Below are 72,089 nucleotides of genomic sequence, written 5' to 3'. Positions count from 1 at the left end.
ATCTGACTCAGGTCTTAATGGGTTAATCCCATAGAGTTATAATATATCTAGAGGGCGGATTGCCCCGCCCCCCAGCTATTCATTTCTATTAAAGTGCTCAGTGGTGTTTTGAAGCACCCGGAAGTAAGAATAGGAACCAATGTGGAACCAATATGAACCAATGGAATGGATCCATGGGTCGTGACGCGTCGTGAGCATGCGCACAAAACGGGTAGCATTTAGCATTTTAAGTGCATTCTCAGATTTGACCACCAGGCTTGGCCGCTTCACTGTTCTACCGTAGTTCTTGGGGCTTGGTTAATCCAACAATGAATGCAACAATGAATGCAACTATGAATACAGCTATGAATGCAACAATGAATGCAACTATGAATGCAGCTATGAATGCAACAATGAATTCCAAACCCATAACCTAATTCATTTACGAAGACAAAAACACTTTAATCTAATGAACAGATAAACATTATTGTCATGGAGGAACTGCCATGGTGAACAAAATGGTGGTCCTGAGAGAGTCCTGCGTAGATTTGCCAACAGTGAGGGAGTTGGCTGAGAACGCAGCAGGTGCTGCTGGCTGGCGCTCCTTGTCCTTGATGTTTCGCTTGTTGTTTTGTGTTTTTGTGGGGTGTGTGTGTGTGTGTGTGTGTGTGTGTGTGTGTGTGTGTGTGTGTGTGTGTGTGTGTGTGTGTGTTTAGTTTCCACTCCCTCCTGCTATGACTGAATGACAGTGTGACTGAGTTCTTGTTGTCCTAATCTAGTCTTTGTCTTTTCCTATGTTTTTCTCTTGTCTCTTTCTTTTCTCTTTCTTTGGACTGCGCCCCGGGCCAGTTTAATAACTGGAAAATACAGTGTGTAACCTATGAACCTCTGAGAATGAATTAACCTATGAACCTATGGTACGCAGCCATATTGTGAACTGTTGAAGGTCGCTACAGTAGCTGTTTTCCTACTCTGTTTTGGTTGCTTTGTGCCCGGATGAAGTGCATTGTTTTTCCTCAGCAGTGAGTTCTACCACACCATCCACCGCAGCCTTGTTTTTGATAACCGATTTTAGTCTATTATCTACTATGTCTTTGTTTGACATGCTGTGTTCAAGGCTGCTGAAGGACTGTGGCACTTTAGCGTGCATTGATTGGTCACCCTCTCTGTCCTTTAATTACTCCCCTCACTCGGGGCAAGTTTAGTTTAGTTAATTTAGTTTATTTATTAACAGTCATGCTTTAACCCCGTCACTTTGACCCCGGCAACACCAGCAAGCTGATAATCTATTGATTTTCTGCTTGCATAATAATATTATATACAGTAATATATAATGTAATTTAATGAAATATAATATGCACTCTAAAACCCTAAGTAGTTACCTCACATCCTGTTTATTGGTATAATTGCCTCCTGAAAAGTATCTGAGGTCATAATCCTTCCACTCAGTATAAAAAAATTGCTGCCGTTTGATGTCGGAGCTTCTCTGAGTTGTATTTGGCCTCCAGTCCTGTGTGGTTGGTAGCACTGTAGAGCTCCAACACATGGCTATGGTGAGACCACTTCAGAGAGGGAGGAAAGCTCCTGCAACTAAATGAAACGGAATGACTGACGTCTGTTGAGTAACGTTGTTTATACCAAGGGTTACCAAACTTTTCAGGCCGCAAACCCCCAAAATAATCACATTGGAGTGAACTAGGGATTCCACAGATAAACATTGTGAAAATAGCCGATCTTGTAGATCGGCTATTTTCACAATGTTTGCCTCTTTCTTACGTAATATTTGAATATCCTTAAATTGTCACTTTAGAAATGTGCAGATACCCTGTATACACTTATACACTTGTAGACTGCGTGTTGGTTTGTTTACTGTTGAGTGAGAAAACAATAATGTTGCACATTAAGCAAATCATCTGGGGACCTCCCCAAATTCATTTGGGGAACCCCCCGGGGGGTCCCGAGTCTCCACAGGTTGAGAATCACTGGTTCATACAGTGCAGCACGGGGGTGAAAGGCTTTGGATTGGTCCTGGTAGCGTTTGTCTAGCACAGTAAGACTGACTTCAAATGCTCCCGATGTTCATGGACTGCCTCAGAGCCATCCCGCCAGACAGCCCACGGTGGTTGGAGGCGTTTAGGTTTCAACAGACCACAAATATTTCTGGTGTAGCTTGTAGCTCTTAAGGCATTGGCCAGGGACCATTTTAACCACTTTAACCATTCTTTTATACTTTGGCTATTCAAAAATAGCAGATATACAAGATCATAGCGCGTCACTTCGTGCCCGCTATGAGCTTGTAGGAAGATTTGTGCAAATCTTTGAATATATATATTTCTAAAGCAATTTTTTTTTACTCAAATCTTTGCTTCTGGAGGTCCCTGGCACAAAACAATTTCAGTTGGGGGTCCGCGGGCCAAATATATATCAATTTGAGGGTCCTTGGAACGATGCTCCCGATGCTCACGGGACTGGTAGCCCCAAAGCCATCCTCCCGCCAGGCCAGCCCACCACGGTGGTTGGAGGCGTTTAGGTTTCACAGAAACCACAAATATTTCCTGTCGAGCTCTTAAGGAAGTGGACCCTGAGAATGTCTTGTCTTTTTCCTTGGTCTCTGAGCTCATTGGTCCCCTGGGGTTACTTAACGACAGTGGTGGAAGAAGTACTCACATGTTTTACTCAAGTAAAAGTATCAATACTGCAATGTAGAAATAAAAGTCCGGAATTCAAAATTTACTTGAGTAAAAGTACAAAAGTATTGGGATCAAAATGTACTTAAAGTACCAAGAGTTGATAGTACTCGTTATGCAAAATGTCAAGTTCAAAATGTATAAAAAATATTTTGAAAATATCTACAAGCTCACAATGCATTGCATCTTACTTTACACCACTGCTTAATGAGAAATGTTGCCATGGCCTGAACAACAGCAACTGTGCACTTTTTCATTCACTTCATTCATCCTTTGCTGTCCTATTGAGTCATCTGATAAACTGATGATTTATTGAATATGGAAAGAAAAACAAATGCTCTATTGAGATATGTTCTACATCAAAATATTATGACTTTCAGTGTATCTTTGACCTATGTAGGGATACATAACAATTGTTGTAACAACTTTTTCTACCTTTATTGATAGTTCACAAACTTCACACTGAAGAGAGACAGGAAACGGGGAGAGAGAGAGGCAGGGAGTAGTCTCGCGTAGCCTAATCTGAGTTCCCAGAAGTTTTCGCCAGCTCGGTGAGGAACTTCTGGGCCAGAGCCCTGGTATTTGTGGGCGGGATGTAATTTACGCTCAGAATCTGAGCGGACACGCCTCTTACCGGTCTGAGAGCTGTGCAATTCGTCTAAAAAGTCCGACAAGAGGCAAACAGCAGTACACAACAATGGCGGCCGCAATTTCTCAAGGGGAAATTGCTTCCCGTCGATCCTATTTAGATGCAACACCCAGTGCATGTGGATCCCGCCCCCTTTTCTTCATTGGCTGTTGATTTGAATCACAACGCAGTGGCCGCGCCCCTGCTGTCCAAGCTCCGACGCAATGCCTCCCAGACTACGCGTAGCCAGACAACTATTCCACAATCTCCATATGCTATATAGAGTATGAACTACACCTCCTGAATGCTATATAGAGTCTGGAACTACACCTCCAAGCTCTTTTATGCTTCGGTATTTTTTTATTTATATTAGGACATATTTGCACGACTGTAAAGACGAAACGGAAGCGGGGAGGAGGCGTCACATCCGCTTTATCCTCTGATCACTTTCAGAGCTTCCGTTGCTCCAGACTGTATGACGGAAGCATTTGAAAATTGTGGGAGGCAACAGTCTGTTGGCGAGACATGCAGTCAGGGAGTGACACGCAGCAAAGGTCCGCCGGGCTCGGGAATTCAAACCCGCGACTCGCTGTCAGGCACCAGAGCCTATGTGGTATGCGCCTTAACCACTCAGCCATCGTCGCCCCTGCTCCATAAATATTGTGGTAATAGTTTTTTTCCACCACATTGTTCAGCACTACCATAACTGGGAAATTGGACTTTACTTTTTGTTGCATTTTCGATGTTATATTATGGGCACGTGTGTACAGCTATATGTCAGTCGTTCTCAAAGTGGGGTCCGGAGACCCCCAGGGGTCCTTCAGGGGGTTCCAGGGGATCCCCAGCAAAATACACCATCATCATTTGAACCCGTTTATCCATATTGTAAACGTTGGTTATTCGAAAATTGCAGATATGCAAGCTCAGAGCCGAGCTCGTACATCTGCTATTTTTTTGACAGTGTTGAATAAATATTTTTTTTTTAAACAAATCTTCTCTTCTGGGGGTCCCTGGCACAAAACCTTTTCAGATGGTTGGTCCGCACCCAAATAGATGTGTACACACATGTACGCTTAACTGGAAAATCTACTTAACATCTCTCGCTCTCTCTCTCTCTCTCTCTCTCTCTCTCCTGCCCTGTCCTCTCCACAGCCTGGGAAACAGAAGAGGAAGTTCTCTTCGTTCTTCAAGAGCTTGGTGATAGAGCTGGACAAGGACCTGTACGGTCCTGACAACCACCTGGTAGAGGTACCATCCTACACCCACGCTGTCTTTCTCTTTGAACACAGAAAGACACTTGTAGTAGTACTGTGGATATATCGTCGCTGTTGGGCAGAAACCTCTTATCTCCATGTTTTAACTTTTTGTGTTTTTTCGTAAATTAACGCCCTACTTGATCATACTACAGCGTCACACAAAAGCATCAAAAGTAGCAGATCCGCAAGCTCGAAACGTGGCGCGAAGCTTTGTTATTTTTTTATTTGAATCCTGAAAAGTAACAGTTTTGGACAAGTGAGTTTTCCACCCGAAAGAGACGATATACTCCACCTTGTTTGCCTGTTTTAGCTAATCTATTCATTCAGCTGCAAATTAAACAAAACATTAAAATAATGATCTTATAATCAAACAATACAATACAATATTTATCAGTTTTTTGGGAACTGTTTTGAAACATTGTGAAAAATGTGGAATTTTATATGTCAGCATGTTTGGGTAACATTCACATCTGAATGACTGGATTGTTCTTTACATAGTAAATACATGTATAAAACAGACATTTCCATTCATAAAAATGCTGTGCTTGCATGTCATACATCATACATGTGACGTGTTTGTTAGATATGAAAATGTGTTGGTATTAATATGGTATCCATAGCAATAAGCATCATCGGGTCCTCCAGGAGAGTAGGTGACTGTGAACATACAAATAGGGTGCTTACAACCTATCTATTCCAGGGGTCTTCAACAGGTGGTCCGGGACCTCTAGGGGGTCCTCAGAGTTACTACAGGGGGGGCCGTCAAATCTTTATGCGATAGGATTAACCATTTGAACCCTAGCATCCCTATTCTGAGGGGAACTTCAGCCAAAAATAGCAGATCTACAAGCTCACGACGCCTCGCAGCAAATAGGTTTGTTGTAGAGGGGAAAAAAGAGCAGATCAAGTACAGAGCCATCAGTATACTATACTAGTATTGACGGTTTAAGTGGTTAAATGTCTGAAAATACACATTAACATACTGATGATAGTGCTGTCAAACAAGTCTATGAAGCCATCTATTAAATCTATGAAAAGGTTTTATCTGCAACACAATTTTATACAATATAGTGGGGGGTCCCTGCTTCGTCTCTCTCTCAGCTAGCGGGTCCTTGGCCTGAAAAAAACATTGAAGACCCCTGATCTATACTTTTATATCTATGGTTCTTTTACTAATTACCTGGGACAGGATTTTATTCCAGGTCAAAGCTAACAGTAATTAATAATCAGTGTTTTTTTTATGTGCTGCATGAATCAGCCTGACACGGCATTGCAAAGCATGCCAGTGAAATGACACCACAGTTAGTTTCACATTGTGAACTGGCCGAGTGCCAGTATCTCACGATAACAGCACTGTGAACACATTCACCTTGTTTACCTTAACCTATAACCTAGCTAGCAATCACCACCAGCTGTAGTTTTAACCCATTCAATCATCCGGGAACACATCTACAAATGTCTTCTAAATCCTAACAGTTTTCTGAAAACCGTATGTTGTTATAATATCAGTGGTTCTCAAACTTTTTCATGTCAAGGACCCCCAAAATATATGTATTTGGTCGCGGACCCCCAAACACAAAAAGTTAGCATGGATACAATATGTATTCATATTTAGACAGTGATGGAAGAAGTACTTCCATCTTTTACTTAAGTAAAAAGTATCAATACTGCAATGTAGATATACTCTGCTACAAGTAGAAGTCCCGTATTCAAAATGTACTTGAGTAAAAGTACATAAGTATCGGCATCAAAATATACTTAAAGTACCAAAAGTAAAAGTACTCATTGTGCAGAATGGCCCATTCCACAAGTTCAACATTTATACAAAATATTTTGAAAATAACCGATCTACAAGCTCACAATGCGTCGCATCCCGACGCATTGTGAGCTTGTAGATCTACTATTTTCAAATGGCTGAAATATATATAGAGCTGAAGTGGTTAATGTGTTTTGTAATAATAATCAAAATCTACAAAGTAACTAGTAACTATAGTTTTCATATAATCGTAGTGGAGTAAATATAGTACAATATTTTCCTCTGAGATGTAGTGGGGTAGAAGTAAAAGTAAATACTAAAGAAATTAAAATACCTCAAAATTTGTACAGTACTTGAGTACATGTACTTTGTTACTTTGCATCACTGTATTTAAGTAGTAATGTCCTCCTAGTTCCAAGATTAAATTGAAAAGTTACGAGTCCGTGATCTGAGATGAAAAAAAAAAAGATGTTTCTTTTAAGATTTTTAAATCCACAGAAACATAAAAGTTTTTCAAGGTTTATAGAAATTCTTACACTAAGGCTGTCCCAGCCCTTCAGTGCACCCCATTAGAAGTTCACTGAATAGGAGCTCTGTACTGAGATTTAGAAGTTCTAAAGGTGTTTCATTTAAGGTGCTTTCTTTTGCAAGGCATTCACTGGCTTTGGTATTTGAATGATTTCCCATCATAATTCATTTTTCACTGCCTTGAGGTGCAGTCGATTCCTAATCATTTGGTGGAGCAACGCGTTCTGCCGCACTGCATGCAAAGTCATTTCAGCGACGCATTTGTGAGCTTGCTATATTCTTGAATGTTCTGCTGTTTTTGCTTCATGTTCTCTCACAGTATTATATAGGGATGGTTTATGTGGTTAAATAGTAATGCAATTAAAGGGGTGTAAGTGTTTTTAGTTTTTAGTTTTTTTTTGCTGTACCTATTCCGATCACTTGCACTAGTCCATCTTGGGAGTTTCAGAAATATTCTAAATGCATCATTATACTGTATGCCACCTGAATTTCTTTTTGCATTTTTGCATTACTATAACGGCACCACAAGTGGGCTGTATATATTAGTGTACAATAGGTTTTAAAAAGTGCTATATGGAATGTTCCGTAACCGGGGTCCCCACATCTCTCCAGCTCTTTGGTAAACAGAAATTTACATTTTCAGGTCGGGTTACCAATTTCATCCAATCAGGCGAGAGAACTTATACAGGGAACAGGATAAATAAGTGAAAGTGATGAAAAAGAAAGAAAGAAAAAATAGCAGTTGTGAAATGTTTTTTTGTTATAAAGAGCTGTATGGACAAGGATACATCCCTGTTATTGAACAAACCCTCTATAGCAGTGATTACTCAGAATATAGACAGCTTTTTAACAAAAAACATATAATATATCACTAATATATCACTCTTTAATGTACCAATAAGGATTGAAAGCAGTGAGCTTTTAAACCATATGACTGATGTTATGCTAATGGTTGTGTTTGCCCAGGCTCTCTCTCATGTTTGAGAAGCCATGCTCTTGTTTTGGCTGCAGAATGTCTGTGCTGATTGTGTCATTCTCAGTGCGATAGCTTTCTACTGAAACCACAACACACCGTCAACCGTTGCTATCTTAATTCCTTCATACACTAGGCAGGTTCTCATTTACTTCACAGAGACGTTGCCATGCACAAACAACTGATTATCTGGTTAAAAGGTTAAAGAAAATACCAAAGTATTCTCAAAACCCGCTTTAAAAAACGAATTAAAACAAACTGAAATTGAGAACATGAAGTAAAAATAACAAGATAAAGAATCAAAACTAATGAAAAAGTCAAAAGTATAATAACCTTTGGTTGTCCCCTCTCTTTCTGTGTTGCATCAGTGGCACCGCACCCCGACCACCCAGGAGACGGATGGCTTCCAGGTGAAGAGGCCAGGAGATGTCAGTGTGCGCTGCACCCTGCTGCTGATGCTGGACTACCAAGTGAGGGCGCCACACACTCACTGCCAGTCACAGAGACAGCCTCTCGGACTGTCATAGCTCTGTTGTAGCTCTCAGCTCTGTCATTTTATTGTCTTATCTCTTCTGTTTATTGTATTCAATCTATTCAAATGTCTTTATAATGTGTTCACTTTGCACCGTCTTCAGCACTTTAACCCTGGTGTCCCGATTTTTGGGACGATGTCATTATAGCCGAAATTGTTTCAAAGATGCTCACAATGCTTGTAGATCAACATTTTTTGTAAAAAAATCACTAATGCTCATTGTAATATGGTACCATTTTTGTCTGTGTCTCGGAGGAGGGTTGTGGACAGTTCAGAAACCTGCCTACCAGTGACATCATCGATGGGGAATCCAAGCTAATAGAAACGGCAGGCTTTCTATTCCTGGAAAGTTATCATGCTATAATCGAAGCCATAGAGCACAGTAGTCCTGACGTCACTCGTTCATCCCCTGGGTCGTAGAAGTAATTTAGCATTGGGTCATCTTAGAATCGTCTCATATCTTCTTTTGTGGTCCAAAAATAAACAAACTGTCTCAGCGATATTGTCAGGGGGGTGGCTCTGTATCGTTTATGATAGTCAGTCACTCATATTTGATACAGTCTGTTTCTGGCGAAAATGTAACTAATTCGGCGGAAGTAACATTAGCGTTTTCTCACCGTCAGTTGATGCTTCGTATCCATAACAGTCAAACTATAAATATTTTTGGAGCACAGTTCTTATTAAACATGTCTATGGGAATTCAGAACGGGGGAAAAAAACGCGACCCAGGTGGGATGTGTAAATTACGTCAGACTTCGGTGCTCTATTGTTCTCGCCTAACGATGATGTCACTGGTAGGCGGCTTTCTGAACTGCATGTAGCCATGAGATAAATTCCTCGGTTGCCGAGATTATAGCGTTTTAGTGATTGTAATCTCTGCTGAATCTTGATCCTATTCACAGCCACCCCAGTTCAAGCTGGACCCGCGACTAGCTCGCCTGTTGGGCATCCACACCCAGACCCGCTCCTGCATCATCCAGGCCCTCTGGCAGTACGTCAAGACCAACAAGCTGCAGGACTCCCACGACAAGGAGTACATCAACTGTGACAAGTACTTCCAGCAGGTATGGAACAACAGCACACACTGTATACTATATCATTGCTGTCGGGCAGTAACCAACTATCTCCATTTTTCAACTTTTTTATTTTTTATAAATCAGTGCTATTGAACATCCTTTACGTCTGTTTGTGGGTCTTACAAATATTGCGTAGAGTTCATTGACAGGCTTCACTGCACTCGGGAAGAAGCTGTTTCGCATTCAGCTCGTTCCGGCCTTAATGCTCATGTACCTCTTCCCAGAGGTTAGGAGGGCAAATAGGCCATGGCAAGGGTGATGGAGGTCCGTTATGATGCTGGTGGCTCTTCGGGCACAGCACTCTGTGTAGAGCTCCAACAAGGACGGCACCAATGATCCTCCCAGCTGTCTTCACCACCCGGTTCAGCTGATGTTTATCTTGTGCCTTGCAGCTGCCAAAACCAGGAAGTAAAGCTGTAGGTTAGGATAGACTCAATGGTGCCCCTATAGAAGGTGGTGAGGAGAGGAGAATGAAGGCCTGCCTTTTTGAGCCTCCGGAGGGGCTGTAGCCTCTGCTGCGCCTTCTTAATGATGGCCGTGGTGGTATTGGTGGTGGAGATCAGGTCGTCTACCAGATAAACCCCCAGGAACTTGATATTATTAACCATTTCCACAGGGGTGCCACCGATGGTCAGCGGTGTGTGATGGCGTTTGCTGGCTCTCCTGAAATAGACCACAATCTCTTTTGTTTTGTCCACATTCAGGGAGAGATTGTGTGAACTGCACCATGATGTTAATAGTTCCACCTCCTTCCCGTAAGCAGACTCATCCGTCTTACTAATGAGTCCCACCACGGTTGTGTGATCGGCGAACTTGAGGATGTGATTACTGCCAAATTTGGCAGCGCAGTCTTGGGTCAGCAAACTGAACAGCAGGGAGCTCAGGACACAGCCCTGGGGCGATCCTGTGCTCACTGTGATGGTCCTTGATGTTTGGCTGTCAACCCCGAATCTCTGTTGCCTCTGAGACAGGAAAAAGGCGCTTCTGGCTAAACCTCCTAACTCCATTCGATCCTCAAACTGTCGGTCAAACCACCCAACTCCAAATTACGTTTTTTTTTCCGTCTGACTTCGTCATTCTAATCAATGATGGACAAAACGACTATCTCTCCACATTAATGGTCAAAAACCTCCAAACGCCACTTGAGCTGTATTTGGGTAAAGTGATGATAATATAAGGACACATTCAAGTATCTGACAATGTATAAAGTCACCATATCAACTTTGATGTTGTTTAAAAAAATATATATATTTTTTTTCATTTCCTGAAAGGTTCATATTTTGGGCATAGTTGGTTTCTGCCCGACAGCAGAGATATGGACTGTATCGTGCTTCTAAAGCCTCATTTAGAGTTTGTCACACAAACTGTTTTTGTGTTACTTTGCAATTTGGTATTATTGGATCAATGGAAAGTTTGTAGTCCCAAATAATAATTGTCTGGGTGGTATTCTCACACATGAACACTGAGTTACGTGTTCATGTTATTCAAATTGTGGCAATGCAAAGATAAGATTATATGTTATTATATTGTTTGTTAGTTTATTTATATGTATATAAAGTTTCGTGCCTTAAATGTATGACTTTTCTGTTTCTTTGCTACAGATTTTTGACTGTCCTCGGCTGAAGTTCTCTGAGATCCCTCAACGCCTCACCAACCTTCTTTTGCCCCCTGACCCCATCGTCATTAACCATATTATCAGGTAGCGTACCGTCTGTCTAGCACATAGTAATGTGAAGGTTGAGTGATAAGGTGTTGTCTACTCACTGTATGTCTGGTACCCCCCCCCCCCTTCGTATTGATTGTGAGATGCCGCCGTGAGGCATTTCATATTACTCTTATGTTGGTTGTCAATACTGTACGTCCCTGCACCAAAGTCACAGAGACAAATTCTGACATGTTCAGATTTAGTAGCCGTCTTCATGTCTGCCTACATCAAAAAGACATTTTTCTCTCTAAAATCCAATATCACTCAACATTGTTATTGTTGGTTATTTTCCTCAAACCAATCTGTTACATGATATTTCCGCCAAATTGATACCCCGGGTGGCAGGGTGGCCTACTTAGAGTGTCTTGTCATGTTGTTCAGAAAGGTCCGAGGACAGGTCACTACTGAATCATAATCACATTTCTATTTATAGCCAGGTATGTTTGCACATATGATGGTGCATGTATACACTGAAAACAACAGTAGAGAAACCTTTAAAAATGATTTACAGCTACAGTATTCAAGCATATAAATAAGCAACAAACTATAAAAACTGGCCCCTCATTTTTGCCGGTGACTTTTACCCATTATCCAGAAACTTTTTTGGCATTTTTTACTATTTTTAAAAACATTTTCAAATAGTTCAAATAGCCAATCTACAAGATCACAACGTGTCGATGTAGATCGGCTAGTTGAACTATTTGAAGTAAGGCACCGGCGAAAATAGGGCCCACTGTATATTATGCAATATACAAGGTACACTATAGACAATACATGTAATACTGCACTTGTTGCAATGAGTACACATTAAATGTTCTCACAGTCATCAGATATCTTGACAAAAGTGCCCGTAAGCAAGAAACTAAAGTCCCTCAAAAGAACTCCTGGTTCCTCTGTATAACACTAAAATAAAAACCCTCTGGTTCCTGCTTCCTGCCACAGCGTGGACCCCTTAGACCAGAAGAAGACGGCCTGCTATGACATCGACGTGGAGGTGGAAGACCCCCTGAAGGGGCAGATGAGCAGCTTCCTCCTCTCCACCGCCAACCAGCAGGAGATCGCCACACTGGACAACAAGGTGACAGATCGCAGATTCGCCGACAATGTGGTGTGGAACCTCTGCATTGAACGATCACAGGGGGTTTATTCCGTACTGTAATAACGAATACAATGCAATACAATAACGAATACAACCCAGGTGTTAATTGGGGACACTGTGGGAGAGGCCAATTAGTCACGACTAAAGGTCCTTACACACCGGGGCGATTTTTCATGCGAATAATATATATATTTTTTAAACCTTCAATGCAAGCTTACATGGAGCGAAAAAGCGTCTTTTAATTATTCGGAACGAGTCCGAATTTTGCGTATATTCGCATATTCGCCGGTGTGTAACCGCCTTTACTATGGGGAGAAAATTCATACACATAATTAATGCTTAATTAATGATTAAAGCGGCACTATGTAACTTTTTGTTTAATGAATACACTGTAATCTTGTCCAATCTGTATGGTAGAGTATGTTAATACAATATGACTTATACAATTGGGGTGGTTGTATTTTGTCTCCCTGCTCTTCTATTGAGACATTTAGATTGTGTAAACGTTGTCTCACCTAGACACAGGATCTGACACGCATTTTATTGTGATTCTATGTATCCCCTGAGCAAGCAGGCAGGCTCTATTAGCTCAATGGTAAAAAAAAAAAAAATCAGCACTTGCGCAGGAAACCGTGTTCAAATCCGGGGTAGGAGAGAAAGGTTACATAGTGCTGCTTTAACCCATACATGAATTCACCATTCATGATGAAGTCACTATGACTTAACCAAAGTTAATGTATCATTAGTTAAGGGCCACACGTGGTGGTTTTGTAGTTCTATGCCCAGGATGAGTGCTCACAGGCGGGTTAGGAGTAGCGAGGAGAGTCAGTCTCTGGTGATGATTGTTCCAATACTTCCATGGTCCATGTTAAGTGAGACCCCGGGGGGGGGGGTCTCACTAAACAGCATCTAACCCATTCAATCCGGGAACACATCTACAAATGTCTTCTAATTCCTAACAGGTTTCCGAAAAACGTATGTTGCTATATCAGTGGTGCTCAAACTCTTTCATGTCAAGGACCCCCAAAAGTTATGTATTTGGCCGCAGCAGACCCCCATCTCAAAATATTTAGTTCCAGGGACCCCCAGAAGCAAAGATTTTAATTACAAATGTTCGCTTAAAAAACATATATTCAAAGATTTGCACATTTTCACGATTTTTCAAATACAAGCTCATAGCGCAGCTCTTGGTGCCGGGCTATGAGCTTGTATATCTGCTATTTTTGAATAGCCAAAGTGTAAAGTAATGGTTATAGCTAAAACTTTAAAATGACACATGTGTTCCCAGATTTAATGGGTTAAATGGCCCCTTGCATATCGTTCCATCGTTCATACGACCCGGTGGTTCTACTTTCAGATCCATGAGACCATCGAGTCCATCAACCAGCTTAAGATCCAGAGGGACTTCATGCTCAGTTTCTCCAGGGATCCCAAGGGCTACATCCAGGACTGGCTCAAATCCCAGAGCAGAGACCTGAAGGTTAGAACCACAAAGATGTGTGCTAATACGTTCAGTTCTCATGTCACGTGTGATTTTGTCTGCTGTAAGCCAGCGTTGATTTTGACAGCACATTATGATTTAGTTTTAGTCATAGTCTTTTAAATAACACTCCATTTAGTTATATTCACATTTATGGTCATCTGAAATGTTTTACTTTTAGTCTAGTTTTAGTCGACTAACTATCATAAGATTTGAGTCAACAAAATGTACAGTTGATTTAGTCAACAAAAATGTATGCTGGCAGGCCTTGGCGTTGTAATGCCTGGTTTACTCTTGGCTCTGTGCCGAAAATAGCCGATCTACAAGCACAACGCGTCGCAAACAGATGGGGTAGATCGGCTATTTTCGGTGTGCCAAGCATAAAATGACTTGTCTTAGTTCTACTGGATCTCTTGTACGCAGTCCTCCCTAAAATCTTAGTCTAGATTTTATTTGTTGGTAAAATTGTCAATATATTTAGTCATAGTTTCTAGTCATCGTAGCTTAGTTATTGTTTTGTTTTTGTCGCTGAAAAAAGTAGTCGACTTACATTTTTCGTCATAGTTTTAGTCGTCAAAATTAACACTGTAAGCATGCAGTCCTGTGAAAGCAACTTCTTATTGCAAATTTCCAAGACAAAAGTTGTGAACTTGTGTGAAAGATGCTCTTCCTGTATGTCCATTTCACATTGTTCACCGGGATGACCCCCCCTGCACTATTTCTAACGGCGTTCTTCTGTCTTGGGGCTGTAGCTGATGACGGACGTGGTGGGTAACCCTGAGGAGGAGAGGAGGGCAGAGTTCTACCATGAGCCCTGGTCCCAGGAGGCCGTCAGTCGCTATTTCTACGTCAAGGTGAGGAAAACACTCAACCTCATGTAGTCCTGTATTTCTCCTCACATGTTGTTACTATGTATCTGTATTCTTCCTTTCTGTAGAAGTAGTTAATGTATGTTTTGTACTAATAATCAAAATCTACAAAGTAACTATAGTAACTAAAATGTTCAAATAATTGTAGTGGAGTAATAATTGGATAATTGACTACACCTGTGTATACGGTCTCTCTATATGAGTGTGTGGAGATTCTTTGACCTTTACATGTGCAAACCTAATGTTGTCATAAATCTTTCCCACTTGTGCCCACAGATCCAGCAGAGGAGACAGGAGCTTGAGCAGGCCTTAGCTGTCAGAAACACCTAAGCACACACCCCCACCCCCCCACCCTGTAACTGGTCTGGGAGAGCTGTGTTAGTATGTGTACGAATGTATGTATGTACGTCTGTATCTATATGCGTGATAGGTCAATCTCAATGCACATGCATCCACTGCACATGTGTGTGTGTGTGTGTGTGTGTTTTCTTTATTTGTGGGACTGTGAGGACGTCGTCATCCCCCCCAAAAAAACGCACGTATTTTAGCAGCATGGCGGACTGATCTCCGTAGGCACGCCTCACACACACCGTTCTTCATCCCTAGGAGCAGTGGTTCTCAACCGGTGGGTCGGAACCCCCAGAGGGGTCCCCTACATTATTTTTGGGGGGTCCCCAGATGACAGTGAAGTGACAATTTTAAGGACTTTTAAGACCTTTTTTAATACCTAAGAAAAAAGAAGGAAAGAAAAGAAAAAAGGGCATTACTGCATCAAAAGTAATCAGCAAACTATTGGTGAAACTTTGGCCAAATTGTCAAATAATATAAGAAAGAGGCAACAATTGTGAAAATAGCAGATCTACAAGCTCACAACGCCTCGCATTGCGAGGCGGTGTGAGCTTGTAGATCTGCTATTTTCCACAATATTTATCTATGGAACTGAGTCAAACAAAATGTAATGCCTCAACTCCTACAATTCCATGTGCTTGTCAGGGTGGGGGGGAGGTCCCAGGTTCAAATATGATTATTTTGGGGGGTCGCAGCTTAAAAAGGTTGAGAACCACTGCCTATTCACCTGTTTCCTAGGCTGTGTGTTTTCCACTTCCTGTCGATTTCATTGGATATCATTGGTCATCTGACCAGTTTCATTGGATTTCATTGGATCAAATCGACAGGAAGTGGAAAACACACAGCCTAGGAAACAGGTGAATAGGAGGACCCCTGGTCATCATCATCTGCCTCACTGTCAAACAAACTCGTTTTCCAAATAAATGGATCTTTTCTATGTTAAATATACGCATAGAGACTGAGTTGGCTACTAGTGACACAACGGCCATTTTACACCGTGTAATTAATGTGTTGACAGTCCCACAGTCCCTCGCATTTTTTTTTTTTGGGTGATGCTCAAAAGTGTTCATTTTGGTATTTTTCCAAATTCCAAGTGTCTCGGTTCACACGGGGTGGGAGGGGTGTTCAGTTGGGGAGAGTGATTTTTTTGTGCCAGTGTGTGTGTTCACGTGTGCTTGTCTGGGGGTGTTACTAGTGTTAAAATGTGTTACACCAGCAGAATGAAGAATATAATATGAAGTAATGGGTTTTGGGGGTCACGTTATCTGTAAAAACCCATTGTGGACGTTTGTTCATTTCAGTTGACTTGAAATGTTCATGGAAGAGCAGCTAATGTGTGTTATTTGTTTCAGTCTTATTATTATTAGCTACTTGACATAGCCTATTCATTTTCCTTTTACAGTAATTCTTGAAACAGCCGTTAAGGGCATGACTCAATGTAAAACTCAACTGCAGTATTACCGTAACTACTGTAGCATCTGTTATTGTTAAGACAGTGAAGTCGGTAGTGTTAGAAGAGTTACAAAACACTCTGCTATACCAAGAACAGTGTTTTTAATGGAGAGGATTATTATTTGGCTCTTCGTCGTACAGTATTCAGTGAAAGGCCTTGAACCACACGAAACGTGTGCCAGTTAAACTATGCCTATATCGCCTCCGTCGGTTGGAAACCTCATATGTCCAAAACTGTTACTTTTCAGGATTCAAATTCGAAAGCATCAAAAGTAGCAGATCGACAAGTTCGGGCTTGTGGATCTGCTACTTTTGATGCCTTTGTGCGACGCTGTAGTATGATCAAGTAGGCCGTTAATTTACAACAAAAACACAAAAAGTTAGAATAATGGAGATAAGAGGTTTCTGCCCGACAGCAACGATATAATACCCTGATGAGACATTGAAAGACTGATCTTTCTTTTTGAAGTTACCAGCTATGCCTGTTGTTCCTGATGTCGTATTTGTGTCAGTTTAATGTATTGAAAGTGTCACCAAAGCTTAACAACAGAGTGTTATGAATTACGATCATTGAGAAAAGACAATGGGGGAAAACCATACCTGGGTTCAAATAGAGGTTGTGGCCTAATCCTTAGCATTTCTTTGGCATGATTTGAGGATTTGTGCGGTTTTATTGCAACAGGACCACACAGTTTGTTAGGGCTATCTGATTATGACATTTTACTTGACGATTAATTGTCACTGAAATAATTGCGATTAACAATTAAATTTTGTATCTGTCATTGAACATTGGAATAATATTCCAATGTTCAATGACAGATACAAAATTAAATTGTTAATATTTCATTATTATGGGAGAAAGATAATACATTTCTGTTTGGCTTTAAGGCTTCGTAAACAAAAGTTGTATCGTTGCAATTTAAATACCATACATATTTAATTACTTTATACTTAAAAAAAACAAAAAACTAATTAATAGAGGAAATATATGATCTACGTTTTGAGCTTGTAGATCTGCTATTGCCACTATTTTTGAAAATAATGGAAAATCTTTTTTTTACATGGAAATCATTATGACGATTATGCAAAAAAAAGGCGATTATCTCAAATAATTGCGATTAGACGATTAAGTAATACCGGTAATTGTGACAGCTAGGCCTACAGGTTGTGTAAATGTTCTATCATAGAAAGGACGTATAATTGACTGGTCTTCCTGGGAAGTAAGCAAAGCTCAAACCAATGTTACAAATTAGTTACGTCGATTATTTAACCCCGAGTCTGGACAAAAAAAAAAGCTGCCAGTTTTGTCACGACTGTACAGTCTGTCAGTCACGTGACTATAGCGTAGAAGCTGAAGGGAAAATATTACGAATTTTTAACTGAGATGTGAATGTAAATATGTCTTTTTCCCTTAAGAGGGCCAACTGTATAGCATATGACTGTTTTCTTTTTGCGGGGGGGGGAGACGGGGGGGGGGGGGTGGAGCTGTGGACTACATGGTGCAGTATGGGAACTCACTAAGTTTTAAATCTGTAGGAGTGGAATGTTAATGTTCCTCTGTTAATGTACTCTTGGGTTTGGGGGGGTTGGTTTATTTTAGGTCCATCTCATTCGACTACCACCACCATGGGGATTAGAATGAATGCTTAATGCTGTAACCCAGAGAGAGAGAGAGAGAGAGAGGGGAAACAACCTCCCTGACTCCGAATCTACTGGGAGTCTTTTCTTCTTGTTTTTTTTTTAACGACACTCAACTTGTATGTACACGTTGTAATGTCAGATGAAAGTTATTCAGCAGCCAATTTTTTGTTTGTTTGTTGCTGAAACCTTTTAGGGTCCTTTGCACTGTGCTATTATAGTTCTCTGTCGAGACTATTTGTCATGGATGAGATCACCTAACTCAGCATTAACAAAAAGTGATTGGATCATTAAACGATGACCTATGCATGCTCCATAGACATGAGTTAAAAGCATTTGAAGCGGTTCGTACGTGTGTATATATAAATATATGTAAAGCTGGCATAGAAGTCAACGTGACAGTCAAGCACAGGACTTGCCACACTTTTTTTCCATGGCGTTGTTGAAATGCCTTCGGGATCTTTTTGCCAAAAACAATATGCCCTACCAGCAAACTAACTTGTTATGTGTGATTTTTCAAAAAGCTGTGTGGTTTCTTTTTTTGTGTGCGTTGCTTAGACAGGATTCTAACTTATGTTAGCTTCGTTCACTTAGAACAGTGGTTCTCAACCTGTGGGCCCGGGATCCCCAGGGGGGTCCCCACAAGATTTTTTTGGGGGGTCCCCAGATAACAGTGAAGTGACAATTTAAAGGGATACTTCACTTTCACATAAAATAAACATTTAAAAAATATATTAAAAATAAATGGAAAAATCACGGCCCCCTCACGCATTAGAGTGTCCTACTAATGTGTGAGGGGGCCTTTATTTTGCCATAACTTCTTTCATTTTTTTTTAATATATTTTTTAAATGTTTATTTTATGTGAAAGTGAAGTATCCCTTTAAGGACTTTTCAGATCTTTTTTATTTACCTAAAAAAGAAAGAAATAAAATTTAAAAAAAAGACCTAAATACTGCATCAAAAGTAATCAACAAACTGTGTTTCATAATATAAAAAACTGGTCAAACATTGGCCAAATTGTCAAATTATGTAAGAAAGAGGCAAATGTTGTGAAAATAGCCGATCTACAAGCTCACAAAGCCTCGTGAGCTTGTAGATCGGCTATTTTCACAATATTTATCTGTGGAACCGAGTCAAACTAAATTGAATGCCTCAACACCTACAATTCCAAGGGATTGTCAGGGTGGGGGGTCCCCAGTTCAAATATGATTATTTTGGGGGGGTCACGGCCTGAAAAGGTTGAGAACCATTGACTTAGACAGGATTCTAACTTATGTTAGCTTCATTCACTTAGAAGGGCAAGGAGTAGCTTCAGTCATTCGTAGTACCTCAGGCCAGCCTATGTACCTGAACCCAGGGTGACTTTTGTAAGGCCAGGGTATTCATTCACATCCACTGTTGTCCTATTATTATATAGCATCACTGGCACACTAGCGCTCTCTTGTGGCGCAATCTAGAATCTGCGACTCATTTGTGACCAACACTTTCAGATACTATGGGAACAGAAAGGTCTAATTTGTACTTCCTCACATGATGATGGGTCACTCACTGAAAAGCAGTTTACAGGCTTCTTGAAAATCTGCTATTTTTTGACGAGAAACACCATCCTTGCGACAAAGTATAAGTTTGGCTTAATGGAGAAATTGTAATATCTGACAAATGTAATGGACTACTATGTTGGTGTTCTCTGAAAATTGACATTGTCTCATTGTTTTAAAAAGCCCTGGCATACTGTTGAGATGTTTGTCCAACTCCCTTGCATGTTTCCAAAGAGTGGGCACCCGGCACCGCTCTTTAACCTCTGTTTACACTATTGTCAGTGGATGATCACCTTCAAGAAGATATACTGTATGCATTATATCGAAAGAGCAAAATGTGTCGGGTGATTACATTCTGCAAAATAAAAAAGGGAAAAAATTATTGATGAAACTGCAGCTGTGACATTATGAGACAGCCTGGATGTAAATAAAGAAGCGCTTGCCAAAGTTTGTAAATGCCATGATATCTCCGTTGTCTTTTGTTATTCTATTGAATTTGCTTCAAAGTATAGAAGTGTTCTCGCAAATCAGAGCTGGTACAATCCTATGAATCGAAAAAAATCATGGCTACGGTAATAGAAAGAAATGGATGCAGATATACAAGGAGCTTCTGCATATATTTTTGAAAAGTCTTGAAAATGTTTGATTTTCTTTTGAATAATTTAGTTCTTTTTTTTTTAACACAAATCTTCTGGAGTCCCTGGTATAACATATTTTCAGATGGGGGTCCGTGGCCAAATGCTAATTCTGAGGCCCTTGACATGAAAATGTTTGAGAAGCACTGCGCTAGACACTCCTGCGCTAGAATTATTGAACGTTAAATTGCATTAAACACAATCAAACGTCTCCCGTCTGCATGCACATGGACACATACTGTACGATTTGGTATCCAAATGAAAATGGTGATCCAGCTGCAAATTGTTCAAGTTACACAATGATAAAGTCGTTGCTCAAGAGAAGGAAGGTAATTTCATTGACAGTCAGTGATGACAGGTAAACTGCATCACAGATGTCTGCCTGCCAGGTACAGAACTGTGGGAATTCTCTTCTGCTCGTGTAAAGAACATGAGCTGAAGCAATAAAGACAGATATGTGTCATCATTACAGATTATTTTACTCTTTTAAACCATTTTGGATGTGTTATGTAGAACAAATGGAAATGTTGGCTTGTAGCAATGCCTGCCTGAGCCTGCCTGAGAAGTCTTACCTGCACTCAGTGTTGGAAAGTAACTAAGTGCATGTACTCAAGTACTGTACTTAGTTACCGAGGTATTTTTACTTTACTGAACGATTTTCAATACTTTGAATTCTACTCCACGCACTACATCTCGGAGGCAAATATTGCCACTGCAATTATTTGCAAACTTTAGTTACTAGTTACTTTGCAGATTTTGGTTATTATTACAAAACATACCACTTCAGCCCTATATACTTTGACTATTTGAAAATATCAGATCTACAAGCAAAGGATTTTCATGCATTTAAAAGAAAAAGTGAAATAGGACATTCTGACTTTTGGCATCAGTACTTTTTGATGCCAACATTTTGAATACCGTACTTTTACTTGTAACAGAGTATTTCTAAATGATGGTATTAGTGATACTTTTACTTACAGTAAGTAAAAAAAAAAAAAGAGTACTTTTTCCTCCACTGCCTGCACTTGATTTGCAGCACTTTATGATGCATTCCCACAGGCCAAGTTTTCACGTAAAAACAATTTTAGTATTCTAGCGCTGCAGTTACATTTTTTTTAATGTTTGAACATTCACTTACATGATGTAGCAATAACTTTATATCGTCTCTGTCGGGTGGAAACCTCATATGTCCAAAACTGTTACTTTTCAGGATTCAAATTCAAAAACGGCAAAAGTAGCAGATCTACAAGCTCAAGCTAGCGGATCTGCTACTTTTGCTGCTTCGTGTGACTCTGTAGTACGATCAAGTAAGGCGTTCATTTACGAAGAAACACAAAAAAGTTAGAATATGGAGATAAGAGGTTGAACTGCCCGACAACAGCGATATAATAATAAATAGGCCTAATTTGTTTGGTGTCATATGATCTGCAGTAGAACAGGTCTAGTCAGAGGATCGTGTTAGCTGCTACATACCTCAAAGCTGAGGAGATCACATTGTTAAAACAGAGAGCTGAGCTTTCTGTCTGTCTGGGTTACATTTCCAGCATGACTAACATGTTCCAAAAGAGGTGGAAGAAGTCAGGAATTTTTATGTTTGTGAATTCAATGCTTAGGAAAACAGGTGGAGGTCTTTCTAGAGCAGTGGTTCTCAACCTGTGGGTCGGGACCCCCGGGGGGGAGGGGGGTCCTCAGTAAAATGATAATTTAAGGACTTTTAACACCCAATACAAAGAAAATTAAAAACGAAATGAATTGAAAAAAGACCATTACTGCATCAAAATCAACAAACGATACTATAAAAACTGGTCAAACATTGGCCAAATTGTCAAATAATAAAAGAAAGAGGTAAACATTTTGAAAACAGCCGATGTACAAGCCTTTAGATCTGCTATTTTCACAATATTAATCTGTGGAACCGAGTCAAACTAAATGTAATGCCTCAACTCCTACAATTCTAAGCGCTTGTCAGGGTGGGGGATCCCCAGTTCAAGTAAGGGGGGGGTTGGCAGCCTGAAAAGTTTGGGAACCCTTGATCCAGAGAATAACATCAGTGCTGCAATGGCTAGCTTCATTTGACCTTACCTCAGGGGGGAAAAAAACTCTTTCACTTCACTCTCTTCAGCTGCAGTTGGAGTGGGGGTTGTGGGGGGGGGTAGTATGTCGGCCTTCAGTGAAATCCTTCTCAGTCAGTCGCTTGCCTTGGGAGTGGGGGAGTGGTGGGGGTGGGAAGGTTGTGAAGTGGCTCATTGAGGCTGCCTCAACCATCCTGCTGTGAAGGTTATAACCACCCACCCTTTCTTGGACCTTGGCCAGGTGCATAGGACCCTCCCTGTGGGTTCAGCTCCACACCCCCCGCCCCCCCCCCCCCCTCCCTAAAGGCACATGTGTGTGTATACAGAATCTAGCCTAAATCCCAGGGAGGCCCGGGCAGGGGTGGAGAACAAACTGACTTAATGTGAGGAGACGGGGCGAGACAGGCCAGCCTGCTCCAGAACAAACTGTACATTACCTCGGGGCATCACAGCAGAAGCTCTATTAGGTAAAGCTGGGGAAGAACACAGGATGTGCCACTCTGAATATGATCAGGCACAACATTGTTGACCACACCAATCTTCACCTATTTGGGTCTCTGTTCAGTTTGGTGTATATAACTTTTATTTTATATCGTCTCTGTCGGGTGGAAACCTCTTGGAAACTGTTACTTTCCAGGATTCAAATTCAAAAATAGGAACAAAAAAAAAAGCGGATCACCAAGCTCGTTTCACGCCGCATTTCGAGCTTGCAGATCTGTTATTTTGGATGCTTTAGTGTGACGCTGTAGTATGATCAAGTAGATTATTCATTTACGGGAAAAAAACACCAAAAGTAAAAATATGGACATAAGAGGTTTCTGCCCGACAGCAACTATATTTATGGGGAGAGCTTTGTCTCATGGCATTCAGATCACAACAGCTCTTCTTCTGCCCACCCTGTACAACATGAATGGGGGGGGACACTGATCCGAGTAGAGTAGCAACTCTTTAATACCATGAAAAACAAACAAAGCATAAACAAAATACAGTCAATGGCTTTTTTTTTGATCCCAGTATTCAAAATCTTCCAAGGAAGACTTTATGGCTCAAGTTCTCTCTCTCTCTCTCTCTCTCTCTCTCTCTCTCTCTGTGAAACAAAATATTAGCTGATTCACAATGAAGGTCTTTGTTCATTCATAACTTCAAGACAGGACCTCTCAGGAGGTTTAATTGGGAGTGTTACACCCATGGTGTCGATTTATGTGAGAATATGGCAGGAAGAAGTTGTAACATGACTCCATATATATAGTCAACTATACACAGAGGAGTGTCGACCGTCTACGGTCAAAGGTTCATAGAGTCAAAGAGTTGCTTGGAAGCAGCAGTAACCCGCGGAAACAATCCTGTATCTGTACATGGCAGCACTCTGTAGGTCCATAAGTATGATTTATCCAGTCATTGACTCATTACCCTGCCTAATTAATTCTCAGCTCGAAGGCAGTGTAGCTGTGGTTCATGCACCGACATGAGTCACAAGGCACCGTGTTGGTCCCCAGGTGGACACTAGGGTTGGGGATCCTTTAGGATTTTTAACGATTCCGGTTCCTTAACGATTCCCTCTTATTAACGGTCCGATTCCTTAACGGTTTCCCTTTATCAGTGACTATGTATTCCTATGTATACCTCACTGGTTCTTAAAGTGAGGTACAGGGACCCTCTGGGTTACTTGGGGGGGTTCCAAATGGACCCTTAAAAAGGTCTGTAACTCTGAGAGTGTACAAATGGAACCAAATGGACCCTTACGGGTCCACTTGGTTCCATTTGTACACTCTCAGAGTTATGGGGTCCTTGAAATTAAAACATTTGAGAACCACTGGCATTTTAATTGTATAGCAGACGTGAAGTCCACATAACCAGCTCTGACAGTGTAGATAAAACCGGTTCCAGAAACAGTTCCAAATGTGATGGAAACAGATTCCTGGTTCCTCAATGTCGGATCCGGTTTCCTCCAGGTTCCAGATCCCAACCCTCGTGGTCACCCGGGCTCCCCTAGGTGCTGTTGGCCTGCTCCTGCTCAAACAGCGCCATGGCCAGGTGCGAGCGCGACGCCAGGCCCTCCAGGTTGCTCAGCACGCAGCGGTGGTAGATGTCCTCGCTGAAGCGCGGGTTGCACGTCCGCCGCACGTACTTCTGGATGAGCGCCGGCTCCACCGCCCGGAACACGTGCAGCCCCGAGTAGCGCACGAAGATCTCGTACACGTCCATGCTCTCCAGCAGCTCCTCGTTGTCCAGGATGTCGGCGGCCATCTTGGTCCGCGCCGTCATGTAGTCGGCGTTGTAGAAGCAGGCCTCGTCGAAGACGTGCCGGTCGAAGTGGCCGTCGCGCAGCGCCTCCGAGGCGAAGGAGGCGGAGGCGGCCGAGGGCTGCTGGTCGCGGTACATGACGGCCGGGCTGTACTCCTGGAAGTGGATGGGGAAGAACACCTGCCAGTTGCTGATGGCGTTCATGCGGCAGCGGTTGAGGAAGTCGCCGTTGACCTCGGTCCAGACGCTGGCCAGGAAGAACAGCGTGTCCACCGGGTGCTTCTTGGAGATGATGTCCATCAGCTTGACCTGCGACGGCACCTCCGTCTTCACGCTGATCCAGGGGATCTTCACGTCGCCGTAGCGCTTCTCCACCTCGGCGATCATGGCCTTGATGCCGGCGAACACGTCCGTCTGGCTCACGCGCTGCGCGTCGAACGGGTCGTAGATGAACAGGAAGGTGAGCAGCACGTTGTCGTGGGTGTCCAGCGTGTTCATCACGTACATGTCCAGGAAGTTGCCCACGTAGTCCTGGTCCTGGGCGATGACGGGGAGGATGACCTGCACCCGCGTGGCCTCCGTCACGTAGGGCATGGGGATGATCTCGATGGCACTGAGGGGCCGCAGCAGGCTCACCCGCTTCCCTATCACCTGGCTGTGGCCCTTCTGCGTGAACACCTCCAGCGCCAGGTCCAACACGTACTCCATGCCGCGCGTGGGGTCAAAGCGCCGGTAGCCGTTGAGCAGGCGGCGCTTGCGAAAACGCAGCTGGGGCTGGTAGCGATCGTTGAGGCGCTCCACGGCGATCTCCAGTGCAGAGGTGACGTCGGCGCGGTCGGCCCCTCTCAGCTCGCACTTGGGGGAGCCGTCGATGCAGGAGTAGATGTGTTCCTCGGTGAAGTACTCCCAGTTGATCACCTCGAAGCGGGTCTTAGGCTTGAAGGGAGGGTTGATTCCGATGGGCCACGTGGCCCCGGCCTTGCCCTCGGGGGTCAACTCACTCAGGTTGCTGATCTGCATCTGGTCATGATGAAGAAAATGGTAAAAACGGTAAAGCTTCAATTTGCGAATACATTTTTATCTTCATTTATCAAAAGGAATTCCATTAGGAAGAAACAATTCTAGGCTGCACTGGGTAAATCTGATATTTTTTTAGTAATCTGGGTGAAATAAAATACTGTTACTTCACATAGTACGGTGCATCATAAGCTTTACGTTTGTGACTGCCAAGTCAATGTCAAAAGGCTGGCATCATTTCTAATCATTCAATACTGAAATGTCTCACTTTGTGCCTGGACAAAACAGGCTATCCCACTCCCTGCCCGACATATCTAAATATTTGTTTTGTCAGGAATTTCTTCCAGAGCTCAAGACAGGCTGTGGGTAGGAGAATGGAACATTTGCAAGCAGCAGCAGCACTCATCCTTGGACTGAGTCTGTTGTAGCAGTCGTACCAGATAAGAACACACAAACATTTAACACAGGCATACTGACAGTTTCAAACTGTACATTCCAACCCGTATGGTCTTCCATTCCATTTCCAAATGTAAAATGTCAGTCAGCTGTTGGCTGCCTTAACCTATTTAGACTGAAGGCTGATTCTACAAATACCTTCTATATCAGTAGTTCTCACACTTTGAATGCCTCAACTCCTCCTACAATTCGGTCCCCAGTTCACATACACATAATATAATTTTTGGGGGGTCACAGCCTGAAAAGGTTGAGAACCACTGGCATAGAGGAAGACTGGAGGAAGAGTGCTCACCTGCAGCTGTTCGATCTGCCGGTAGGTCCACTCCAGCTCGATCTGACTGAAGCGCTTGTGCAGGCGGTACATGACGTTGGGTTCCGACACGGGGTGGACGGTGAAGGCGTTCTTAAACTGGGCGCTGTCCTCGCGCTCTGGGTCCGGGTTCTTCCCAAGCTCAAAGTAGCGATATGTCATCTCCTGAGAGGGCACACAGACACAAGCAGGCAGCCAGGGGAGTAAAAGAGTTAGTTTGGTGCACTAGTAAAGAAGACCCATAAGTGACCATTGGCCCCTGACCAGCTCAGTGGCCTTGCGGTTAAGAGTGTCCGCCCTGAGATTGGGAGGGTTCGAAACTAATTACAAAACAAATGTGTTTTTAACAAGCTCTTAAAACCTGACTCAGCATTTTTTACAGTCCGTTCACATGTAGACACATGGCTGCAAAGGGGCATGGACATGGGGGAGCTTCCGGTTATTGGACTTGAATTTATCCACACGCACCCTGCTGCCACCTGTTTGATACAGTAAGACATTAAAGGTATCATGACATTCATTTTCACTTTTTTTATTTTCAATGTTTTATTTGGGGTTTTATGACCTCAATTACACCCAAAAAACCTGAACTTAAAACATTCAGTGGATTTTCTGTGGTCTGGGGTTTTCTGAATAATTAGGCTGAAAAGTAATCTGAGCTTGGCCCTTCGACAGTGAGGTCACTGTCGAATAATCCCGCCCACTCTCATCCTCGCCCCTCCCCTCCCCTATCCTTTCCTTTGGGGGGGGCGGAGCAGAGGCGATGATTGACAGGCAAAATCCCTCACCAGCGACACCCGCAGGCAAAGATTTCTTTTTTCATTGCAGTTGAAAAGGCTTTAGAAATGTGAGAGAAAAACACCTGCCATTGATCACTGGAATGGAATTTTCACTTAAAACTTTTTGTACACTTTTGAAGGACCAGGACAAAGACTTTGAATGTGGTGTAAAAGTGAATGTCATTAAACCTTTAAGGCTAAAAGGATAACACAGAAAAACGTCCTGGGGACTTGTTTCCATTGTGGTCCTATGCGGTGGTGGAAAGTAAGTACAAGTATGTACTTAAGTACTGTATTTAAATACCATTTTGAGGTACTTTTTACTTTACTATATTATTTATTTTACTCCATTACATCTCAGAGGCAAATATTGTACTTTAACTCCACTACAATTATTTTAACTTTAGTTACTAGTTACTTTTTTGATTTGGATTATTGTTACAAAACATACATTAACCACTTCAGCTCGATATGTACTTTGGTTATTTTCAAAAGATGTGTATACACCTGAAAACTTGTGAAGTATAACATTCTGCATAATGAGTACTTCTACTTTTGGTACTTTAAATACATTTTAATGCCAATACTTTTGTACTTTTTTGTATTTCTAATTGCTGTATTGATACTTTTACTTGGCCGGGAACGCATCTGTGTCATTTTAGATTTCTTTGGCTATTCAAAAATAGCAGATATACAAGCTCACAGCACGGCACAGAGTGCTGCGCTATGAGCTTGTAGATCTGCTATTTTTGAAAAATCGTGAACATTTTGTGCAAATCTTTGAATATATATATTTTTAAAGCGAACATTTGTAACTCAAATCTTTGCTTCTGGGGGTCCCTGTTAGGACTGTTAAGGACTTAGAAAACATTTTTAGAATCGGCCTCAGGTCTTAATGGGTCAAGTGACGAATGTACAGTATTCAACGAATCAACCGTGTATTGTTTACCTGATGCACCTCCACACAGCTGAGGCCCAGGTAGTCGATGATGCAGCGGCCCAGCCACTCGTCGGGCCTCACGCTGAGGATGTCATTGCGGCAGGTGTCCAGGTGAGGCTGCAGCCGGGCCAGCAGGCTGCGCGACAGCAGGTAGCCGTAGCCCCCGTGGCAGTACCGAGCCTTCTCCTCCCCGCCAATGAACTCCTCGGCCCGGCCCATGTAGAGGTCCTGCCCCGCACTCAGGTGACCCACCTATAGGCGTGGGACGATAATCATTATTATCGTTTATCGTGATTAAAAAATAAAAAATAAACGCTCACAATAATCGTATTTAATGTATCGTGAAATCGTCCTCCGTCATACACTAGGAGGAATTAGCTTTTGTTGAGCTGAAAATTCTGTACCACTTAAACCCTCGGTACTTGATAAAACAAACCTATAAAGAGTGCGTTTTGTCCGCTCTTATTTCACTCGATTTCGCCAAAAATTGCAGAGCTACAAGCTCACACAATGCTTTGCAAGCTTGTAGATCGGCTATTTTAAAGATATTTTGGGGGCTTTTCTGACTTTATTTTGGATAGTACAGTGAAGATAGGACAGGAAACAGGGAGAGAGAGACGTGGAGTGACACGCAGCAAAGGCCGTCGGGCTCGGGAATCAAACCCGCGACTCTCTGTCAGGCTGCATTAGAGCCTATATGTGGCATGCGCCTTAACCACTAGGCCATCGGCGCCCTAGGTCGGCTAAATTTGACGAACGTTCCACCCGGAATAGAGATTCAAGTGGTTCAACAAAAGTGGCATTTTAAGTTTTAAACATACATTGATTATCGCAATAATATCGTTAATCGCAATTATTTTTGCCACAATAATTGTGACATGTACTCTTCACATTGCCCCATCCCTAGACCCACCCACCAGCTCCGACAGCCTCTCGGCCTGGATGTAGGTGTCGTCCTGGGCCAGGTAGAACCAGTCGTAGTCCAGGCCGTAGTGCTGGTGGAGGTGGCGCACCGTCTCGTACATCAGCCAGACGGGCCGGTCGTCGCCGTGGGCCACCACGGCCATGCCGTGGGGCACCTTGGGGGGGCGCAGCCCCGTGAAGAAGAAGGTGCGGTGGAAGTGGTGCGCCACCGTGCGGTTCACCGCCACGGCCAGCGTGTTGAGGGTGGCCCGCGAGGTCAGCACGCCCACCAGCAGACGCTCCCTGATGCCCAGCTCCGTGTGGATGTAACGGGTCCTGGAGGACAGAGAGTTGGAGGCAGAGGAGGAGAGGTAGAGAGACAGACGTCGAGAGACAGAAATAAATCATCCTGAATCTGATCATGAAGATAAAACAAGCAACCTCCTCTTTGTTTAAATTCTCCAGATCTTTTTTTCTGGAAATTTAAGATAATTTTCCGTCAATAGCTGTGGAATGTCCGGTCACATTTTCAGTTAGATCAGCTACAGTTTCATTTGCCAGTGCTTTAAATTATTTCTCTGAAACTATTAAAACAAGCATATACTAGCCTAAATACCTTGTAATTACAAATTATAATTGGCAGCCAGACACTATAAAGTGAGTTGAGGCATGAGACAACAGATTACCAAATCATAGCCTATACTGTACAATTTGGGAGGAAGAGTTTGCTATAAAAATGTCTCAATTATATTTACATGAAGCTAAGGAAGTGGAACTGTGTTTTTTCCCCACAGGCCATCACTCTTAAATAGCATGAAAGAGTGACTGTGCAATAACCCTCAGCACTTGCACTAATATTTGTGCCCTGTTTTTACAGTTTTTATGAGTGTTTTTAGGTTCTAGGTTGACGTTTTCTTCCGTTTTTTATTGTAGTGGAGCTTCCGTGCGTAAGTTATTCACATGTATGTACCTAATCAGTGGCAATAAAGTGAATCTGAAAAGGTATACTGTCCAATTTTTGCATCAGCAGCAAACATCACAATATTTCCCTTGTTTATCATGGAGGAATTGGAAATATAGTTTGGCTGCATACATGTTGTACAAAAAAAAAGTCATCATCATGACACCCTGGAATGAGGCAGAGGGAGAATAGCTCCAATCCTAAATCAGCTCCACACAAGGCCTCACAGAAACCCTTTCGGAGTCATGGAGATGCACATTAAGTGTGTACGCTACTACAGGTAATATGTGCTCTATAGTCTAGATCGGTGGTTCTCAAACTTTTCTTTGTATTTCAAGGACCCCCATAACTCTCAAGAGTTACAGACCTGTAAGGGTCCATTTGAGAACCACTGCTCTAGATCAGTGGTTCTCAAAGTGGGGTCCAGGGTCTCTCTGGGTTCCTTAAAGCTGAACATGTTCGGTCGGCTCTGGGTCGGCCGAAAAGGTCCCGACGGACCCCCCGACGGACCCCTAACCGACTGGCCGACGCTTCCCGAAGCCAATTCGGCCCAAAATCGGGCCGACTCAGATTGGTCTGGAGAGGGCTTTAGGGGTTCTAAGCTGAACCTTACAAGTCTGAAACTCTGACAGTATACACTATTGAACCCCATTTGTATACCGTCAGAGTTAAGGGGGGGGACCATGACATTTTAAAGTTTGAGAACCACTAGTCTAGATTCATCCATCCAACAACTCAAAAACTGCCCCGGCATGGATGCAAAGAATAGAGGAAGAGAGTATTCCCACTCACCTGAGGACCTTCTTGTGTGGTTTGTTGGGGTCCTTGTGATATGGAATGACGCGTGGCGTGAAGTCCTGCTCGTTTCCATTCCCGTCCCTAGAGTCCCCTTGGGGGTCTCCTCCTCGGCCCCCCAGGAAAACCCTCCCGTTGCCCCCCAGTTCATCTCCACAGGAGTCCTCGGAGTCCCCCTGGGTCCAGGACACCATCAGCAGGCTCAGGCTGCAGCCCAGAGACAGCCCCAGTATGAGGGGCAGAGCAGGCCTGAACACGGCCAGGAAGGACGAGAGACGCATATCTATGGTTGCTACAAGTTGGACCCGTCGTGGGGAACAATATCACCAGTGTGTTGCAGCTTGCTTCAGTTTCTACACACACTTTAAACGTGTAAAAGTGTCATGAAAACACAGTTTAAACGTGTAAAACACAGTTTAACCGTGTGAGAGTGTCACGAAAACACAGTTTAAACGCGTTGAAGGTGTCATGAAAAAGCCGTCGACCAAGTTTCAAGTCTCGTCCAAGATATTTCATATTTGAACAGCGAAAGTGTTTGTTGTTGGCATTGACAAAACCCCTCTGCTTCTTCTGTTTGATGTTCCTCTCAGCTGAGCCGTTATTATCTGTGTAATAAATCTGTATCCATCTGTATTACAACCTGCTACCCCAAGTACATGAACCATAAATAAAACCTAACAAACATCACACACAATCTCTACTTTACGTTCCGACTTGTTCCATGTGTGCAGCTATTAGTAGAAGTGCATGATCGGCAACGCATTTATGTGTGTTAATCTAACACTTGCATAAATAACAACATCATCGTTATAACGTAATAACTATCCGAGTTGTAGTTTAACCGTGCATCCCTAGTTTAGATAGAATGAATTAATGATTAAAATAGCTTAATGGTATAGCTAACAATTAGCTCAGTGACGTTAGATGGCTGTTTTTTGTCTGATAAAGATAACTAGAATAATAATAGCCTAAATAACCTCCTCTCTACCTGGAAGACGCATAGATTTCGGTTCCTAAACGGTATTTAAAAATATATATACGGTTCTATACATCCGATCGGTGAAGACATCCACAGACATGCTAGCCAGCTAGCATCACGTCGAGCTTCAGTGATGTTCCTCTTCCTTCTTCGTTCTAAACCCGTAGGGAACAAGAAGTCACCACATCATCATCATCGTGTCGTCCGTTTCGGTGTACGTAATGTATCATCACCTCCCTCCCCCCAAACAGACAGACGACCACCGGCCCACAGCGGACACTGTAGGGCTGGGACTAGTGGGCGCCACCTGGCAGCCTGTGTGCTTGTAGCGGCTGCCTGGTAACCAACTGGCAACTATTACTGTACGCTTTGGACGGAGAGAGAGCAGCCCAGCAGACACAGAGCCACCACTGGAGCAGAGCTGCGTTGCCAGGTTTAGCAAGAGAAACAAGCAAGCAACCAGGTCTATGAAAACACGCCCAAAAGAGGCGAGTTGTTATGAGCACTCAGTTCAAACCGGACTATTTAATGAAATTGAAACATTCTAAATCTGGTACAGGGGCTCCCTGGCACAAACCATTGTCAGATGGGGGTTAGGTAGCTGTAGTATACAACCCTCGTAGACGTATTTATGATTCTGACGTTTTCAATCTACGAGAGTTGTAGGGTGCACTTCCTATAGTGCTTTGGACTTTCTGCACTATGCCCCGTAGACACTCCAAACATTGTACAAAATGAAAATAAAGGCGCTTACCGCCGAGCCCCAAATGTTAACTACTTCTACGGGGTAGTAGTGTAATGTAATAATCCATATCTTTCAATAAAGAAGTGTTTTAATGCCGTCTGTGGCCGATTCTGTCGGAAGTTCCCAATGGGCGGTAGTGACGTGAGTGAGGGGGCGCATCCGGTGGAACCCGGAATTACACTAAATGTAAACAGGAAGTAAACGAGGGTGAAAAAATGGCGTTCGGCCACAGACGGCATTAAAACACTTCTTTATTGAAAGATATGGATTATTACATTACACTACTACCCCGTAGAAGTAGTTAACATTTGGGGCTCGGCGGTAAGCACCTTTATTTTCATTTTGTACAATGTTTGGAGTGTCTACGGGGCATAGTGCAGAAAGTCCAAAGCACTATAGGAAGTGCACCCTACAACTCTCGTAGATTGAAAACGTCAGAATCATAAATACGTCTACGAGGGTTGTATACTACAGCTAGGGGTTAGGGACGAATACATTAGTGTAATAATAGTTAATTGATTATGTAATTTGGGGGTCCACCATGACATGAAAATATTTGAAAACCACTGGTTTAGATAATTAAAACATTTGGAAGCCATCCCAAATAAGCAACTACACTTTAGAAAAAAGCCCAAATAATCAACTACACTTTAGAAACAAGGCCAAAAAAAAGCAGCAACCCACCACAACTACCAAAAGCAACTTTACAGGGGGGGAAAAGCCCAAAGTAGCTTATAATAAGCGGACATGGCAACGCTGGTGGGCGGCACCATATAACGGTGTTTAGTACCACGTTCCCTCCTGTACACAATGTTATTCACTAGTATTAGTAATACTAGTGCCCCCTGGCGGTAATATTGTATTACCGCCAGGGGGCACAGTTTCGCAGCCAATGTACAACCACTAGGGCAGTTGTCGTGGGACTCTCAGCATCCTGCAGTGCAAATCAATCACTTTTGCTACCCTAACCCTATTCCTTGAGGGTAACAGGAAAGGTGGGCACCAAAACATTCTGGGCACTAGGGAAAACTGGCCACCTTGGAAGAGTGGGCACTCCTGATCAATTAATGTACAGCATGTTGTTTTAAAATGTATTAACATTATTCTACAGTTTTAATTGCTTACAAGAACATCAGAAAGGATGCACTGATGTCACATGCGTTACACACGGCCATGGCCAATCTTCAGTATGGACCTATTCTTGGAAATAGAACTGCTTCCAGACCTGTCAGCAGAAACCACACATGGTGCTGGAGATCTAAAGCTCTGTTTGCTAGATATGTATGGTCTGCTGCCAACCGTACTGAGTAATTACTGATTGTGTGGGTTCCAATTTGTATGTAAGACATTCAAAAGGTTTGCAAGAGAGTTGGAGTTTGAGCATGTCATCTCCTCCCCCAGACACCCAACGTCCAAAATGGTATTTAGTCTGCTGTAAACACATGTGGTTGCTGCAGGGCAGAAACCTCTTATCTCCATATTTTAACTTTTTGTGTTTTTCCGTAAATTAAAGCCATACTTGATCACACTACAGCGGATATGAGGTTTCCACCTCACCGAGACGTTATCTTCTTTACAGATAAACACTAGGCCTACTACAGCGTAGTATGCACTTGCACACAGAAGTATATCCTGTGTGCAGGCGAGGACCCCTGGAAGGAAATACACCCACAGAGCGTCTGCAGAGCAGACCAACACAACGATTGATGGCTAGGAGATTAAAGACCCTTTGCCTGTGTTTGACAAACTACCCTCACATGAGTCCTGGAGAAACTCTGACAGGCTCTGGTATCTCTGGTATGAAATGTCTGACTATCAGTCAAGACTAGAGGGATGAAGCTATTGGAGATCAAACCGGCAGATGGAGGTGGATTTGGTGAATGTGGAAGTGCATTGGGCCTATATATTTACACAGTAATATGGGAAAACAACGGTTGTACATTAAGTTAATGAATGATGCACTGTAGGTGGTACTGCCACCATTTGTGAGGAGTTTGGGGTGAGGAGTACTGTCTTAATGCATAGTCTTATGGGAATATATATATGTATATGTAACATTTATATATATTTACATGTGTGTGTGTGTGTGTGTGTGTGTGTGTGTGTGTGTCTGGTTTTTAAGTTTTGTGTATAGCTTTTAGTTTGATTAACCATTTGCATGTATGTTTATATTATGTACTAAATTATAATTGATCTGACACTTGGCAAGGAGGCATAAATGTGAGCATTGGGATGTGGCTTGTGAATGACATGCTAGGGGTAGTGTGAGGGAAGTGGGAAGTTTAATGGTTCAAATAGGTTTGTCCTCGTCCAGCCGCCGTAGAGCATGCGTCAAGTACGTAATGTCATGTGACGGGATGATCACGTGACCAAAACAACAAGCAGAAGGAACTGGAAGAATCAGCTGTGAGCGACGTGAAGAAAACAACAACCAACAAACACACGGTATTTGTGCATTTGTGTGTTGCGCGCGCGCGCCCGCCCGTGTCGGTGTCCCTTCACTGTGTTTGTCTCTCTCTGTCTGTCTATCTGTCTGTCTGTCTGTCTGTCTCTCTTTGTGTTTGTTTATTTGTTTTTCTCTCTCGCTCTTTCTCTCTCTCTCTCTCTCTCTCTCTCTCTCTCTCTCTCTCTCTCTCTCTCTCTCTCTCTTTGTGTTTGTTTGTTTGTCGCTCTCTTTCTCTGTCTCTATTTTTGTTTGTTTGTTTGTTTCTCTCTCTCCGTCTCTCTCCGTCTTTGTCTGTCTGTCTGTCTGTCTGTCTCTCTCTCTCCCCCTCTCTTCCTTTGTGTGTGTGTGTGTGTGTGTGCACGCGCGACTGTGGTCACTGTGCGTGTGTACTTGTGTTTGTCACTCACTACTGTGTGTGTGTGTGTGTGTGTGTTAAATAGCTCTATATTGCTTTAGAGGGTTTGTTCAGTAAGGGGTCTCCTTGTCTCTCCAGTTCTTAAGTAAGAGGATACAATAAAGTTGGAAGTGTTGACACAAATAAAATACAGACACAATAGGAACTGGAACACTATGAAACCGAAGCTGATAAATGGGTTCTCTCTCTTGATTGGATGAAATTGGTGTCCTACTATGCCTGTCACAATTATTACATAATCGTCTAATCACAAATTAGATAATTATTTTGCATAATTGTCAATCGTTTCCATGTTGAAAAATGTTCCCACATTTTCAAACATTTTCCAAAGAACAGTGGAAATAGACTATCTACATTCGGTGAGCTTGTAGAATATACAAGCTCACAACGTGTCACTATTATGCGTGGCATTGTGAGCTTGTATAGATCGGCTATTTCCACATTTTTTAGAACAATTCTGAAAGTATCAAGATATGTCAGTCATCATTTCCAAGACGTTTGTCATAACTGACCTGTGCAATTTTGGTTTACGAAGCCCACAAATATTGGTTCTAGTGTTCAAACAATTCAGTCGTTAATCACAATTATTTGTATAATAACTAATCGTCAAGTAACAGGTCTAGAACCACCTGAAAATGTTTTTTATGTTTATTAACCCATTAAGACCTGAGGCCTCAAATTCCTTCTAAATCAGTAGTTCTCAAACTTCTTTTTATGCCAAGGACCCCCAATTTAATTTATAATTGGCCGCGGATCCCCCCATCTGAAAATGTTTTGTGCCAGGGACCCTCAGAAGAGAATATTCTTTGCATTTGATGTATTACCTTGTATTTTCCTTGCTTACTGTAAGTCACTCTGAATTAAGAGCGTCTGCTAAATGCCTAAATTGTAAGATTTGTGTAAATTGTTTTCAAACACTTTAAACACTTAGCAAAAATAGCAGATGTACAAGCTTGTGACACGCTGTGAGCTTGTAAGCTTGTAGATCTGCTATTTTTGAATGGCCAACGCAAAAATCCAAAATGACACGGATGCTTTCCCGTGTTTAACGAGTTAAAGAGCTGGAGAGACCGCTGTTACTGAACAAACACTCTATAGCAGGGTTTCTCAAAGTGGGTGCCGCAATGCAAGTCCAGGGCTGCTGCAGAATACTGTGATATTTGGAATTTATCACTTCAGTTCAGTTTAACCCATTCAATCCGGGAACCCATGTGTCATTTTAGATAGTCCCTGGAACAACACATTTTGATGGGTAAAACCTAGCTGTAGTATACAACCCTCGTAGACGTATTTATGATTCTGACGTTTTCAATCTACGAGAGTTGTAGGGTGCACTTCCTATAGTGCTTTGGACTTTCTGCACTATGCCCCGTAGACACTCCAAACATTGTACAAAATGAAAATAAAGGCGCTTACCGCCGAGCCCCAAATGTTAACTACTTCTACGGGGTAGTAGTGTAATGTAATAATCCATATCTTTCAATAAAGAAGTGTTTTAATGCCGTCTGTGGCCGATTCTGTCGGAAGTTCCCAATGGGCGGTAGTGACGTGAGTGAGGGGGCGCATCCGGTGGAACCCGGAATTACACTAAATGTAAACAGGAAGTAAACGAGGGTGAAAAAATGGCGTTCGGCCACAGACGGCATTAAAACACTTCTTTATTGAAAGATATGGATTATTACATTACACTACTACCCCGTAGAAGTAGTTAACATTTGGGGCTCGGCGGTAAGCACCTTTATTTTCATTTTGTACAATGTTTGGAGTGTCTACGGGGCATAGTGCAGAAAGTCCAAAGCACTATAGGAAGTGCACCCTACAACTCTCGTAGATTGAAAACGTCAGAATCATAAATACGTCTACGAGGGTTGTATACTACAGCTAGGTAAAACCACCATACCCAAAATGATATGTATTTGGCCACCGACCCCCCCATCTCAACATATTTTGTTCCAGGGACCCCCCGGAAGCAAAGATTTGAGTTAAAAATATTGTTTCAAAGAATATATATATTCAAAGGTTAGCACAAATGTTCACAATGAAAAAAATATAGCAGATCTACAAGCTCGTAGCGCTTGTATATCTGCTATTTTTTAATAGTCAAAGTATAAAATAATGGTTATAGCTAAAACTCTAAAATGACACAGATGCGTTCCCGGATTGAATGTGTTAACCACCTCTAGTCTAGACTTAGTAAAGCGGACCCGGGTTTCACTGTACTTGGTGCGTTCTTTTTCCATCAACACCAAATCTCTTCACCAAAAATAGCAGATCTACAAGCTCACAACGTGACTCGTCCCAGAATCAGGATGCTAGCGCTCAAGTGGTTAAACGTCAGTTATTTTCAATCTGTCCTAATGGAAACGGATATTCTCTCACGTTTTCCTCGTTACATACTGTATCTTTAGGGGAAATTATTTACATATACACGTAGTTTAATGTGACATAAATGTAAGGTGCTATAGAGTAACAATGTAATGCAAGCCTTGGGTGCCGTGGATGGGAACCACGGGTCTATAGCAGTGATTAGGGACTACTAATAGAATATAACGCTATTACTGCACAAACACTCTATAGCGACGATTACTCACAATACTCACAATATAGGGCTATTTAACACTGTAACTGAACAAACACTATAGCAATGATTACTATCACAATATAGGTCTATTTAACACTGTTACTGAACAAACACTATAGCAATGATTACTATCACAATATAGGTCTATTTAACACTGTAACTGAACAAACACTATAGCAATAATTACTATCACAATATAGGTCTATTTAACACTGTAACTGAACAAACACTATAGCAATGATTACTATCACAATATAGGTCTATTTAACACTGTAACTGAACAAACACTATAGCAATGATTACTATCACAATATAGGGCTATTTAACACTGTAACTGAACAAACACTATAGCAATGATTACTATCACAATATAGGTCTATTTAACACTTACTGAACAAACACTATAGCAATGATTACTATCACAATATAGAGCTATTTAACACTGTTACTGAACAAACACTATAGCAGTGATTAGGGCCTACTAATAGAATATAGAGCTTTAACTTTGTATCTGTTTATGTCTCACCTGTGACCAACAGTGACCACATACCGACCCTTGTTTACCAAACGAATGTACAACACTAAAATAAATGGACATATTGTGGGGAAAACTTTAGCAGAAAATTGCAGATTGTGAAGCATTGAGAACCGCTGTGTCAGGTACTTAATCAGTCTCTCTCTCTCTCTCTCTCTCTCTCTCTCTCTCTCTCTCTCTTTCTCAGCAGTGATGTCAGAGGAGAATCTTGAAGCTAAGCTGAAGCAGCATCTCAAACAGGAGAAGGTTGAGTTATGGAATCCTCCCTTTACCGAAGACACAAAACCTGGACTACAACATATGCAGGTGTGTAAAACCTAGACTCCATCACAGGCAGGTGTGTAAAACCTGGACTCCAACACATGCAGGTGTGTCAGAGTTCCGTGACGGAGCCTTATTTACTCCAATAATGCTCTTTTTATTAAACCCTCTCAACAACAAGTCAAGTCCAAGTCTCAAATAAATGTCTCGGCAAGCAACAGCTGCATGAATGAATACACATCTAAAGACATCTATACGACATATATGTTTGGAGCAGCGGCACCCTAAAGCTTAGAGGAGCGAGTTTCTAACCGAAAGGTTCCCGGTTTCGATTCCCCGGACCTGCAAAAAAAGATATCTGGAAAACCAGTCAGATTGAAAAAGGTGCACTGGTTTTCACCGATGGAGGCGTCTGAAGGGGGCATCTGAAGGGGACTTGAGCCACAAGAGGCACCGCCGAGCGAGCTTAGGCGAGCGAGTCACCGTGCCAAGCGTTGCAAAGTCACCTCAAAGATGGTTAATTTATGAAGATAGACCATCCCAATTGTAGCCACTAGAAGCAAAATGGTACACAAATCCTACAAATGGTCTCTAAGTGGGCGAACGTCCAATGTTTACCAAAAGCACCTGCTAGATCCCGCGAGAGTGTGTTGCCGGGATAGAGAAAAGTTGATGATAATAGTTGATTTTCTCCTGATTTGTTGTGAAAAAAAGGCTGCCCGCCATGGGGGAGCATGGGAGGTGAACTCGAAGAAAACAAGCACTCCTTTTTCTATCTGACTGGTTTTCCAATCATACTGTAACACATATATATATATATATATATATATATATATTCGTCATTGGTAGGCAGGTTTGGTAGCCTGGCACCAACTCCTGAATCGCTAGCCTCACATTCAGGGTCTGGTGACGCTGTTGAAGGCAGGGTTTTCTCGGTTGAAAATCTATCGGTCCGATAGTATAGGCTACTCACAGGTTATACTGTACTGTAATAAATAGGCAGTGGGTGCCGTCCGTGCGTCTGTTTGGGACAGCTTTGGGAAAGTTGATTAAGCATTTGTGGGAATCTTGTATTCTCCTCATAGAGCTTTTCAGTTGAAGTGGTATCGTTTTAACATGTCCACCTTTTATGATTAACGTCGTGTTTCACCTGGATGCGACAGTCGCAGTGTGTATAGCTGTTGAGAAGTCTTTAGGCATCCGTGTTGGATATTTCATACTTTTTTTTTCATCTATATTTCATTTGCCAACTTTTAAAATCGGTCTAAACCGGCAATTACCAGACTCTGGTACCGAGATCACTCTGTGTGGACAGTGCAGGAATAAACACAATGATTAGTACATCCATAAAATGATTTTCTATCAATTTCACACCCCATGAAGCCTTGAATTCATGGAGATGTTTTTGTTTTTGTCACATTCCTAAGCCAATAATTCGATGACCTGGTCATCGGTCAATAGGAGACTCAGTAGGAAACTCAATTTAGTCTCCACCGGTCATCAAATTATTGGATTAGGAATGTGACAAAAACAAAATAATCTCCTTAAATTCAAGGCTTCATGGGGTGTGAAATTGATAGATAATCATTTATGGATTCTCTCTCTCTTCTCTCTTTGTGCCATGCGTGCGTGCGTCTTTGTGTGTGTGTGTGTGTGTGTGTGTGTGTGTGTTATAGGAGCTAGCAGAGCGCTATGCCTCGCTGCTGTGTGTATCTGTGGTGCAGGTAGGGGACGCTCTAGAGCTCATCAGAGCCCAGGCTGTCCACAGAGGAAGAGGAAACCAGACCTTCAGAGAGACCAGCGTCGCCACGCTGGAATTACTACTACCTAGAGAGTTCAGGAAGGTACTGAGTACTTTTACTACAATACTAGACTTAAAGTTATAGGGTTGGGATCCGGAACCAGACCTGCGAGACGCACCGTAGCGCCGATCCACACCAAACTTGGCACACACACTGTTCAGGGGTCTGAGGGGGTTCCAGGGGGTCCCCGGCAAAATTAGTTAATATAGCATCACATCGACTATTTGAAAATAGCCCATCTACAAGCTCACATGCAACTCGTTGTGAGCTTGTAGATGTGATAAATCTAGAAGATATTACACATTTGGGGGTCCCTGCCACGGCAGGAATTTCACGGAGGTCATGAAGGTCATGGCCTCTGTGGCCCCCTCAGTTTGAACCTCAAAAAATGACCTCAGTGGCCTTGATGCACACTCTTTTGTTGAGATTCACTCTGCTACACCAGTGGGTCTCAAAGTGTGGTCCTCATGGTTCCTTGAGGGGGTTCCAAATGACCCCTTACGGTTGTGACCCGACAAATGTTTTCAGTCGTGAGAGATTGGTTTTTGGTTTGATCTCCGGAGGGAAATAAAGATTTAACGATTATTGTTTGTTTCCAGGAAGCTAAAAAGAAACATTACCTGGAAACTAAACTGGATGTTCTGGCACAGGAAGTCATGGACAGGTACGCAGACTCACGCACGCATGCATAGTGAGAGAGTCAGATGTGTCTCCATTCAAAATTGTGCATTTTAATCGTTATCAGTTAATAATGTTAAAGAGTTAATGGCCATGAAAGCAATTAAAAACAATAATCTCTCTTATCAATATGATTGGTTGTTGTTTAGGATCGCAGAGGAATACGGACTGAAATACATCAAACTGATTCTGAACGGAAGAACTGTGTCAGCTGGTGAGAACACACACACACACAGACACACACACACACACACACACTTACTTCATTTGGGAGAAAAAGAAAGCGGTCAGTCCTGAGTCAGTGCGCACACCACACTATTAAAAAACAGAAACCACAGAAATGGAACAGCGATTGATAGACAGACAGACAGACAGACAGACATAAGAATAACTTTAGCTTCCGTGCTGTTCCTGGTTGTAAATAGAAATTATTCCATTCCCAATAGCAATCCACACAGACGAGATACGAGGGAAGAAATACAGACAGACAGACAGACAGAGCTTCCTATGTGCATACCCCAGCTGAATTATGCCAATTTAAATAATCATTCAACCGATCACTTCATCCTCGCGCTATATAACAGTAGACGACCAGAAGGTTAGAAACAACAGTAAGATGATGGTCTTGAAGCTCAGTGTGGTGTTGTGACGCGTATGTTTTGTAGATCTGCGTTTGGACGACCAGAAGGTTAAAAACAACAGTAAGGTGATGGTCTTGAAGGTCAGTGAGGAGGACAGGAAGCGTCAGATCTCTGAAGACCAGAAGAAGAAGAAACAGAAACATGACTTGGAGAGAACCAGCAACGCCTTTACCATCCTATCTGAGAGAGGTCTGTGAGATCTGTTATCTAATCTAATGTACTGTAAATGATTCACCGTCCTGTCTGAGCTAGGTCTGTAAGATCTGTTATCTGATCTAATCTGAATGATTTTGTTAAAAAGTTGAAATAGGGAGATGCAAGCAACAATTGGAGCATACTGTAATAATATGAATGAATAAAACTAATAAAAGTGTGTTATTGCAGACGGTACTGACGATCCAGGCTCCACCCCCTTCCTGGAGATCGCTGACCAGAAAGGAAACCCTTTGAAGATCCCTCACCAGGAGAAGAAGGTTGTGTGTGTGTGTGTGTGTGTGTGTGTGTGTGTGTGTGTGTGTGTGTGTGTGTGTGTGTGTGTGTGTGTGAGTGTTTGTATTACTATACTTGTGAGGACTAAACGTTCCCACAAGTATAGTTGAATTTGAGAAATAGAGTTTGTGAGTTTTTTACTTTTTGACAATTAGGAGAAGATTCAGGTTGGCGTTTAGTGATACGATAAAAAATTAGAAAAAATAGAGGTTAGGTTCAAGGGTTTGTGGTTAGAGTTTTCCCTATGTTATACTTTGTTGTGCGTCACACACCCTGCCGATCTACAAGCTCACAACGCATCCCAGCATGACGCGTTTGAGCTTGTAGATCGACTGAAAATAGCTGAAAATAGATGGAAAAATTGTAATGCACACGTGTGTGTGTGTGTGTGTGTGTGTGTGTGTGTGTGTGTGTGTGTGTGTGTGTGTGTGTGTGTGTGTGTGTGTGTGTGTGTGTGTGTGTGTGTGTGTGTGTGTGTGTGTGTGTGTGTGTGTGTGTGTGTGTGTGTGTGTGTGTGTGTGTGTGTGTATCTCCAGGCATTGATCGTAGCGATGGGTCTACATGAGAAAGGTCGCGCTCTGATGAAGAGGAAGCTCTACGATGACGCTCTGTGTCATCTGCTGCAGGCTGACCAACACTTTGGGTCTGTCTCACACACACACACACACACACACACACACACACACACACACGTTCAATCAGATATTAAGACAGTATTGGTCAAAGTGTTTGTGTCCAAGTCGCACCAAAGGACAAGTGCAAAACTGTAAATGTCAATTCATCATATTCATGTCAAACAGCCTCTATAACACCTGTTATCAATCTCTAATCTGTAATACTTGTATGTATTGCAAAAGACAGTATATTGCATATATTGCCTTCCCGACAAACTGGTGTCATGTCGCGTCCTTTAAAAAAAACAAAAACATTTGAACATTTTTCTCAAATCTTTGCTTCTGGGAGTCCCTGGAACCAATTATTTTGAGATGGGGGTCGACGCCCAAATACATATAATGTTGAGGGATCCTTGACATAAAAAGGTTTGAGAACCACTGATACAGCAACATAAGTTTTTCATAAAACTGTTAGAAGTCGGCCTCGGGTCTTAATGGGATAAATTGATTTCTTATGTCTGTGACACATGGGTTTAGGAGACATGGCGCATCCATAACTGCGTCATCAAATCAAGGTGTCCCCGAGCAAGACATTGTCTTAGTTCTACTGGATCTCTTCTCCACTAGTCCCCCCTAACAATTTAGTTTGTATTTGTTGATGAAAAAGTGTCAATATATTTATTTAGTCATAGTTTTAGTTATCATTGCTTAGTTCTTATTTGTTTTTTGTCAGTGAAAACAGGTAACCGACGATCATTTTTTGTCATAGTTTTAGTCGACGAAATGAACACTTGTTAAGTATTGACTGTGTGTGTTTGTGTGTGTGTGTGTGTGTGTGTGTGTGTGTGTTCTAGGACGTGCGACTCAGCTCTGTTGAGTACAGTAGATAACTATGCAGTACTGCAGTTGGACATCGTGTGGTGCTATCGCGCTCTGGAGGCGCTGTCTTGTTTGGACGACGGCAAGCTCCGCCTCCACAGGGCGGAGGAATGTTTCACACAGTGCTACGGAACGCAGTACACACGCCTAAGAAACATCAAGGTAAAACACACACACACACACACACACACACACACACACACGATACACAGTAGTGATGTGCGGGTCTGCCCGTTGCCTTCAGGCCCTGACACATACAAAAGAGATATCAACATAAAAAGAGATCTCAACAGGGATACAACAGTTATGATTCACAATAGTTCATGATACAATCTTCTCTGTGTGTTTTCAGGGGAGTACGGGTAAAGAAGAGGTGTTGTTCCTACGTCTCTACCTCCTACAGAGTCTGTTGTCCTACATCGATGGAAATGACGCTCTGGCCAGAGACAAACTTCAGCAGGTAAATCTTGAAGGGACATGGACTTTTGACATACAAATACACAAAATTAATCATGATTTAATTCACCTGTGTGATTCCCATAGCTCATCTTCCTCCATGCACACGCCCACAAATCAAACATTAAATGAGCATGTCAAAGAGAACATAAAAGATCTACATACACACAGTGCATAAGAGCAGCAGAAACATTGTGTACATGAGGTTAAACATAAGGTGTTAAAGTGGTTACACATCGGTAGGTCCACATAGCAGCAGGTACGTACAGAATGTGCATGATTAGACATGAGGTGCAAACACACACACACACACACACACACACACACACTGTAACGGTTTTGCCGAATGCAAAATGGTCCGGGGTGCCAGCCAGATAGTTCACCTGACAAAATGTTCAATAACAGTAGCCTAACCACTACATAAGGCTGTGCATGAATTGTCCGTTCTCTACACACCCTATAAATACACACTGTAACACACACACACACCATAAGCTGCAGACACCAGAGATTGCCGTTCAACGTAATTATATTAATATAGTTCAGGTTATATGGTACAGTTCAGTTTTATACACAGTTCCAGTTAGTTTCACACATATTTCCAGTTAGTTAGGTCCGAGCCCACAAACATTTCCCACATAGACCGACGGGTCCTCGCAACCCTGCACGTAACAAAGAAACACAGACACAGGTCAGAAACTTCACAGGTAAACATCCACACGTCAGGTCCACAGGGAAAGTAAAGTCTTCACAGAGGGACAGACTCGCATGAAGGAAAACGGTCTGTTTCAAGTTAAGTGTTCCAGTTGACAAACCAGCCTGGTGACAGGTGGTGATCAGGTCTTGTTCAACATTCTGATGGTAGCCAGGTAGAAGCTGTTCATAAACTGGTGGTCTTCTTGCCCTTGATACTACGGTAGGCCTCCTTGCCTGGCCGCGGTCGTAGCAGGGGGGTATGAACAGTTTGTGGCTGGGGTGGTGCCTGATTAATGTTAGACTCGTTGAAAACACACGTCCCTGCTTCTGGTGACTGATATTGTGTGATTAGTGTTATTCCGTTGTGTTCCAGGCGGAGGCGCTGTACAGCAGGCTGTGTGATTTATAGGCATGTATCAGACACTCTTATCCAGATTGACTTACAATAACCAAGGTATCACATACATAGAATGCAGAGAGACAGTGTAGTACCTCCGCAAACTAGTATACCAGGTAAACAATGAACCTTTCATCTGTCTAAATAATCTGCTATCTAAGTTTTAACATTGTGGCAAAAAACAACCCAAAACATGAGATTAAACCACCATAATACCACGGTATGTCTGCATGGTTGTCATAACTAGGTCAAGTGCGAAGAGCTGAGGTTGAGTCTGAAGATGTGAGTCTTCAGATTATGGGGGAAAATTGGGAGTGAGTCTGCAGCTCTAACTGCAATGGAGAGTTTGTTCCACAGTTCGGGAGCCAGGAGGGAGAAGATTCTGGGACGCGTGGAGCGTTGTCCAGGGTGTTTTAGGGAAGGGAGAAGAGTCTAGGACGTGTGGAGCGTTGTCCAGGGTGTTTTAGGGAAGGGGGAAGAGTCTAGGACGTGTGGAGCGTTGTCCAGGGTGTTTTAGGGAGGGTTCAGAGTCAGACAGCTTCCCTATAGTTGTTATTCCATTGTATTCCAGGTGGAGGTGCTCTACAGCAGGCTTAGTGATGACTCCGAGAAGATGACTCAGTTGATGGCGATAGGCTTCAGTGAGAGAGAGAGCAGGCTGGCTCTGAGGGCGTGCGAGGGAGACATCCAATCATGTGTCGCGTACATCACTACCAGAAGACAGGTAATACACACAAGATTTATGATGTTAAACCAATCTACAAGCAAGCTCACAACGTGGCACAATGTGACACATTGTGAGCCTGTAGATCTGATATTTTCAAATAGCCGATGTGTATAGGGGTTAAAGTGGTTGAACTGATTTTGATGCTATATTAGCACATTTCGCTGGGGACCCCTTGGAACCCCCTCAAGGACCCCTGGGGGTACTATACTTGTGAGGGCCAGATGTCCCCACAAGTATAGTACAATTTTCCTGGTCCTCACAAGGAACTTGTTTTTATATGGTTATAAAAAAGCTTTTTAAAGATCTGTTTACAATTAGAAAAATACTCTCAGATTAGGATTAGACATTTAGAAATTAGGTTTAGGTGTTAGGGTTTGAGTTTTCCCTATCTTATACTAATGTGGCCATGTCACAAACCGGAAAATAGCATGAGCTTGTAGATCTGCTATTTTTCCGCTTTAGGCTTACGGTTCAAAAAAGCCGCAAATGTTTCAAAATGGCATTCATAAAATCGCTGTCCTGAAATGTTGATGTCCTCACAAGTATATCAATACAAACGTGCGTGTGTGCGTGTGTGTAGGAGCGTGAGGAGTTGAAGCAGAGGGAGAGAGAGAAGAGGAGGTCCAGGATGGAGTCCATAGCTTCACTCGCCGCCATGGGAATCAACAGGAGAGATGCTGCCAGAGCTCTGCAGCAAGCTGATGGAGACCTCAACACTGCTTACAATGTATGTACCTGTCTGTCTACATACAGTCTGGTGACCTCCTGATAACCAAACTGTTTTCTCTAACCACTAGGGCCTTTTCATGTCCCGTTTTAACCCATTAAGACCTGAGGCTGATTCTACAAATGCCTTCCAAATCAGTAGTTCTCACACTTTCAAGATCTTTCAAGCTCGCAGTGCGACACAAAGTGACGCGCTGTGAGCTTGTGTATCTGCCATTTTGGAATAGCCAACGCAAACATTTAAAATGATACAGATCGATGCTTTCCTCATACAGCCTCTTTGTTTTCAAATGCGCTGTGCCCACTGACAGTCTGTTCGCTGGGTCCGCTCGCTGGGTCTCGTCTCAGTCTGCAGTAAGCTTGCCCCGGCGAGCTGGGAGAATACAATAATGAACCCCAAAACACGTTTATAATAAATAAATATTAGATGAGAATGTAATCAATTTATAATTGCACTGATTGTTTAGAAACAAGCTGTGACGGTCACACCATGCGTGCATCTCCATTTCTCCGCGACCAGCGGGGACACAGAGCGGCTAAGAGGAGCTCTGAGAGCCCCCTCGGAGAGATGGAGACCTGTGCAGTGTTCAAACTATAGCTAAATAAATAGATAAGCATAAATAAGCTACTTCACATGAACAATGTTGGTGTAACTAAGAGATTTGAGGGGGAACATATATTTTATATACACAGATTTACAAATAAAAGACAAATTATGTTGAGGTCGCTTCCTCATTTTGCTGGTCTGTTTGATGCGAATGCGAGAGGCGAGCAGAGCTGCTGCAAATGCCAATCAATCTGTGATATGCTCCGCCCTGTTTTCAGATTGTTTTCAGAGAGATCACGTGACGTGTAGTATCAAATATGATATTTTCTGGCCATGTCATAGGACCTTTACGTTTATTGGTTTATTTTTTCTTCATCTGTTAAATGTAATTCACTCTGAACATGCATGTTTTGTATTAGAGGAGCTATTAATCAAGTTTATTATTATTATTGTTCTTGTTGTTATTATACTAATTATTGTACAATTATTGTTATTATTTTGTTGACAGATCCTGTTAGACTCCGCCCAGGCCAGCCAGGCGAGTGAGGCGACCAATAACAACACAGGAGAGGCGGTCAGTAACAACACAGGAGAGGCGGTCAGTGAAGAGAAGCTGTCACAGGTTGGCTCCTATGAACAAACATTCATAAAATGCCTGGATTGATATATCGTCTCTGTCATGTCCGAAACTGTTACCTTTCAGGAAATGTAAAAAAAACCTGTGTTCCAATGGATCCAATGTTGTAATTATTTAGTCACAAGCTCTTCAATATGTAACACACACACACACACACACACACACACACACACACACACACACACACACACACACACACACACACACTCTCTCTTAAACACTTTTAATCTAGCCTCCCTGGGTTGAATGTTGAATATACTGTAGAGATCTTCAAGCCCCACAACACATCAGTAGCTCTTAGCTCAGCTATGTTTGCGATGGCATACGATGAAGTAATAATTTCTTTGTAACAGAGTGACACAAAATACACAAAAAAGGCTACATTTTATGTCTGCAAATTCATGCAGTTTTCATATAATTCAGCACTATGTTTATAGTGTCGGCCCTTCACTCGTTTTATCGAAGCGAGTATGGTCCTCTAAAAAAAAAAGAAAAATTGTCCACCCCTGAAGTAGGGCATTTATTTACAGAAAAAAACACAAAAAAACAACAATATGGAGATACAAGCTTTCTCGCCGACAACAACGATGGATTTGTCACAATTGTAAAAAGAATTACGTTTCACTCTATTACTCAAGGTTTTTTCACCTAACATGTCATCCCATCAAAAAACACCTAATGTTTTTCAATACAGAAAACGGGTCTTGACAAATATAACTGAATGCGCATTTGACTCTCGGTTGGAACAGCGTGAGCTACAGTTGAAACACTGCTAAGGAAACAGCGTTAACTCAAATCAATAATATTTCATTCACATAACTGTTTTCCGTTGTTTTCATACCAAGGATGTGATAGGATAATGTATCAATTATCCTATTTTATTATTATTGAAACCCGATATACCCGTTTGTTGGCAAAATACATTCATTACACCTACATAGCTGGAATTTGATTGACGGAAGTTGTAAAACAAATGCTATACCACCCTAATGTGGTTTAGAACAGTGGTTCTCAAAGTGGGGTCCTTGGGGTGGGGTTCCAAGGGGTCCCCAGCAAAAGTAGTTAACATACTGTAGCATCACAATCATTTTAACCACTTAATGTGGCTATTCAAAAATAGCAGATCTATAAGCTCACATCGTGCCACTTTGTGCCACGCTGCGAGCTTGTACATCTGCTATTTTTAAAAATGTCTCAAATGTTTGGAACATTTTGAATAATTCTGATTATTTCATTTCTGTACATAAATCTTCTCTTCTGCGGGGTAAATAAACTGTATTTATATTATTATTCTCCTTGACATGATTTTTTTTTTAGAACCACTGATTTAGAATATAAGTGAGTGTTGGCCAATATGTCGCATGCTGTTTGTGTGTGTGTGGGTTTTGCAGGAATTAAAGCAACACCCCTGGAATGTAGGGTTTCTTTGGTTTTCGGCTTACGGTTAAAAATGCCCAAAAAACAACTAAAATGTCCTTCGTAAAACCGCTTTCCTAAAATGTTGATGTCCTCACAAGTATCGTAATACAAACCTGTGTGTGTGTGTGTGTGTGTGTGCGCGTGTGTGTGTGTGTGCGCGCGCGCGTGCGTGTGTGCATAGTTGCTATACATGGGCTTCCCCAGGGACAGCTGTCAGACGGCTCTCAGATTGGCAGACGGCGACGTTCAATCAGCCACCCAGCTGCTGCTAGACAACCACGGCTTCCTGTCTGCAAGTCCCGAACCTTCCCCCCCCTCCTCCTCCTCCTCTGAGGAGCCTAGCCCTAGCACCTCCTCCAGTCCTGAAAACACAGGTTACACACACACACACACACACACACACACACACACACACACACACACACACACACACACACACACACACACACACACACACACACACACACACACACACACACACATATATATGTATTTGTGTGTGTCATTCATAAAATCAGTTAACACATTGGCTGCCAAGAACGCAGATCTGCGTTCTATTTTTTTTTTTTTTTTTTTCGTTATTTTTTTTTAATTTGACCCAAAGACCAAGGAGATATGATTGTTCGAAGATTTAGACTCCTATCCACTTCCTTGTTAACTTAAAACTATAGGTTACTGGACGTAACCCCGGTTTTATGATAATATGAGCGAGATGTCTCGCCTATGGGAGAGCGCCCTCTGGCGTGATCACAGAAGCATTACCTTATAAACTCCAGACAAACCTTTGGCTGGATTCTGACCTCCCTCTGACTGGAGGGCCCGCCCTCCATCCTATATAAGTCAGGGGAGAGTCATTTTCCGTAATTCAAGATAACATTTTTCTTCTCGTTCGTAAACAAGAAGGGTGTCTTTCGAGACATCTCGCTCATATTATCATAAAACCGGGGTTACGTCCAGTAACCTATAGTTTTATTTCAAATATTCACTCGATGTCTCGCCTATGGGAGATATAGTAAACTCCCTGATTGTTATCTCGAAGTCCAGAATAACCAGCCTAGGGGCCTGACCCCCGTCTGGAGGCTACACTATGGACCGTATGCGCCACAGGGGCTGCAGTTACGTCCAAACTGTAGAACCTGGCAAATGTCAAGGCCTAAGCCCAACATGCCACACTGCAGACATCCCAAATGGAGACCCCCCCGAAGAGGGCCCATGATGTCGCTATTTCCCTTGTAGAATGTGCCCTCAGTCCCACTGGGGCAGCATCCCACCACTGGAATAGGCTAACTGAATAGCTTCTACAATCCAGTGGGAAAGTCTGTTATGCAATGGGCTTGCCCACCATCCGTGGAGCCCATGACACAAATAGCTGATCTGACTTTCTCAAAGCCCTAGATCTGCCAATGCACATTTCCAAAGCCCGAACCGGACAAAGGCAATGTAACCTTTCATCCTCCTATGAGGCGAAAAGAGGCGGGTGAAACGCATTCAAGGTCACAAGGACACTTGGTACCAAGGGGTTCTTTGGCACATACCCAGGTCTGGGTCTGACAACCACCCTTGTAGCCCCTTCCTTGACTGTGTACACTCCTCGTGTACTGACAGTGCATGAAGATTACTGAGCTCTCCAGTAGTCACTGAAGCCATCAGTAACGCAGTCTTGACTGACAGTTGTTCTGTCAATTTGACTCAGAGGCTCGAAAAGTGACCGAGATAAGGAGTCCAACACCAGGCTCAAATCCCAGGGTGACACCGGAGACTTTGACTCGGGAAGAGACGTCCGGTCCCTTCCATGAACCGACAAATCAGGCGGTGCTGACCCACCGTCTCGGCTTCAAGCAAATACGGCAGGCTGAGATAGCCACCAAGTAGACTTTTATTGTGGAAAAGGCTCTGCCCTTATCCATTAAATCCTGTAGAAAAGGACTTAATGGACATGGGCTTAGAACGGCACAGTGCGAGACTTCTCGCACCTTATCTCAAAACCGTTCTGGGGTAACCCCTCAGTACTCAGATTCATCCCCTCATGGGCTGAGCCCAGAGAGTCAGATGTTCTGGTCAGGGACAAAATATCTCGCCCCCTGCTAGCGTTAGCATGTTTCCGCGTAACGGAAGCAGCCACAAGCGGTCGTACAGGAGAGGTTCGACTGACACCCAGTGACCCCATTCTGGGGCCACCAGTATCACCATCAGCCCCTGGTCCCTCACTCTCACGAGTGTGGGACCTAACAGGGACAGCGGAGGAAAGCATAAAAAGAGTTCTGAGCCATTCGTGCACTAGTGCATTTCGACCCAGAGGCACTGCACCCTCCACTGGGAAGAACAACGGACATCCCGTGTCTTCCAGTGAAGCAAAAAGATCCATCTGGGGGCGATCAAACGATCCCAGATCTGTCCTGGTATCTCCGGGTGCAGAGACCATTCGTCTGAGAGGAATCACAGATTCCTCCAGCGACACAGCGTTGTTACACATTCCTCTGTGACCAACACACGACAGCAACTGCCCAATCGTCTTAGCGATACGGCTAAGGCCATCATACCTGACATTTCCATGCACATTTTGAAGGAGACCCTCCGGCCCGTGTAAAATTGTGCTAGGCAGGACAAAAAGGACTGATCCTTTTCGGTGGCGGGCTGGCTCTGAACGATAGCGAGTTCAGAGTCCTGCCTATGAAATTCGCCGTCTGTGCAGGCACCAACACGCAGTTGACCCTGAAAACCCGATTTCAGTAGGTGAGACACCACTTTCTGAGTATGCTGCCTTGCCGCCGATTCTTGAGTCGGCTTGTAGCAGCCCATCGTCTATGTAAGACGCTATGCGAGTGCCTTCTCTTCTCAGAGGGCCAATCGCAACCTGCGTGAGTTCGACGAATACTCTGGGGCTGAGGACGTTACAAACGGTAGCACCGTGTATTCGTAATTTCAACCTCAGAACCCTAACCGCAGAGATTTCTGTGTGGTGGGTAAAAGGAGCATAAAAATAGGCGTCTTTTAGGTCTATCAATGTGAACCAGTCTCTCTGGCGCACCATGCGGAGGAGAGACGGATTTGATAACATCCTGAATTTGAACACCTTTAGATACTGATTGAGGGCTCTTAGGTCCAGTATCGGACGCAGCCCCCCCCCCTTCTTTTTGACCAGGAAATAGCACGAGTAGAGCCCGCTGTTCGCTTGGTCTCTGGGTATTTCTTGTACAGTTCTTTTTCCCAACAGGGAGAATTGCCTTCCTGTAGAAAGTCGCCCGCCAGTCCCCTGCTTAAGAGAAAATAGCTTTCACTAGCATGGGGAGGTCTCGAGGCGAACTGTAGTATATATCCCCTGGATATAGAGTGCAGCTGTATAGTGGTTGAACAGAGTCGACCGTGAGCCGTTCCCTTGGGGACAGGGCGTAATCGTCCTCTCCCCATGGCGAGCATTCGCCCCGCTACCATGAAGTGTCCGTGAGACCTCTGTGGTAGCGAGCTCGTGTCCCTTATGTTCTGGTTTTGTCCTGTTTCATTTCTTTTTGCCGTGCCCCTGAAAATCAGGCTGTAACGGTTTGAAATTTTATTGGAGAAACAGGTAGAGAGGGTTCAATTTCTAATAACCACTCCGATGTCTTGCCATAAGGAGACATCTTGGTCATAGTATCAGTGAACCGGGGTTACAGTCGTAACCCATGTTTACATTCACACAACATTATCCACATAATGTATAGTGTGTAAAGTCATTCTCCCTTCCATCGGGTGGTGGAGCGTGTTCACCCCGCCCCGCCCGGTCACCAGAGCTCTAGGACCACCAGAGAGAGAGGGGGAGGCGGAGTCCACCGTCTCCTCCTGACATAGTCCCAGCCATGTCCCTCTCCTTTCTTTATTTCGCTCTTGTAGAGTAGCTGCCCGAGGCCTGCCTCTGGCTGGCTAGGGTGCCCCCCCTGGCCTGTAGGTTGCAAGCAGGAGCGCCTGCCGTTTAGGCGACGCGTGCTTCGCAATGGAGTTGGGCTCTCGTGTCAGAGCCGTGGCTTCTGACGTGAGGTGTGTGGCAACCCCTTCTTCCACGGGTAGCGGGAAGAGTAGGGCTCAGCCCAGGACACGTCAACTGTTGTCCCAGTGCTGGTTGCCAACGGGAGTAGGCATTAAACCGTTCTCCCATACTGGCTGCGGCTGTGGCCATAGGCTACGCCGCTGGTAACTCGAGGTCGAGTATGAGTCGTGGGGAGAGGCTCGTTTTACTGGCCAATCGCCTGCTCAATGACCTGGTTATAGGGGACATATTCTGTACCCTGGAGTAGTTGGGCCTCGTCCGTGTCCTCTTCCTAACTTGGTGTAGAAGGGACGCCTCGCAGGGTTTGGGGGGGTTCGTCCCCCTCCGCCCCGGTGGACGTGGACTCCTATGGCCGGGTCAAACATTTGGAAATGTATGGCCCGTTTTCTGACGAACCTAGGTTCAGTCAGTCCGCATGCTATGCGGAACGGACCTTCCTCACACGGCCCTCGGGCTGCGTGGGTCGGTCCCAGGCAAATAACACATGAGTTGTGTCCGTCGTGACACGACATTCTATTCCCGCAGACCCCGCACTCTTTCGAGGGACAGGGGTCCCTTCGTTGCTGGGCTGCAGCGGTCATTGTTCACAACACGCGTGGAGCCTGTTTGTGGCAAGGTCTGTAAAACAGGGGAGTCGTGTATGGGAGAAAAACTTGCTAAGCTTTTATTGTCCCAGAGAAACAACACGATGTCGGTGTTAGCGTGTAGCTAACTGTAGCCTGCCCAGCTGGTAGTTTATGATGCTAGCTGGTGGCTTGCAGAGCTGTCCCAAAGAAAAACACTAAGAGCGGAAGACGCTGGTGTGTTTGCTCGGTTTTAGCTCGTGGCTAAGAGGCCACCTTAGAGAGAAAAACACGATGTGGAGCAGTGATGCTGTCGTGTTTTACTCGGTGATAGCACGCAGTGTGCAAAACGTGTTGCTAGTGGGAGCTCTAAGCTTACCGATGGCAACGTGCTAAGCAAGCTGGTAGCATATTATGCTAGTTGGTGGCGTGCAGGGCTGTCTCTGAAAGAACACAGTAGGAGCGGACGACGCTGGTGTGTTTGCCCGGTGTTTAGCTCATGGCTAAAAACCACCTCGGAGAGAAAACACGATGTGAAGCAGGTTATGCTGTCGTGTTTACTCTGTGTCAGCACGCAGTGTGTAACGTGTTGCTAGTGGGAGCTTGTTAAGCTCACCGATGGCAACGCACTAAGCTAGCTGGTAGCGTATTATGCTAGTTGGTGGCGTGCAGGGCTGTCCCAGAGAAAAAACACACTAAGAGTGTAAACACTGGTGTGTTTGTTCAGTGTTTTAGCTCTTGGCTAAGAATCACCTCGGAGAAAACCACGATGTAAAGCAGAGATGCTGCCGTGTTTGCTGTAGCCTGCCAAACGTGTTGTTAGTGGGAGTTTATTAAACTCACCAGTGACAACATGCTAAAAACTAGCTGGTATCCTATGATGCTAGTTGGCGGCGTGCAGCGCTGACCCAGAGAAAGCACACTAAGAGCGGACGACGCTGGTGTGTTTACTCGGTGTTAGCTCGTGGGTAAAAAGTCACCCTGGAGAAAAAACACGATCTTAAGATGTCGTGTTTACTCTGTGTTAGCATGATAGCCTGCAAGCAGTGTCGCTAGTGGGAGCTTGTTAAGCTCCCGGTGACGACGCGCTACGCTAGCTGGTAGTATATGATGCTAGTCGGTGGCGTCTCGCACTCTTTCTGCGGGACCGGGGCTCTGTTGGACCCGGTCCGGCTCTTCGGAGCTGCGGAGGCCATGTTCACGTTAAGCGTTTTAAGCTTGAAGAACGGAACAGGGAGGAGGGAAAAACAAAACACGGGGGCCGAGCAGACTATGCTGGCGTGTTTGTTTTTCTCCTAGCTAGCTCGGGGCTAACTGTGGCTAGCAGCCCGTGGGGCTGAGGAGAGCTTATTAGGCTCATCCCCTGGCTCACGGCTACTAGACTGAGAAGTAGCAGACTATACTACACGTTAGCAATTTAAGCTAGAAAAACTAGGGAACATGTTAAGTTCCTCTAGGAAGAACCGTGCGATATTGTCACAGGTTTTGTAAAGAAAGTCAACACCTACCGTCAGCAGCGTCTCGCGGTCCAAGATATTATCCTGTCCTGATGAGACTTTCGCCGTGCCGACTCCATAAGGTGGACTGAGAAGGTGCTTCCTCGATCGAACGAGAAGAAAAACTGAATTACGGAAAATGACTCTCCCCTGACTTATATAGGATGGAGGGCGGGCCCTCCAGTCAGAGGGAGGTCAGAATCCAGCCAAAGGTTTGTCTGGAGTTTATAAGGTAATGCTTCTGTGATCACGCCAGAGGGCGCTCTCCCATAGGCGAGACATCGAGTGAATATTTGAAATAAAACTTAAAAATGCTGTATCTCAGCTCCTGAGTCCTTTTTTTTTCTCAATGAAAAATCTCTGGCAGGCTACAGCTAAAAATCTGAAATAATTCTGGCAGTCAATAAAATGTTGATGTCTTCACAAGTATAGTAATACGTGTGTGTGTGTGTGTGTGTGTGTGTGTGTGTGTGTGTGTGTGCGCACAGAGGACATGGTGAACGAGGTGCTCGACGACATTTCTCGCCATGAAGAAGACTACTTGGACGTGGATCTGGAAGAGGAGAGAGCGCTGATCACCACCATCCACACTTACCTGAACGCACACGCCTAATAGACACACACACACACACTGGAAGAGGAGAGAGCGCTGATCACTAACCTCAACACTTACCTGAACACACACTCCTAATAGACACACACATACACACACACACAGACAATCCAATTCAAACTTTATCCTACAATGGAGTCGCGCATCGAAAACAGCCAATCGACAAGTTCACAACACGTAGTAGATGCATCAAGCAATATTATAAAAAGCCATTTTTAACCTTTAGTTTTTCTTTTGGGGGGGGGGGGGGGGGGTCCCGTGACCACTGGGAAATGTCTAATTCTAATCCCAACCTGAATCCTTTCCTATTTGTAAATTTTGCTTTAAAATTATAATTTTTTAACCGCAAAACAACGGTTTCTCTTATGAAGACCAGCGAGTTTCTCTAATTAGCCTATAGTAATGCATACACGCACGCATGCTGAAGTTAGTGAATCTGTTGGGTTTGATCCCATATTAACTCTTTGACTGCCAATGACGAGGTATTTTGCTATGGCCCACACTGGCAATGACGAGATTATGTGTTTTCAGTGGTTTTCCACTAGATGGTGCTGTTCGCTCGCCTATGGGTCACCGTTTGGCTCCCAGATAAGGAGAAGGAGAGGAGTTTGGCTCCCAGATAAGGAGAAGGAGAGGAGCAGCGGGTCACGTGATCGCAAAACAAACAGCCTGTTCTCTTCCTTGTCATTCAATCTGGAAGAATGCCCTTTCCTCTGTTTCTGTTGCTTTTTTAGCAAAAACAGCCTACATTCAACTGCCCACAACTATGGAACGGATGCTCGCGGCGGCTCTCTTTCTCCCCCCCCCCCCCCCCCCCCCCCCCGATTCTACGAGACTTGGATACGTATTTTAAAGCGATCGGGGGATCGATCATACCTAATGATTTTTCAAAGGTTAGTAAAAACACTTGAAATCGCTGGCAGTGGCGTGGCAAAATTATGTTTTATTTCCGTCAGTCAAAGAGTTAAGAGACTTCATCATTTGATTAAAGGCAAAAAATAATAATATTTTTTTCTTTTTTCACAAACTAATTTAAATCTCTCAGAAATTACGACTTGATTTATTGGTTTATTTTTAGTATTTTAGTTTAATCAGGACAAAGGAAAGTCTAATATTTACCAACCTGTTGGATCAGGATTTCTTTATTTAAAAAAACAAAAAAGTTAATTTCAAGTTTTTTTTCAGGTTTTGATCAAACCTGATAGTGTTTAGTTTGCAAGGCTTTAAGCCAGATATTTTGAAGCAGGTCAAAATAACAATTTAATTTGATGTAAAGATTTTTTATTAGATATTCTATGTTGACATCCGAGTCCCGTTTGGATGGTCTTGTTCAGTGGTTCTCAACCTGTGGCAAGGGGCCCACTGGTGGGTCTCCAAGGAATTGCAAGTGCCCTCCCCCAAAAATTATTATTATATTCTATCGAAAATCCCATAGAGAAAACTTAGATTGCGTCATATAAACCAAAAAAAAACAAATCAACCCGGACGATTCAGCTATTTGACTCTCTGTCGTTTATGATATTGAGTTACATTTGATAACGTCTGTTCTTGGTCAAAAATGTATTTATTTTTGGATAAATTTGCACTTTTTCACCGTCATTTGATGCTTCATATCCATATGAGTAAAATCGCCCAGCTCATTTGTTTATTTTTGGAACACAGTTCTTATATGACGGGCGATCTAGGATTTCTCTATGGGATTTTCGATAGAAGAAATAACTAGTGGCCTCTAGTGGCAGTGATGTCACACTGCGGTTCTCTATTATGTATAACTTTAATGTGATCCAATCCGGAACACAAGCGATCCGGAAACATGCTCTGAAAATGCAACGCGGCCCACCTATCTGACCACTTTTTTTTCTTTTTAGATTTTCAAGTGGGCCCTGATTCAGAAACAGTTTGAGAATCGCTGGTGTAGAGGGAAACAAAGGTTTGAAACTGCTTGTGAAGAGGGTAAATAGGCTGGCAACTGCTGGTGTAGAGGGAAAAAAGGTGGAAACCTCTGGTGTAGAAGGAAAAAGGTTGGACACTGCTGGTGTAGACGGAAAAAGGTGGAAACCTCTGCTGTAGAGGGAAAGGGTTAGAAACCGCTGGTGTAGAGGGAAAAGGTTGGGAACCTCTATAGAGGGAAAAAAGTTTGGAAACTGCTGGTGTAGATGGAAAAAAGGTTGGGATCTGCTGATCTACTACACAGCGTCCAGTTTAAGTTTTGCTTTGAAGATAAAAAAACAGTTTGTTTTTGATTATTATTATTTTTATTACATGATGTTTGTTAATCTAATAATTGTTTATGTGCTGCAGGTGTCACAGCAGATAGAGGTTTGAAATTTGTTTAGTGTTTTTTTCCCCAGACCTGTTTGACTTCATGTCAATAAAAGAATACATGTTTAACGCTTTGTATAATGGACTGTTTTTGATTAATTAATGACGCGATACATTTTTAATACAGTTATGTCTGTGTCCATACCTGAGCCATACAAACACATAGTTATGTCTGTGTCCATGTGGTCCATACCAGAGCCATACAAACACACAGTAAAGTCTTTGTCTGTGTAGTTCATACCAGAGCCATACATACACAGTTATGTCTGTGTGGTCCATACCAGAGCCATACAAACACACAGTTATGTCTGTTTCCATGTGGTTCATACCAGAGCCATACAAACAGTCACTTCAACCCTCTAGACTTAGTACACTGGACCTGCGTTGTCTTATTTCCTGTCTACACCAAATCTCTAAGCCAAAAATAGCCGATCCTCAGCTCACAATGTGTCACATTGCCACGCATTGTGAGCTTGTAGATCTGCTACTTTGTGGCTAATGTTCCCTCCAGAATATGGATGCTGAGGTCCAAGTGGTTTAGTGTCGGGGTCCGTGTTGGTCAGTCCACACTGTGAAGTTAGTTTAGTGTTGGTCAGTCCACACTGTGAAGTTAGTTTAGTGTTGGTCAGTCCACACTGTGAAGTTAGTTTAGTGTTGGTCAGTCCACACTGTGAAGCTAGTTTAGTGTTGGTCAGTCCACACTGTGAAGTTAGCTTGGTGTTGGGGTCCACACTGTAAAGTTAGTTTAACGTTGGTCAGTCCACTGTGAATGTTGGGGTCCACGCTGTAAAGTTAGTTTAGCGTTGGTCAGTCCTCACTGGGTACAGCCACACATGAACGTACGCTACGTGACGGTAGCCCTTGTTCCGGATCCGGCCGTACTTTGATATCTTCCGGAGTTCTGAGCAGCTGGTGGGCAGCGCCGTTTTTCAGGAAGTGTAGTTCATTGACTAGTGCTATTTGTACAAGACAAGTGAGAACTTAATAACACTACTTATCATGAAAACATAATGCACATGCAATATAAAATAGTAATATTATCCAGTGATATGAAAACATTAGCTATTGTTTTCATATCAATGGATAATATTAATATTTTATGTCAAGGTGCCTTGACAAAATTAAAACAACCCTGGCTGGGTCACCTGGGTGAGGGTGTATGTTGCGAGACCCGAAACATCCTATGACCCTAGGCTACAACACTGATGATACGTCCCAGGTGCATCCATGTGATGTTTTTTCGTTATGAATAGTATTAACCACATGAACCCCAGCATGGGGGGAACATAAGCCAAAAATAGCCGACCGAGAGATTTGGTGTTGACAGAAAAAAAGCGTCCAAGAAAAGTAGGTCAGTTTTTACTGAGAATAGAGGGTTTCAGTAGGCTACATAATAATAAAATAATAACTTCATTTATATAGCACTTTTCAAAACATGAGTTACAAAGTGCTGCTGAACAGCAGTTAATGTTTTATTTTACCTTATATATTTTATGCTACAATTGGAGCATAATTTTTAAAGGGAATACCATAGTTAATAAATAAATAAGAAAACACATTTAAACGAACTAAAATGAGACCAAAATAACTTTGGTCTCGTTGCCCACATCAACAAACAAACAAATACAGACATACATGTGAATTACATCAATAATTATGAATGACAGATTCATATGGTACAAGAGTGCAATTTATGACAATAAAGCACAGAGATTTTTCGTTTTTTGTAGCCCACGTTTGTGTGTGAAACTAGAATTAATAAAAAGAAACTTCTCATTTATTTTGGATAGTAATTTAATTTATTATTCTGCTATTCTTTATTATGCTCATTATGATATTATATCTTATCTTCATATAACTGGTCCTCATAATACTCATTATAATGTATTTTGGATGGTAATTTAATGTATTAACCTTCTATTCTTTATTGTGCTCACGTAAGCTATTCATAAGGGATCAACTAAACAGTGCAAAGTCTTCAGGCTATTCACCACAAATAAATAAGGTTGTTTACATTTATTGAAATAGGGTTAATGTTATATACTGTTGTGTTTGTGCTGGAACGTCTGCCTTGCATTTCCCCTGTAAGAAAACTACAAGAGACAAACACGCCCAGTGGAGAGAACACAGGACTTATCTGTCCTATTGGTTGGTGCCTATCACTTCCGGGTGATCGTTTCTTATCCCGGATGTGCTTTTCCCGGACGCGGATCGCGACGGTCTTTCCGGTTTTTAACTTAACATGGGAGTGGATGGGACTTCCGACTTCCGTATGACAACTTGACGGACATGTGTGGCTGTACCCACTGTGAATGTTGGGGTCCACACTGCAAAGTTAGTTTAGCGTTGGTCAGTCTACACTGTGAAGTTAGTTTAGCGTTGGTCAGTCCACACTGAAGTTAGTTTAGTGATGGTCAGTCCACACTGAAGTTAGTTTAGCGTTAGTTATTCCAACACTAAACTAACTTAACAGTGTTGACTGACCAATGCTAAACTAACTTCACCTGACCAAAGCTAAACTAACTTCACAGTGTGGACTGACCAACGCTAAACTAACTTCACAGTGTGAACTGACCAACACTAAACTAACTTCAGTGTGGACTGACCAATGCTAAACTAACTTCACCTGACCAAAGCTAAACTAACTTCACAGTGTGGACTGACCAACGCTAAACTAACTTCACCCGACCAAAGCTAAACTAACTTTACAGTGTGGACCCCAACACTAAATTAACTTCACAGTGTGGACTGACCAACACTAAACTAATTTTACAGTGTGGACTGACCAACACTAAACTAATTTTACAGTGTGGACTGACCAACACTAAACTAATTTTACAGTGTGGACTGACCAACACTAAACTAACTTCACAGTGTGGACTGACCACACACACACACATTAGTTTATTTAAACATTTTTGGTATTATTTTTGGTATTCAATTCTTATTTTAAACGTGGGCTTAGTAAAAAGGAACATGTCAGCAGTATAGGGATTGGGCATAACACAAAGCTAAACTAACTTCACAGTGTGGACTGACCAACGCTAAACTAACTTCACCCGACCAAAGCTAAACTAACTTTACAGTGTGGACCCCAACACTAAATTAACTTCACAGTGTGGACTGACCAACACTAAACTAATTTTACAGTGTGGACTGACCAACACTAAACTAATTTTACAGTGTGGACTGACCAACACTAAACTAATTTTACAGTGTGGACTGACCAACACTAAACTAACTTCACAGTGTGGACTGACCACACACACACACACATTAGTTTATTTAAACATTTTTGGTATTATTTTTGGTATTCAATTCTTATTTTAAACGTGGGCTTAGTAAAAAGGAACATGTCAGCAGTATAGGGATTGGGCATAACACGTTTATTTGTATTTGTTAATATATATATATATATATATATATATATATATATATATATATATATATATATATATATATATATATATTTTATTTTTATTTTTTTTAGAATCAGATTTTTTTTGTTTTTTTGTCACATTACAGTTTTACAGTTTGAGAACCACTGTTATAAATGAGCGAGTCAGAAAAGTTACATTGACTCGTGGGTTGTCAATCCATGGATGGAAGAGTCCCCTCAGAGTTACAGTCGAGGTGTCTGTCTCTCCACGGAGGCCCCGAGACAAAACCGATGTGTGATTTGTGATGAGAGTGAGGCGTCTTAAATCTATTTAATTCACTCCCGACAGACCCTGAAAAATGGTAGGAAAGGGGAAACAGAAGGATTAATGACCCATATGAATTAGGAGGATTTCGCCCTTGGCTATAGCTTGCATCATGCTTGTCACTGTGCATACTCACATTTCAAAATTAAATTGGGAATGGGACTTTTTAAGCCCTATTTGTATGACAGTATCGGGCAACAAATAGCAGACATAACAAAGTCTACAAGATCACGACGTGTCGCATGCTTGTAGATCTACTTGTAGATTTAGAAAATCTTTGAACATTTTCGAGTGCTTAACTTTCAAGAGGTATTTAGAAGTTAAGACTTTCTATGAAACACCATAATCACAGTCAGCTCAAATCATGGAGGTAGACCAGAGCAGAGTTTCTAATAAAAGAAGAAGAAATGTGAGTATACTTTTACTTTGGTACTGCATGTATTTTTTGATGCCAGTACTTTTACTCAAGTAAAAATGTTAATACAACTCTTCTACTTGTAATAGAGGTGTGTGTGTGTGTGTGTGTGTGTGTGTGTGTGTGTGTGTGTGTGTGTGTGTGTGTGTGATACTGTATATATGTAAATGTAGGTATTGCTACTTTTACTTAAGAACACAATAAGAGAACTTCTTCCACCACTGCAGACGACGAAGCCACAACTTTCCAGAAAGAAGGAGCCATCTAACCTACAGTACAACGTAGACATCCTGCCTGTTTACTGGTGCATATGGGCACCTCAGGTGAGTGACACAATGAATTCCCCTCAAATCCTAAACAAACGTGGGTAATTGTACGTTGAGGGCTATACTGTATGTGACAAAGACAAATTGTGACAAATTGTGTGCATCAATTAACCAGCTATGGATGTCCCACACTCATTTTACGATAGGCCTACGTTGACATGGAAAACATGTTCCTTGAAATGACTCATTTCTTTCCCCGAGCAATCGAGCGGCAGTGTCTTTCATTAGCCTTCTCCCTGCGTCACAGAGGACCCCTAATATAGTTGTCTGTAGATTACAATTATTATCCATCCATGGCAGGTTATCATTGTGCGACCGTATGTGAAGACGTGTTCGCCGAGGCTCCAGTGAGCACGGCACGCTTAGTCATAACCAGTCTCTGACATTTGCCCAGACTTAAGGCATATGAAGAGTCACTCAGCACGCACGCACGCTCACACGCTATGGAGAGCTCTTGTATCCCCCCTTGTTATAGACTGCAGTGGTATTGATTGAGCCACCTTATCAAGGCAGTAGCAGAGGGAGCAGGTCTATCCATCACACTGGGAGAGCAGGTGTCCCCATAGAGTGCTGGCAGACAGTCAGCTGCACTTGTCACTGTTAAGGGCTTTTGCTGGTAATTCATTTTCAATGAGAGGCGAGCGGGCAGGTTGGGAGGTGTCGGTGCGGGCATATCTGACAGGTCGGAGCGGCCATAGACTGTAAAATCGAGAATATGGACAAAGGGAGTCGTGCCTAACCTGACGCTTCCAGATCCAAGAAGCTTACGTCACACATTTGTTTCTCAGCTTATTTAAACGTAGTTACTCAATACCGCCCCCATCTGGCAGAGTCAGGTTAAGTCGTGCCGCCACCGATTGGTTTTTGCAGACCCGTTTCGCGTTGTGTTCTTGTAGATCAGCTATTTTCAAATAGGCAAATTGTGTATAGGGCTGAAGTGGTTAATGTATGTTTTGCAATAATAATCAAAATGTTCAAAGTAACTAAAGTTTTTAAATAATTGCAATGGAGTAAAAGTACATTATTTGCCTTTGAGATGTAGTGGAGTAGAAGTAAAATAATTGGAAATTGAAAATACTCCAGTAAAGTAAAAGTACCTCTACATTATACTCAAGTACTACTTTGTTAAGGCCTTGCTACCAGTAATACCCTTAGTAAATATTGATCCTGCTTTGTACATAATAAATCAGCAAGATACATGGTTTTGAAATCAAACTGTGAACACTTCTCCAAAATGGAACCACCAAAGGGAAACCCCAACACATATGAAAATGGTTCGCCAGTCAGACTGATTCCAGTATTTGCTTTTCTGCACTGAAGTGCAAAAGAAACAAGTCACATTTTTCCAGTGTGGGGGAACTAGTCATTTTCCATTGTTGCTTGCTTATTATAAATGAACTTGCCGAACACTGATTGTGAAATGCTCAGAATAGGGACAGGGTTCATTTGGTTAGTAGCCTACAGCCGCAGAACTGCCTGATCTATCCATGGGTTAGCATGTATGACAACAACACATATTGATTGCAACCAGACAAAGCCAACAGTATGAAAAACTGTTTGGCATTTAATATATGTGATGATAATTATATTTAGTTCAGGGCATCGCACACATTAGATAAATCCTGGTTAAGCTCAACTAGTCAGCCTGAGGCAGATCTGTAGGCGTAGGAAAGTGATAAGGATTTTGTTGCTGTCGGGTGGAAACCTTGTACGTCCAAAACAGTTAATCTTTTATCATTGTTTTCAAAACATAAAAAAAAATAGTGAAAATAGACGATCGACAAGCTCACAACGCATCGCAATGTGAGCTTGTAGATCTGCTATTTTCCCTACTTTTGTGTGACACTCTTGTATGATGAAGTGGGGCATTATTTTACCAAAGAAAAAAGCATAAAAAGTTTTTAAATGGAGATACGAGGTTTCGGCCCGATAGCGACAATGTATTGTGTTTGCTGGAGACAACGGTAGCAAAAAAAAAATAGTTTTCATTTTCAATCCGAAATGCCCCAGAATATGACCTAACATTTAATATAATTTCAATATTTGCCAAATGGAAATAAAGATTGCTCTCGTCTCGCACACGAAAGGATAGGAAAATACTGTTTGCTTATTCCAAGTTAGCCCTGAAACATGACTGTCATACCATGACAGTCATGGTGCCGAGTCCCCCTGGTCTAAAGTTGTGTTCGATTTTTTCACATTGCCATCTCTCACATAAACATAAACGTTCAGATTTCAAATATAAAGTGCTTACCACCGAGCCACGGGTGTTACAAGGCGATGCGGACCGCGATGAGTACCCGTATCTCCCGTATTGTTCAATAAAAAGCATTTTAATCCCATTGCCGGCCATTTTCTTTTTTTGTTTTGTAATGTATCAGAGTGCAATACACCTCCCAACCATTAGTGTCGCATCGTTGAAAGTATCGGAGACAATTTGGAGAAAATGGCCGGCGATGGGATTAAAATGCTTTTTATTGAACAATACGGGAGATACGGGTACTCATCGCGGTCCGGATCGCCTTGTAACATCCGTGGCTCGGTGGTAAGCACTTTATATTTGAAATCTGAACGTTTATGTTTATGTGAGAGATGGCAATGTGAAAAAATGACGCTTGTATACAAGCGTCATGTGAACCATGGCTAATTCCAAGTATAATTGAATGGCTTGGAGGCGGAAGGAAACGGGATGTTTGCCATCATCATCATCAGCAGCACCGGTTCTTATTTCTGAATTTTTGATATTTGGAAACTGGCCATGTCTGCCCAGGCTTTGTCATTCACCAGCGGAGATGAATCATCCTCATGTTTTTTGACAGGTCAGCAGTTCATCAGCAGAGCAGTAGTACACTCAGTGTTCCATTTGTACAATAAATCAATAAATACATAAATAAACGAACAGAGGAGAGACATTTTCTTAACCACAAACCCACAATATGTTTCTGAACGCCCGGGGGAGAAACGCTACAGGGGTCTTCAATGTGGACCCCTTATAACTGCTGGTGAGAGACAGAGAGACAGAGAGAGGGAGAGACAGACAGACAGACAGACAGACAGACAGACAGAGAAAGCGAGAATACCGTAATGAAAGAGGGAGAGATGCAGCCCCCTTGATTCAGATTAACGATCGCAGAGTGCAGCAGAGACAAAGACAAACAACAGAAAGAGACAGAGAGAGAACCAACCAACCAGCCAACCAACCGACCGGAGGGGACAGCAGGAGTGAAGTGATTAAGCTGTTAGGCTGACAATAATTTACTCATTTATAGTTTTGTTTTGTCTTTTTTGGAGCCTAAAGCTCAATTTATACTTGTCACTTGCCACGAGAACAGAATTTCAAGCTAACAATGCGGCGCGGGGCAACACGTTGTTAGCTTGAAGTTTTGTCCGCGTTGGCTAGCGTCACAACCGTGCAACGGAATATAAATTGGACATTAGCACTCGTTCAGGGCCGAGTTTTTGTGGGATTTATGTTTGGGGAGTTTTCTGGCTTGGTGTGTCGCCAGCAGATGGTAGCAATGCCTCAGTTTTATGAGGACATCACAAATAATTACCTCTTGAAAAGTTCTGGTCCTTGGAAGGACTTTGAAAGTGTAAATGCAGATGACTTTAGTGTCTTAACAATTAAAGGGAAGTGGACTCACTGAAACAATTTTGTTATTTTCTAACAAAACAAAACAAAACATCAACATAGACATTCAAAGATTAAAGCAGCACTATGTAACTGTCCTCTTCTACCTCGGATTTCAACCCGGTTTCCTGCACAAGTACTGACATTTTTGCGATTGAGCTAATAGAGTTGACCTTCAGGTCAAAATTTGAAACATGACCTTTGACACAATCTAAATGTCTCAATAGAAGAGCAGGGAGACAAAATACAACCACCCCAATTGTATAAGTTCTATTGTATTAACATACTCTACCATACAGATTGGACAATATTACATTTTATTCATTAAAAAAAGTTACATAGTGAGTCTTTAAAGTTCACATGAGAGAAAAATGGCCTAACAGATGTGCAATGATTGAGAGCATTAAACACATGTGCAAGAGATGTAGCACACACACCTAGCTCCATGCACATCCAACACACACGAAGGAATGTATGCAAGTACATAGACTCACATGTGAAGTTTGCATATAAATACTGTGAGGACAAAGAAACCGTCCCTTCTTCTTCTTCTTGCTCTCTGTTCTGTTCCGGTCACACCATGTAGCAGCAAGGCTGACTCCTGTGCTCTGTACTCTGTTTTTGTCCAATAAATCGACTTGAGGAACATTACTGGTATGGACCTTTCTACTTCCTTTCAACTATATTGTCACGCTTGTGCAAAATACACAACACTAGTTTTACAGAGTTCTGGAGGCCTATGGGGCACGGAAACGCAAAGCAGTTTTACCCAGATTGGATACAACATTATAATGAATACTGTAGCTAGCATGCGAGTTCAGCATGTCTTTCAGTCCTCACACATGTCATTTGTTGATGAATAAAACAATATACAATATAATTGAATAATCCTAGGGTCATATGTGTATTAAAACTATGCCTAAACCTAACCCTAACCTGTCCATAACCTCACAAACACTATGCCTAACCCTAACCTTAACCCTAACCTCACAGAAATAATGCCTAAACCTAACCTCAAAACCCTGTCAGCCTGGGCGAAACACCTGGGAAAGACATCCTCCCGGTGTCTGGGTGCACTGGTAACTCGTGGGTTGTACCTTGCAGGTGATTGGCTCCAGTCTTCATGGACTGGAGCTGCCTACCTTCTGTTCATCAAATGTCTTCCTTCTGGCCAGCCTCAGTATTTGTCAGCATTTTAGTTGTATTAACATGGGTTGGTGTATAGTCATGGTACTGTAGGGGTGGGTGGCCTTTCTTTTGTTATCAGTTGGTTCCTGTTTTTCTTTAGGTTATATATTAGGTTAGATACCTGTAATTTTGTTTTCTGTTTGGTCTAAGACAAGTAAGAATAAGGTTTTTCTTTTGTTTAGGGGTTTATGTCTAAGGGCCCACCCCTGAGGTAAATTACCCATGTTTCATCATCTAACAATAAATAACTGTATTTTGGGGACTGGGAAGGAGGGAGTCCATTTTTATGTTACACCTGGTGACCCTGAGGCCTGGTCGTAACAATAACTTAATAAAAAACATGTTACTATAAAAGGACTAACCCAGACAAAGACACAGGAGCACACAGATATTTTACATTATTTAACCGCATGAACCCTAGCGTCCCTGTACTGGCCATGTCATTAAACTGTAGGCGAACATTCAGAGAAAAATATAGGTGAACTCTCTGTGAAAACCGCCGATGTACAAGCTCACAATCAGCTCAGTGGCCTTGCGGGTAGAGGGTCCGCCCTGAGTTTGTTTTAATGATCAATCATTTAATTGTGTTCGGGCTTGGATCAATGGAACTAATGTAGTATACTTTAAGTTGCTATTTATTCATTATCAGTATCACACAATGAAAACTAACTTTTCAAGGTTTTAAAGAAAACCTACCTTACTTACATTATTACATTTTTTATTTAATGTATATTGTCAATAAGTAAATCGTAGTGTATCGTTGATATTGTCAATCGTAGTGTTTTGCCATTTTTTTGTGGGCCAACTTGCAATATTATCCTCACGGCCCAACAGAGGGCCCCCGGCCCACAGGTTGAGAATCGCTGTCATACAACATTTTACACGTGTGTCCGTCTCCAACAGAACAGTACAACACACAGTTATGCAAAAACGGACCCCGACGGCCACATGACGTTCATCTGAGCTGGGTCTATAAAGCGGTTGGATGTTGACAACACGCTGGCTATAAACAGCACTCTAGTATAATGGGACTGTGTTGTTGGAAGATGGCCTGGACATATCTATTGTTGCTGTTCTCTCTTTAAAAACACTTTGTGTGTGTTTGTGTGTGAGAGAGTGGATGAGCATTTTGTGCGTGCACGTGTGTGTGTCTGTGCGTCAGTGGTGGACAGTAACTAAGTACATTTACTTCAGTACTGTACTTAAGTATTCTTTTTAGGGGGCCAAATCTATATCCTCCTGGGATTTTTTTTAGCATTCTGCACGAAACTTTCTACACATGAACTTTGGACCAATATAAAAAAAAAAATCATACTGAAATGTTTTTAAGTGAAAAAAAGTAAGCTTTTATGAGCCAATTAATATTGCAGTTTTATTACAATTATTCTTCCCCTGACTACATAAATGCAGAGTCAAATTTTTATGAAACTTTGCGATAAGTAAGAGGGTCAATCCAAACTGAAACCAATCTTACTCCAATTGGCCAAAGAGGGCTGCTAGCAATCGTTTGAAAATGCAAACTTTGAACAGCCTTAATTAATGCCTTGTTTGTCCGAAAGCCATGAAAGTTGCTTATTTTATATTGTTTTTTAAATATTTTAATGAGATACTATATCATAGATCAGTGGTTCTCCTTTCAGGCCGCGACCCCCCAAAATGCCATAAGCACTTGTTCAGGCATTCTTTTTTTCTTCTTTTGTTGTATGATTTAGACACAGATGTTAGACAAGCAGTGTTGTATTTTCTACAATAGATACTGAAACACAGTGGAATGTACAGGGAGAGCCAACAACACAACAGCTGCCGGTGGATGCAAAGGTTTAAACATGTATTTCCAAGGGTAACATTATCGCTTGGCACTTGCTCACCCCTTAGGCCTTCCTGTCACCATGGCAGCAGTAATGGGAACTGATTTGATAACCGTTTCTTATCAGGAAAAAAGAAGAAAATAAAGTGTGGCTGACATAAGGACTACGATGGCTGATATAACATTGTTAGTCATTACACCTTTTCACCTTATCTCATCCTCCCTTTATGTATATGTTTTGTTGCGGAATAATCAGTGTAAAGGCAGATATGTGCATGGTGATGCGGGGTATGTTGCTGCTAGCCTTGCTGTTGTGCATTTTGCATTGCGTGTTGGTTTATCGTAAATGTGTATCTGTTACATATTGGTCTGTGGATATGTAATGTGTTGGGAACAGGAGTAGAAGACTAGCAGCATAGGTCCAACAGTTAGTCCTTGACAGACCATGGATATAACGTCAACACAGGTGGTTTATTTACCAGCCAAAAATGTAAACATCGACCATATGAAGCCAGCTCTCACGGCACTATATTAAACAGGAACATGCAGCCTTTACTCTGCGCGCCAACATACTACAGAGAATATAGTGGAAGTGACGTCACATATATTGTACACACTCTGAAGAACAGCAAAAACAAAAGGAAGTCTGTCAGTAGGTCTGTCTGTTAACAGCTAATCTTGAAACTTTGCACGCATATACCAACTATACCAAGGAAGAACCTCTAGTCTGCACCAATTTTGGTTTAGGTTTATAACTCTTGAACAGTAGGTCTGTTCGTCTCTGCACCAGGCCTGGTTTATAAACGTGCACAATCCCACCCCACCCCACGCTTGCTTACCATGCAGTCTTATGCAAAGGTTGAAATGTAATTTAGATGGCATGTTATTTACAGATGCCAGGTAAAAAACAAAGCAAACAAAAAACTAGGTTGTTGCAAAAATCAGGATAATTATGCATTGGCTGTTATGGAGCAGTTATGTATATATGTAAGCATAGTAGTAAGTAACAGGGCCGGACTGGGACAAAAATTCAGACCTGGCATTTTGGTCCGAACCGGCCCACCACCCCCCGGGCCGTTTTGTCAACGGGGGGGGGGGGGGGGGGGGGGGGGTAGCGTTTCACTGTTTCTGGCGAGCATTATGTAACAATATATTGATACAATGATAGGCATTCATTTGGTATCCCAGCAGCGTTTGGGAAGCCGAGAAACCGGCTCTTTCACGAGCGCTGTGGGCTTATTTAGACAGGTTTTGAAAAATGCAAAGTGTGGTAAAAGTAACGACATAATGGCACAATGACAAGCAATGTAACAATATATTGACATAGTGACAGGCATTATATGTTGTATACCAACAGTATATGGAAAGCCGAGAACCGGCCCCTTTTCCAAATACTTCTGGGCTTATTTACGTGTAAAAGACATATTGGTACAATGACAAGCATTATATAACAATATATTGACACAGTGATGGCATAAGTAGTATCCAGCAGTGTTTGGAAGGCCTAGCACCGGCCCTTTTCCTAGCATGTGGACTTATTTCGACAGGGTTTAAAAAATGCAAGGTTTGGTTCTTTGTAACAAATTTATTGGCACAAAAAACAGGCATTATATATTGTACCGACCTCAAGAATGTGCAAAAATACCCTCTTTTTCCTTGGTTGCAGAGGAGTGGTCCCTGACCCTGTCCAGTGAGGGTCCCTGTCTTTTCCCTAACGTCAAAGGGGGGATCCGCTCCCACCCACTCTGACCTAGCAGACCTGGGTGGGACGGTCGGTAATGCTGTGTCTCCTTCTAGGTCTGTCAGACACTGGGAGGAACAGGGTGGTCAATGTCGCGTACCCCGCCCACGAGGGGGTCGGGTGGCGTCGCGACGCTGTGACCCTTTTGAATAATGCAAGGTGTGGCAGGTGTAACAAACATGTTGGCACAATGACAAGCATTATATAACAACATATCAACACGGTGATAGGCATTATGTGTTGTATTCCAACAGTATTTGGAAAACCGAGTACCGGTCCTTCTCCAAGTACCCTTGGGCTTACCTTAACAGGGCTTGAATAATGCAAGGTGTGGCAAGTGTAACAATTATATTGGCACAATGACCAGCATTATATAACAATATATTGACACAGTGTTGTGCCGGTGGAAGCAGCCCGTCCCGGGCTAAGCATGGCGACGTCCGAGGAGTCCTGAGCAGATGGGAGCTCCTCATCGTCGTATTCCTCCTCGTTGTACTCGCCTTCCTCGTACTCTTCCTCCTCGTTGTAGTCCCCCTCCATGGAGTAGTGGTCGTCCTCCAGCTGGCCGCTGGAGAGGAACGGTTGGGGTGGGGGGGGAGAGGGGGAGAGAGCCTGGTGCTGTGGGGGCTGAGGTCCAGTCCCCATGGCGGCAATGGCTGCTTGTTGTTTTTCCGCGGCCCTGTGAGAAGCTAGCTCCGCTCTCCGCAGGGCCCGAGGCGGTAGGAGGTGGCATGCTAGTATCAGCGGAGCGCCGTGAGCGTTGAGGTCCACCACTCGCGGCAGCTGAGGTTGGGGTGGGGGTGTGAGAGGGTTGCTGCGGGGCTAACAGAACAACGCTAGTCACGCCAGCATTCCCTGTACAGGCCCTGGCCTGGCCGAATCGAGCTCTCAGGAATCTCTCAGAGTAGCGAGAGTAGGCTCCGCAGAAAGAAGCC

The 72,089-nt window shown here is 42.8% G+C and overlaps 3 protein-coding genes across 9 annotated transcripts in view; 2 read left to right on the top strand and 1 right to left on the bottom strand.

Annotated features, from left to right (window-relative positions):
• LOC308077636 (SWI/SNF-related matrix-associated actin-dependent regulator of chromatin subfamily D member 3) overlaps positions 1-14,905 on the top strand; it is a 61,462-nt gene extending 46,557 nt beyond the window's left edge. For all 5 annotated transcript variants that reach the window (XM_080418446.1, XM_080418448.1, XM_080418447.1 and 2 more), the window contains 8 exons: positions 4,447-4,542; positions 8,176-8,277; positions 9,242-9,403; positions 11,017-11,114; positions 12,063-12,198; positions 13,577-13,699; positions 14,452-14,553; positions 14,845-14,905. In XM_080418446.1, the coding sequence (XP_080274572.1) occupies positions 4,447-4,542; positions 8,176-8,277; positions 9,242-9,403; positions 11,017-11,114; positions 12,063-12,198; positions 13,577-13,699; positions 14,452-14,553; positions 14,845-14,898 (873 nt within the window). In that variant the 3' untranslated portion in view covers positions 14,899-14,905. The remainder of the gene's footprint in view (positions 1-4,446; positions 4,543-8,175; positions 8,278-9,241; positions 9,404-11,016; positions 11,115-12,062; positions 12,199-13,576; positions 13,700-14,451; positions 14,554-14,844) is intronic.
• Positions 14,906-24,018: 9,113 nt separating this feature from the next.
• On the bottom strand, positions 24,019-32,003 carry LOC308077635 (chondroitin sulfate glucuronyltransferase-like). Its single transcript, XM_080418443.1, has 5 exons — positions 30,655-32,003; positions 28,916-29,237; positions 28,008-28,250; positions 26,262-26,444; positions 24,019-25,516 (listed from the first exon to the last, which is right to left on the bottom strand). Exons 1-5 carry the CDS (start codon positions 30,936-30,938, stop codon positions 24,242-24,244), a joined length of 2,307 nt encoding a protein of 768 aa, XP_080274569.1. The 5' UTR covers positions 30,939-32,003; the 3' UTR covers positions 24,019-24,241.
• A 2,755-nt stretch (positions 32,004-34,758) lies between these two features.
• nub1 (negative regulator of ubiquitin-like proteins 1) lies at positions 34,759-56,087 on the top strand. 3 transcript variants are annotated; one of them, XM_080417103.1, is made up of 15 exons: positions 34,759-34,826; positions 38,546-38,664; positions 40,296-40,463; positions 41,021-41,085; positions 41,249-41,313; positions 41,765-41,929; positions 42,125-42,213; positions 42,766-42,872; positions 43,698-43,884; positions 44,075-44,182; positions 45,843-45,995; positions 46,579-46,725; positions 47,780-47,869; positions 49,509-49,701; positions 55,896-56,087. In XM_080417103.1, the coding sequence occupies exons 2-15, from the start codon at positions 38,551-38,553 to the stop codon at positions 56,018-56,020; spliced, it is 1,776 nt and encodes a 591-aa protein (XP_080273229.1). In that variant the 5' UTR covers positions 34,759-34,826; positions 38,546-38,550; the 3' UTR covers positions 56,021-56,087. The 3 variants fall into 3 exon arrangements, with proteins under 3 accessions (XP_080273229.1, XP_080273227.1, XP_080273228.1); XM_080417101.1 differs by having other exon boundaries at positions 47,780-47,893; XM_080417102.1 differs by having other exon boundaries at positions 34,766-34,826; positions 38,549-38,664; positions 47,780-47,893.
• Positions 56,088-72,089: the final 16,002 nt, after the last annotated feature.

Source organism: Gymnoscopelus braueri (genome assembly GCF_963280865.1).
Source record: "Gymnoscopelus braueri genome assembly, chromosome: 21".
Classification (NCBI taxonomy): domain Eukaryota; kingdom Metazoa; phylum Chordata; class Actinopteri; order Myctophiformes; family Myctophidae; genus Gymnoscopelus; species Gymnoscopelus braueri.
Note: the sequence above shows the minus strand (reverse complement) of the source record. Positions and strands in the feature narration are given on the sequence as shown.

Bases quoted from the DNA above. Each gene is read 5' to 3' on its own strand.
- nub1 (XM_080417101.1), top strand. From the start codon at position 38,551: ATGTCAGAGGAGAATCTTGAAGCTAAGCTGAAGCAGCATCTCAAACAG. The intron at 44,183-45,842 runs GTAAATCTTGAA...ATTGTATTCCAG, and splicing joins CCAGAGACAAACTTCAGCAG to GTGGAGGTGCTCTACAGCAG. The intron at 49,702-55,895 runs GTTACACACACA...GTGTGCGCACAG, and splicing joins CTCCAGTCCTGAAAACACAG to AGGACATGGTGAACGAGGTG.
- LOC308077635 (XM_080418443.1), bottom strand. From the start codon at position 30,938: ATGCGTCTCTCGTCCTTCCTGGCCGTGTTCAGGCCTGCTCTGCCCCTC. The intron at 28,251-28,915 runs GTGGGTGGGTCT...CCACGCCTATAG, and splicing joins CCGAGAGGCTGTCGGAGCTG to GTGGGTCACCTGAGTGCGGG. The intron at 25,517-26,261 runs GTGAGCACTCTT...CATCATGACCAG, and splicing joins GGCAGATCGAACAGCTGCAG to ATGCAGATCAGCAACCTGAG.